General features: G+C 44.3%; 1 protein-coding gene across 1 annotated transcript; it reads left to right on the top strand.

Moving 5' to 3' along the window:
- The first annotated feature begins 2,265 nt into the window (after positions 1 to 2,265).
- LOC139410925 (transcriptional activator MN1-like) lies at positions 2,266 to 23,819 on the top strand. Its single transcript, XM_071156591.1, has 2 exons — positions 2,266 to 6,921; positions 22,132 to 23,819. Exons 1-2 carry the CDS (start codon positions 3,330 to 3,332, stop codon positions 22,341 to 22,343), a joined length of 3,804 nt encoding a protein of 1,267 aa, XP_071012692.1. The 5' UTR covers positions 2,266 to 3,329; the 3' UTR covers positions 22,344 to 23,819.
- The last annotated feature ends 37,129 nt before the right edge of the window (positions 23,820 to 60,948 follow it).

The raw sequence follows: 60,948 nt of genomic DNA, 5'->3' as shown, positions 1-60,948 counted from the left end.
TCACCTAGCATAATTCTTAAATGGCAAAAGAAAAACACAACATTTCCACGTGCATGTGTGTGTGTGTGTGTGTGTGTGTTTGTGTGTTTCTGAGAACGAGAGAGAGTGTCAGACCATACATTTATTACAAAATCACTTGTATAGGCTACTTATCAAATGGACTTCTTTCAGTTCCAGTGTGACTTTTCAGATGCCACGCGTCAAAAAGCGCCAGATCAGAGCCCACGCTCTCCACATGAAACAAAGCACAATCTGGAGTTGTTTTTATTTTCATCATTAACTATTTCCATTAATCATCTTAATTTGTCGGACGAAGCCGTTTATGATCGACAAAGTGCAGTCTGTGTAATTGCAGAAGCGCGTGTCTAAATTGATATTTAGATAAACCATTAATTGAGGCAATTAGCTGGATGTCATTTGAATTGCAAAGTAAATTTGATGAAAAAAGCAAAGGTAAATAATCTTGAAGACTTCTTTCGAGCACATTATTAATATACTTATATATAGGCTACAAAAGTTGATAAAGACATTCCATTTGAATTGCCGCAATATATTTAGCAACACGTAAAATAACATAAAACTATAGCCAGGTTAATTCATAACTCGTTAATTTCTTATGGATCACATGATGTTCACTGTGGTCCATGATCTATTTCCCGTGCTTTACCCAATGTGAACTATGCACAGTTCACAGTGGGTTACTTTGCTTTTTATAAAATCTAGGGCTAGTTGATAGCATTTCAATTCTGCAGATGTAAAGCCCAAATGTAAAAACACTTCTATGTGAAATAATTTAAAGTGTTAAAGACTGTTATCGATTATGGTATCCTTTCAGTAGATCCGATGCTATTGATCTTTTAAGGGGGATTATTTTTGTGGGGTAACCAACCAATTCTCTCTATTCCCCCCCCCCCCCCCCCTCTCTCTCCTCTCTCTCTCTCTCTCTCTCTCTCATATATATATATATCTTCCCCCTCCACCTCCCAAAAACACTCTATCTCTAAAAATATTGACTATATCACCTAAAATAGGTAAACATGCAATCGTCTAATAAAGTCCATAATCATTTGAACTGTTCTGCGGCCCTGTGGTTGGGTCGTATGTGAAACCTTATTTTATCTCAATATATCACTATTATCACTGGCGCTCGTATTTTGATCTGCTACATATTATCTCTTAGCAGCAGGCTTTAAATCAAAGAACAGCACCTCTTCTGCTACGATACGCCAGTCCGTTTAAAACACCTCAGAGGGCAATGTTTTAGGATTAGCCTAGATAGGCCTATATTACGTTTCTGAAAATAGCATGATGCACATAACCTACATTTCATTATTTTCAGATTTGTTTTAATAACATAGCTTGAATCTTACAGTAGCCTAAGTATAAGAAAGGTTGACTTGGTGTTTTCTCTTGCCTGCCCCTTCCCCTTCATGCCAATAAACATCACATAAATGTGCTTTGTTAATTTATAAGGTAAACCGAATTATGGCCATGTACAGTTAATGTGAATGGAAATGTTAATTTGCTGTTTAAAGTGCGTTAACATTACAAACTCCGGGCCAGTGATTGCGCCCTGGCATTTGTTTAACCAATGCTATTGTGAGATCATCTCTCTTTGATTGAGCGTAGCTTAATTTCCTACATCTCCATTTCTATCAAGAAAATAACACAATATACTAACATAAAGGCGTTTATTCAAATAACATAATATACTAACATAAAGGCGTTTATTCAAATAACATAATATACTAACATAAAGGCGTTTATTCAAATAACATAATATACTAACATAAAGGCGTTTATTCAAATAACATAATATACTAACATAAAGGCGTTTATTCAAATAACATAATATACTAACATAAAGGCGTTTATTTAAATAACATAATATACTAACATAAAGGCCTTTAATCAAATAACATAATATACTAACATAAATGCGTTTATTCATTCAGATTTGTATGTGCTCTATAACAAATAAATAGATTGATCTCAAATAAAAAACAAAAAGCAAAAATGGCCATAGACCATTTAAAATACAATGAAGCAAGTAACACACCTGGCATAGACTCGAATACACTTTAGTTGGGGAGAAGAGTGCTCTTTCAATACACTAGCGTTACTCTCTCGTTCATCCACATCTTGGACCACCTTAAAAGATGGACCCTCCCTCTGCACTGGCACTCCGCAGCCTCCGATTGGCTAGGTCCTCGTGGATGGAATTGATTGCGGAATGCAAAACTTGTTGCTGGTTCCCTGAACGCGTTGATCTCACACAGCGCCAAGCGCCGGACAAGAGTGTGATCTATCTGTGAATCGCTCCCAGCTGGAATAGACCAAACCAGAGTCAGGAGCAGAAGGAGTGCGTTATATAGTGTGAGAGAGTGAGGGAAAGAGCCAATAGAGGTTCCGCGCCTTATGCGTGCTTGGAGGGCACATGACCAGGACCAGTTGGACTATGTTGTCAAGCTGCGAGTAGTGCGTGCCGGAAGCTCGGGGACACGGTGGCGCAAAAGCGACTTTCCTGATAGCCTCATGACTGGGCTGTATTTTCCCTCCGGACTTTGTATCAGACTTGTAATGGTAGAATTGTTAATAGTGCAGTTATAAGACATTTCACCCAGAACTGTGGGAAATTGTTTCTTTTGATTTTACAACAACGACCAATTAGAATTGTACTTGTGCAGGTTGCCGGTGGATTTCTCAAGAAAGGGATCTTGAAAGGACACTCCAAACTGTGCGTCCTATGACATTTCACAACAGCTGGAATAATGAAGTTGACGAAGAAAATTGTTATGTTTTTATTTAAATGTTTATACGCCTTGTGAGCTCTGTCATAAATTAGATAACGGGTTTGATCAAGTTTGCAAAGAAGAAAAGTGCTCAGAAATTTTGGAATATGATATTATATCGAAGTCACATTGCAAGTGAAAGATATTTTGTATTATTTGTAAACTAATGGAAACCAAACGCCTGTAGAAATACACGGGAACGAGTAAGGACTTGTAGCCTATGTACGTGCTTCGTTGGACGTACGTGTAGTGTCCTCTCTCTTTTATTTTCCTCGCAACACTTTAGGTGCAAATTGGATTTTGGAAAACACAATGAGTACTCATTGGGTGAGTGAATAGATTTAAGATCCATTGTCTAATTTTTAAATCAGAACTTTTTAAGATATCAAAATAGCCCATCTGGCCTATTGAGGCATTTCTCATCTCTTTTCGTTTTTGTCCTCTTTTTTTGTGTGGAGAGGAAGGAAAACTGAGGCTAACGATAGACTGCCTATGCCAGCTGAGCTGGCTGTCATGCGGGATTGATAGCGGGGAAGTATGTTTGGGCTGGAGCAGTTTGGTTCTCAGATTAATAGCAGAAACCCTGGCCAGTCAGAGAGAAACATAAACCAGCCAAGACTGAACATGAGCTCCCATTACAAAAGCCCTGGCTTTCATGCAGGAGGCCCGCCTGGTGCAGTGGAGCCGGGCATGGGCCCTCTGAACGAGCCTCCGATGCTTGGGCTCAATATGAACATGAACGGTGAGCAGTATGGTGGCTTTCATCCCAGGGGCCACTCAGACATGCATGCAGGCAGCGGACTCCAGCAGCAACAGCAGCAGCAAGGACCAATGCATGGATTTTTTAACAACCAGCAACCTCACCAAGGCCATCCCCATGGCCACCAGTCTCACCCTCATCAACACCATCCTCATTTCAGTGGGAACTTTGGAGGCCCAGACCCAGCCTCATCCTGCCTGCATGGTGGCAGGCTGATGGGCTACAACAACAACGGCATGGGGCCCCAGCAGGGCTTTGGAGAGGGGTTTGACCCCCTTGCTGAGGGCCAGGCAGGGGACAGCTTCTCCCAGCAGCAGCAGCAACAGCAGCAAAGATCCAGTAACATGCCTGAGTTCCAGCACCACGGCCCCCCAAGCGGCAACCACGCTGTCCCTGCCCCCTGTCTACCCTTGGACCAGTCACCTAACCGGGCAGCATCCTTCCATGGTCTTCCCTCCTCCTCCTCTTCCTCCTCGGAGACCCATGGTCTGGAGCCTCGACGGATGCCCAATCAGGGTGCTGTGGAGGGATTAGAGTATAATTTCCCAAGCGAGCCCCCAACTGGACATTTTGACGTACCTGTATTTTCTCCATCAGAATCAGACTCTCAGCTGCCCCACTTTGGGCCAGGAAGGCCAGTGGCTGGTGGCAGTTTCCCTGGAAACCCTGCCATGGCTCGGACACCGGGTATACAGGGCATCTCCAAAGGGCACCAGCAGCCTCCCCCACAGCCCCAGCAGCCTCAGCCTCCCCCACAGCATGGAGTGTTTTTTGAGCGCTTTGGGAATGGCCGTAAGATGCCAGTGGGGATGGACCCGGGGGTCAGTGCCAGACACACTCTCATGCAGCAGCAGCAGCAGGCTGGTTTGATAGCACGACAGAACTCATGCCCCCCAGGCCTCCCCCGGCCTCCCCAGTCTGAGTCGGGCTCCACCAACACCAACATGCTGGATGGTGGCGTCATGATGCCTGGCCAACACAACCAGTTTGAGTATCCTATTCACAGACTGGAAAATAGGGGCCAGCACCCCTATGGGGACCCCATGTTTAATATGCAACAGCCGGCTCCCCCTCCTCCCGCCCAACAGCCTCCGAATCAGAGGCTGCAACACTTTGACAGTCCTTATATGAACATGGCAAAAAGGCCCAGATTTGAGTTCCCTAATGCACAGGGAGGGGAGAATTGTGGCACGTGGGGCAGTGGCATGCACAATGCGCAGGGCATGGAGAATCATCTCTCTCCCTCGGCCTACCCTGGCCTTCCTGGTGAGTTCACCCCACCTGTAACAGACGGTTTCCCCCCGGGTCCACTCCAGCATGCCGGGCCTGAGCAGCAGTCTCTGCAACAGCGGCAGAACGCGGCCATGATGATCAAGCAGATGGCCTCTCGGAACCAGCAGCAAAGGATGAGGCAGCCCAGCCTGCAGCAGCTAGGTCACCACGGCGACGTGCCTCCGGGCCCCATGGTTCATGGAGGCCCAGTGGGGAGCATGCCTCAGCCCAACTTTGACAGGGAGAATGGAGGCAGGATGCCAAACTTTGAGGGTCAGAACCCTCATATAACTCAGGAGAACTGGTTCCCCGGGTCCCACCCACCAGGAGAGATCATGTCACGGCGTATGGGGGGAACGGGCGGGGAGGCTGGGGCCCACGACATGGGGCTGCAGCAGAACGGAGCTGGTATGATGTTCAGGCCGGGCATGAATGGGATGGGCATGCAGGAGCCAATGAGGATACCTGGAGATGGGCATGTACAGGCCCTCCACTCCCCTCGTATGCACCCCCAGTTTGGCAACAACATGGGCAACCTCTCCCAGATGCAGTCCCCCGGAGCTGGAGTAGGACACCCCAACGCACCATCAGATAGGCGGCCAGCTGACTTCCCCGCCGGGCCATCCATGGGAGCTCAACCAACGTTTCCTTACGGAGGGACAAACCGTCAAGGGCCACCACATAGCAATCCCCAGGGGGTGAACACCTCACCAGGGAGCTACCCTACTCCATCTGAGTTCCCCCCAGGCCAGCGGTCCTCTGTCAGTAAGCTTGGGGCACTCTCCCTGGGGAACTTTAGCAAAACCAGCACTAAAGACAATGTTTTCGGGCAGAGCTGCCTGGCAGCCCTTTCCACAGCCTGCCAGAACATGATAGCTAGCCTAGGGGCCCCCAACCTAAATGTGACATTCAACAAGAAGAACCAAAATGAGGGCAAGCGAAAACTGAGTCAGACGGAGCAGGACATTAATAGCAGCACAGTTAACGGGACTGGCAGTGCTGGTCCTGAGTATTTTCAGAGCGGCACTTCCCAGAACAGCCAGATGCCTGGCACTGGGAATAGCAACATAAAGCCTGCAGGTCAAAACCAGACGCTGCAGGGGGAAGCCAGTGCCCTCTCCCCAAATTACAACATGGACGCTACCCCATGCAGTGAGGGGAAAGCAGCAACAGGGAACGGGAGAGGGAGAGGGAGGAGAAAAAGGGACAGCGGGCATGTGAGCCCTGGGATCTTTTTTTCCTCTGACAGCGGAAACCCTGTTGTAAGTCCAGGCCAGCAACCCCCTTCAGCTGGCGTTGGGGAGAGGGGTGGGGGTACACCCCATGAGAAACCCCTCCCGTCCCCCTCCTGGGGAAAGGGAGATGACCAGATGCTGGGGGACCAGGCAGACCTGATGTCTTCTCTGGACAGTGGCATTCAGAGTGTCACCAAATCTAACAGTAGCTCACCGCACGTGGACCTTCCTGACGATGTCAGCGCCCACTACGTCAATGAGGATGAGGTGTCCTCTAGCTCAGATGCAGGAGGTGTTCCTGTCACCAAGCCCAACCGCAGTCCGCACATCACCGTCTCACCCAAGCTGCAGAGGGGGGAACATGGCCTGATGAATGGGCAGAAGCCCCTAGGCATGCAGGGCATTACCAATCACACTACCTCGACACCCGACAGCTATGGACTGAGTGCTGGTGGGGGCACGGTGGGCAACGGAGTCGGTCACCCAGGCACACCTGGGATGGAGCAGGTACGCACCCCATCCAGCACCTCTGGCCAGGACGACATCCACCCTCTGGAGATACTGCAGGCCCAGATCCAGCTGCAGCGGCAGCAGTTCAGCATCTCAGAGGACCAGCCCCTGGCCATGAAGAATGGTAAAAAGAGTGGCGACTGTCCCTCACAGAACGAAGACAATGAGCTGGCGAGCTGCAGCCCGGATGCTGGGAAGGGCTCAATGGGCACTATTGACCTTGACACTCTAATGGCAGAGCAGCACGCCACCTGGTATGTGCCCAGCGACAAGGCCATGATGGATGGGCCAGAGGATGACAAGGCCATGGCACCCTGGGAAAAGACTAAGAGCCAGAATAACAGCAAAGAAGGTAATTCAATATGCTCTATGATCATATTTGCCACATTGTTTTACTATCTGACTATTAGTGTCTTATTACTGTCCACACACACACACACACACACACACACACACACACACACACACACACACACACACACACACACACACACACACACACTTTTATGGCAGTCAATCAACTTATCAGCACATAGTGTTGTTTTGCCTCTCAGATGAGTAAAAAATGATTTAAACTCTAGACTAAAATAAGTCACAAAGGACTTCCTTTGTGCTTGTAGCCTGTGTCTGCAGTTATTTGGAAATCTGTTTCTGAGGATATGATTATCTCAAGTCAATACAATATTGTGGTGTGGACAATATCATTATATAGGAGGCTACAAGATTATATATGATAAGATTAGTATTTTAACTTGCAGGAGTTGAATTGGAGACAAGCAGGCTCTCTTCATGCACTGCCGTCTTTGAGTGTAGACTAAGCACTGTAGACAGCGTGGAAGGTTGTTCCGTAACTTCGAGTCTTGTGGACTTTGAGAGGCAAAAATCTCATTGTTCTATGTTTCACATATTCTATTGAAAAATATAAATCAGGTATTTACTCGAATCGAGCTTTACATGTAGAAACATAAATAATTAATTTCTGACTTGTAATCGTTTTTACACAAGGGATAGGCTATTGGACCACAGGCTATTTAACGATTAGAAATGAAATACCTAGCACTAACCAGGAACATTTAAAAACATTGACTTGTAGTTAGATTTGTTGTTCTAAGTAATCCTTAACTTATTATTTGGTGCTTGTAATGGATTCTTCTCTTGTAGAGGGACTTCAAAATAACAGCCCGAAAAAAGTCAACATTTCCTGTGGTTCTTTATCTGGGTTTTCAGAGTGAACAACTACACTGAGAAGATGAATAGGTTTCTGAGGAGATGCGTTTTAACAGCAGGTTTCCCCTCCATACATATCTGTTTGTTTTTGTTATTAGTACGGGATAAAATACGTGATTGGAGACTGGATTGATTTAGATTAGTCCATATTGAGAAGGGAAGGGAAGTGAAATTACTATAAACAAGAGTATCTTAAGCTTTTATTTATTAACTTTGTGTTTCCTAAATATGATGTGTCCTCGAATGGAAAGATTTACATTGAAAATGGTAATACTATTAGACAATGATAATAATAACAGTAATAATTATAAGAGTAAGAAGAAGAAGAAGAATGCAAGTCTAATTCAGTTTTTGTAATTTGTTTAAAAGTTTGGGTTCTATTTTATTGCCAGACAGTTTTTCTGCCTGCATTGGTTTAGGAAAAAAATGGTTGGTCACGGTATACAAATGGTTCTTTCTGTAAATAATTGAAAAACAAATGTATTTAGTGTCCTATACCACGACACTGTTGTATAATTTTAAGTGCTTGTTAAAATTGGTATAGTGTGATTAGAAACGCTGGCTGGCGCTTTACATTTTACGTCAGCGGTTTGAAAACGGCTGTCAATCATCTTTTGACATTAAACAACACAAATCATTTTCTACTGTCTATACATTACCGGTCATCTGGTTTGTTTTAGTTCATAAACAGGTAATTAAAGAAAATGTGGGAATAATGCTTATGGTTATTATTATTTCCCATTATAATTTCCTATATTGTTTATATTGAGACTAGGCTATAGCTACAACAAGCACATTCAATTTAATTCAGTGCTGAAGTGACTTTTAGTTGACTGCTCCACCAATCCATTAATCAAAGAACAAACGTAAGACTACTTCATATTTGAATTCAAGTTATTAATTCAATATTTCTGGTGCATGTCCTCTTTTAAGCGTACGCTGGGATATGTTTCTGTGCAAATGTCCTCTTGTGTCTTGATGTATTTTGTTAGGCCACTTTTTGTATGGGACATTACAAAAGCTATAGATAAATATAAATTGTAGTCAGTCAGTGCTGCAAAAGGCGGCGGGGTAGCAGTGAAACACGCATAATTAAATCGCCACGGCCAGAGACAAGCCACCAAAACGCCTTTTCTCACGTGAATAGGTAGCCCCCAGCGCATATTTATTCAATATCCCTTTGTTCTGACTAACTGTGGGAGCAGAGAGGGGAGGGGGCTCCATGCACGGAATCTGTGATCAAGGCGCATTGTTTAGGAGGCAGAGGTCAACCAGACCGGCCACATTCTCCCTCTGTCCATTTTTTTCAAGACCCATATGTCTTAGATAGGCGCACGTAGGCTATTCTACAGAAAATGCACAGCAACAGCGGCCATCTCGATTTTGTTAAAGTATTTATTCTCTCCCGTCTCTCATCACTATCTCCGCAAATTTTCCCCTCTCCAATTCCCCTCCCTGCAAGCATGAAACGCATGTCGCTTGGGCGAAATCGATAGCTAGTTAGCACAAACCATGTCTCTTGACAGTTTCTCATTTGAGTGCTGCAGACGGAAAATATGAAAAAGGGTTAAGGTGTGTTGCTTGATTTTAGGATTGAATTGGATGTGTTTCAGAGACGCGCAAATGTCTCTGCAGTCAAATGAAACCATACGTTTCAGATACACATAAATAGCGCCTTATGGTTTTAGTTGCATTTATGTATTAACCTAAATAGTACACCCAGGCATCAATCAATGAACAGTTATGAAATGATTTGACATATTCTCTTGCAAAATGCTAAATCCCTGAATTCTAAAAGTCATATTTTAAAGATTTCATGGAACTTTGAAATTGAGCTGTGTGGAAGTGGAATAAAAATATTGATGAATGTAGGCATTTGTCTGTTTTTGCAAGTCATGGAGACTATTTGTTTTGTTTCTAATGTCTTGTTGCAAGTCTACCAGCTGGTTAACAGGTGAACCCTAACATGGTCATTGCCTGTGCCTGGATTCTGCCCTATTGCTAAGTTACAGTGAAAGTTTAACATAGTTATGTCGTTTTCTTTTTCTCTTTAAATTGTCTTGTTAGATATCAAGGTTATCAGTATTCCTACTATTCACAAGATAAATTATAGTTAGCATGTAGTAGTAATAATAATACTAATAATGTTTTAATGCTAATGATAACTGGTCTACAATTTAGAAATAGAACAATTTGTATATATTTTTTTTAAATCAGAATTTGATCATGCTACTTTTTTTATTCCCGTATGATGTGGCTAATCAATTAAAACGTTTTAAGATCACACATTTTGATTGAATACACAGCACATTTTGCTAAGCAGCACGGTCTTGATCATATGGATAATTTGTATTGAAGTAAAACATTTTCCACGCATTTTGATTATTTTTCCATGTCACCCTCGGAGTTGATCATATGACACACCCTTTTAGGTGTTGTGCACCAGGGGTGTATCCCATTAATTTAGTTTAATGTTTTGGCAACCCTCTCTCCTGGTATCTGTCCTCATGCCTCTGTCCTATCTCCCATCACAGTGTCCTGAAGCTAGGGATGGGGTGGGGGTCTGCATAGGTCCTGACATCCTGGGAGCAGCTTTAAAGGCCCAGTGCAGCCGTTTTTAGATCAATATCAAATTATTTCTGGGTAATAATTAAGTACCTTACTGTAATAGATTTCCATTTAAATGGGCAAATATAGCTTTTTAGCTAAAAACTATTTCTCAAGCAATAATTTTACTAGCACTGTCTGGGAATGGGGAAACTGAAAACTAACTGTTATTGGGCAGAGAGGTTTGCAACTCCGTTTGTTATTGGTCTATTAACCAATTTACTTCATGGTGATGTCACCATGGAAAGCCGAAACTCCCGCTCATGGAAACCTGCTGATTAAAAGGTCATGTGTACATTGTATTTTCAATTATCAGGAAAAAAGACTGATCACATTTTTACAGTGTTAGTTTCATCAGCTGTTGTACAATATCACATAAAACAAAGGAAAACCCTTTTTACTGCACTGGGCCTTTAATAGTGGGAGTCCTGAGTAATTGTGTTAATTGGGCGCTTTATAGGCTGCACTCAGTGTTTTTACAGGAAGTTGAGTTTAACCGCCCAATTGAGACAGGTGGGTTATGGGCCTGTGTTTATTTGGGGAGGGGGATGGTTGCAATGACATTTGGTAATAAGCCTCCTTGTGTCTAGCAGGGATACTAGTGGTAGTGCCACTGGGAGGAAAGGACCTGTGGTGTTTGGGGCTCTGTGACTATAGGTGAGGTCTCAGCCAGTGCAGGAGTTGGAGATCACAGAACAGACTGTATTATCAGGCATATTGGTAATGGAGCCGGTGGATGTATAGGTGATGTTTTCAGGCCAGAGCTTGGTGCCACAAGTGCCTCATAGGAATATGGAATTTGATAATGCAATTAATGCATTGTACAGGTCATTCTATAGTAGCTTCTATGGGATAATTAAGCAATAAGGCCCGAGGAGGTGTGGTATATGGCCAATATACCATGGCTAAGGGATGTTCTGATGCACAACGCAGAGTGCCTGGACACAGCCCTTAGCCCTGGTGTCTCTTCTGCTCTAATTACGTTGGTAACCAGTTTATAATAGCAACAAGGCGTCTTGGGGGTTTGTGGAATATGACTAATATACCACGGCTAAGGGCTATATCCAGGCACTCTGCGTTGCGTCGTGCAGAAGAACAGCCCTTAGCCGTGGTATATTGGCTATATACCACACCTCCTCGTGCCTTATTGCTTAATTATGATACTGTTAAAGAACAAAATGAACAAAAATGTGTTTGTTGTATTTTATGTGTTGATGTCTGTTCACACAGTGTGTCTCAGCTTTTCCTGTATGAGGTCCCACTGTGGTTATTTACAAAGTGATATGTTCTGCAGTAACGGCCCCAATTGGACCCATCCATAGCGTATCCGATCTGTGTGATACCAAGCAGCCAAAGCTAGTCACTAAGACACAGTAATGTCTGCTGTAGGCATGGGGCCTTTAGACCCTGCTTTAACTAAAGATGCCCGTTGTCCGTGAAGTGAAGGAACTTGGCTGAATTTTCACCAAAGTGATGAGTGAATACATTTCCCCCTCCTCTTTTTCATCTGTCTTTTTCCCTCACACTCTCTCCCTCTCTGCTCCTTATATCATAGCCAGGACCTGACGGTTTGTTTTGAAAGACATGCACACTCTTGATAACAGGCAACTTGTCGCCCTAGGAAATGATTCAGTTGGTTGTATTTTTATTTTTAGAGTTTTTGCTTCCGTTTTGACCACACAGTGAAAGTTGTGTTGGTTTTGTTATTTACGGTGTGTTATCACTTTGTACATACAGTGTGAGGATCTCTCCACTGAATGAACATGGTCTCCCACGAAACACAGTCACTGTTCTAGTTGTGGTTGAGGATGCTCCAGCTTGCTGTTGGCAGGTAGGAGAGCAGTGGGTAGAGAGGGGACTTGTCATGCTTAGACACCCTGATTAGGGGTGTCTAAGCATAAAAAAGAACAGGCGTATTGACATGCCACCTAAAGCGACCTGGGAAGAAAGTGGAATATTCCTAAAAGACCACCCCACTTTCCCATCTCTGTTGGTCTATTGACATTTCACTCCGTGGACAACTCTCAAATCACATGACTCATTTTCATTTCCTGTATTTCCTTTCTTAAAGATGTGATTTCTTAAAGATGTGATTGACATTTGGTTGAATGAAGAGAAAACAGCTTGGGGAGGTCCGTGTTCCAGATTCATCATTACAAGGTGTTCCGTATTGACTTCCTCAACAACACACGGCCAGACAGTGTAGCACTGCCTGCACTTTCTCATACTGCAGTAATAATAATAGTTATCATAATCACAGAAATTAGTCCTGGTAATATTGTTGCCAAAAAGTGCCAACCTGTCAGTTGACATGGTTATTGACAGATAATGAAGAAAAATGAGGTGTTGGACTTTCTTATGTGAGGATCATATTACAGTTAGCTGTAAATATCAGGAAAGTGCAGACTTTGAGAAATGTAAAGTTGGATCTTTCTACCTTTTTTTGGAATATGTGTTTATTCTTCCTCTGTCTCTTCGCAAAGTCCTTTCTGTCTTCCTTTTTGGATGAATCCCTAGGGTTGAAAGAATATCACACAATTCCTACACTATCAGCACGAATCAGAGGGCATTAGGACTGCTTTTACCATGTAAGTGTGTGTGTGTGTTTGTGTGAGTGTGTGTATGTGAGAGAGATGAAAATATGGAAAGTTAACAGTGTGGGTTTTTTAGCTGTAAACATCATGTCTGATTTATGCAGACTTGGATCACAGGCTTGTGGTTTCAGACCTTTTCTCAGGTGTCTTGTATGCTGGAATAAACTCTTTTCTCAAGTGTCTTGTATGCTGGAATAAACTCTTGTGCTGGTTCTCACACTACTCTCAGCTCCAGCTCTGAGAATTCATCACAGTATGGTTAAAGTATCTGACTAGTTATGTCAGGGTTCACCACAACTTGTTTTAGCTCTACGGCAGAAAGCCGGCTTGCAGTCCGTTTGGTCTGATTGAAGGACAACCCCTACTAGGTTGTAGTAATCCACAGTAAAACCCAATAGATTTGTAGTAATCAGTACTGATGGCATGCGATGAAAACAAAACCATTGCAATTTTTCCATGAGCTGCTAGCACTTATAATACTGGTCCATCTGAGTGCCAGGCAGGTGCAGTAGCAGCATAGTTTAGCTGTGTAGTCTTCTGTCTTATAGACACTGCAGCTTAGAACAATACTTTTCATATTTTTTTGCCTGTAGTTTGGAGTGTGTAAAATCTAGTTTGAAAATGTTGTTTCTAGATGATTGTGTGTATGTGTGTATCCACTGTATGCTGAGGCATTTGCTTTGCAAGACATTTACAACCACTGACAGTCAAAGGAGCCGTGTTAAAAAACGTCTTTCTTACTGGGGTAGAGAGGAAAGTATAAACAAAGGTGTCAGGCCTTTTGCCCGCTGGTTTCTGATTCTTCAAAATAGCAGCTCATCCGGTATTTTGCTTTCCCTGGGGAAGAGCACTGAAATGAACTCAAACTTGCCTCAGCGTGCGTGTGGTGAATATTCTCCTTGGATAGCGCGTAGAATGGATGGGTATGTGTGTGTCAGTTTATGTGTGTTAGTGTGTGTGTCTGTGTGTGTGTTAGTGTCTGTGTCAGTGTGTGTATGTGTGTGTGTGTCAGTGTGTGTGTCTGTGTCAGTGTGTTAGTGTCTGTGTCAGTGTGTATGTGTGTGTTAGTGTCTGTGTCAGTGTGTGTGTATGTGTGTGTGTGTTAGTGTCTGTGTCAGTGTGTGTATGTGTGTGTGTGTCAGTGTGTGTGTGTTAGTGTGTGTGTCTGTGTCAGTGTGTGTGTGTTAGTGTGTGTGGAGGTGTTGTCATGCCGCCAGCAGCAGTTTTGCTATTTGGCATACAGGTAGTCGTCAGGCGTCTTTAATTTGTATTGACAAATTGACAAATGAGTTATGACACCAGAGCTGTTTCTCCTGGGAGAGAGGAGGAGAGACTGATGGAGTGATAGCCGTTTCTCCTGGGAGAGAGGAGGAGAGACTGATGGAGTGATAGCCGTTTCTCCTGGGAGAGAGGAGGAGAGACTGATGGAGTGATAGCAAAAGCGAGCAAGATGAAAATAAGTTTCTGTTTTTTCTGGGAACATCTGAGGTTTCACTGTCGAGGCAAGCAGGATGTTAATGGCTGTCATTTGCATAATTTTAAAGCGAGAAAGAGAGAAAATAAATATTTCCTTTTCTACCCAGTTCCATTCTCCTGGACTCTTTATATTTTTCAGGTCAGACATTAGACATTCAGATGTTAGAAATAATAGTTTGGAGTCTGTTTGGAGTCTGTTTGGAGTCTGGCTTTGAGGTCCAGAGCTGAGTTTGAGGGACTAAGGCTGAATACTGTCATTATACCACACAGAACTATACTTTTAAACCAGGGGTGGGGGTGGAAAAGGTACTCAATGGTCATACTTGAGTAAAAGTAAAGATACACTACATGACCAAAATGATGTGGACACCTGCTCATCAAACATCTCATTCCAAAACCATGGGCATTAATATGGAGTTGGTCCACCCTTTGCTGCAATAACAGCCTCAACTCTTCTGGGAAGGCTTTCCACTAGATGTTGGAACATTGCAGTGGGGACTTGCTTCCATTCAACCACAAAAGCATTAGTGAGGTCGGGCACTGATGTTGGGCAATTAGGCCTGGCTCGCAGTCGGCATTCAAATCAAATCAAATCAAATCAATCAAATTTTATTTGTCACATACACATGGTTAGCAGATGTTAATGCGAGTGTAGCGAAATGCTTGTGCTTCTAGTTCCGACAATGCAGTAATAACAAGTAATCTAACTAACAATTCCAAAACTACTGTCTTGTACACAGTGTAAGGGGATAAAGAATATGTACATAAGGATATATGAATGAGTGATGGTACAGAGCAGCATAGGCAAGATACAGTAGATGGTATCGGGTACAGTATGTACAAATGAGATGAGTATGTAAACAAAGTGGCATAGTATAGTATAAAGTGGCTAGTGATACATGTATTACATTCCAATTCATCCCAAAGGTGTTCGATGGTGTTGAGGTCAGGGCTCTGTGCAGGCCAGTCAAGTTCTTCCACATCGATCTCGACAAACCATTTCTGTATGGATCTCGCTTTTTACACGGGGGCATTGTCATGCTGAAACAGGAAAGGGCCTTCCCCAAACTGTTGCCACAGAGTTGGAATCACAGAATCGTCTAGAATGTCATTGTTTGCTATAGCGTTAAAATTTCCCTTCATTGGAACTAAGGGGCCTATCCTGAACCATGAAAAACAGCCCCAGACCATTATTCCTCCTCCACCAAACTTTACAGTTGGCACTATGCATTCTACTGGCACCGCCAAACTCAGATTCGTCCGTCGCACTGCCAGATGGTGAAGCATGATTCATCACTCCAGAGAACACGTTTCCACTGCTCCAGAGTCCAATGGCTGTGAGCTTTACAGCACTCCAGCCGACGTTTGGCATTGCGCATGCTGATCTCTGGCTTGTGTGCGGCTGCTCGGCCATGGAAACCCATTTCATGAAGCTCCCGACGAACTGTTCTTGTGCTGACGTCACTTCCAAAGGCAATTTGGAACTCGTTAGTGAGTGTTGCAACTGAGGACTGATCATTTTTACGTGCCTCGCGCTTCAGCACTCTGCGGTCCCGTTCTGTGAGTAAATACTATACATTAAATTCCTTATTTTAAGCAAACCAAACGGCATAATTTGCGAACGCAGTATTTGTGTTTAGTGAGTCCACCAGATAAGAGGCAGTAGGGATGACAACATGCTATATGAATTGGACCATATTGCTGTCCTGCCTGAGTATTTGAAATGTAACCTGTACTTTTGAGTGTCAGGGAAATTGTATGGGAGTAAAAAGTACATACTATTTTCTTTAGGAATGTAGTGGAATAAAAGTACAAGTTATCAAAAATATAGTATAAATATAGTATAGATACCCCAAAAAACTGCTTAAGTAGTACTTTACTTAGTATTTTTACTTAGTTCATTTACACCACTGCTTTTACCTCGATAATTATAGACATTTTGATTGCACTCTTTTAAGGTTTGTTGCTTAGTTGAAAATTGAAAAAATAGTACATTTGACATCTTTTTTTGTGCAACTGGTGCTTATGATTTTGAAGATCATATTATGTTAATTTCTAAGTAAATATCATTATTTTCTTCAATCAAGGGTAAATGTATTTCTTTATTCAAAGGACAATTATTATTTCAGTCAATTCTAATCAGTCATTTGATTTCAAGTTGTAAACAATTTCTATCACATAAAAAGAAAGATATGTGAAAATAAAATGTAACTTTCTGTAAATTGGCAACCTAACTTCTTCAACTGAGGACTAGCTTGAAATAAAGATTGCATGTTAAGTGTTGTGGGGCTGAGCAGGTCAGCCTCGATAACCCCCAGCACCCCCCCTCCCAGCCCCTCCCTAACAGATGCTCATAATCCCTAAATTCCCACTATTGTCATGAGTGGTTGGTGTTTCCAAATGGCCAAATATACATAAACAGAGGGTGTAGTGACAGGCTGAAACAAAATAGAGAGCGAGACGTAGATCAATATGTCACCTACTTGGATGACATGGATGACAGGTCCTGGACATGGTTTTGATTTATGCAGGGGGTACTAAATCACTTCCCGTGTTCCCATTTATGTCTAGTTTCCTAAGCGCGTCTTGCGGCCTAAGGGGGAGTTGTGTGTGTACTAGAGAATGGCTGAGGAGGAGAGACTGAGCCAAGGTCTGCCTGCCTGGGCAAGTTTTTGTCCTTCTTGTTGCCAGGGAAGAGAGAGGAAATTCAATCCAAAATAACCCCTGTGCCCTCGCTTGTGAAATGTAACCCCTCCTCTCCATATCCTCCCTACTCCGAGGGAAAGGTCACCATGTGGTGGTGGTGGTGGTGGGGGGTTGTAGAAGGCCTCCCATGCCATTCTCCCCCACCCCAATCAACAACCCCCAGGCCACCATCAGATACCTGGGGTTGTCCTCTTATTTCTCAAACAGGGATTCCTGTAGACACTCACACACCTAGTTGGAAGCAGAGAACGTGGGACAAATTATTTTGTGTTTTTTGTCATTCTGACTTTAAGCGGTCACATAACAGTCTCATTGTCATTGCTCAGCTGGGTGATCTGCTTAGCGCGGTAGCTAGTACCTGAGGTTCCGGAGCACAGGTCCTGCTCTTAGGCACTGTAAACCTTCAGGAAAAGTGTTAAAAGACCTAAACGACCAAACTAAGCCTTGTTGTAGTGGAAATTAGGCATTTCTTTTTTCCTCACATTGTCGAAAACCAGACGTTGTATCTATGCATTGTGATGTGTGCATTGTGCTCCTGGACATAGAATGTTCTCTCATGGCTTTAGTGTTAGTTGTTATGCTAAAGGAATCTGACCTGAATTCACTCACTGTCATAGGAGCAGAGGCCTCTGGGTGTTTTTGTCAGAGAGTGCAGAGGCTGATTGGGCTGGTTTGTGTTCAGTGAGGAGCCCTGGAGAGCAAGGGGTTAAAGGTGAAGTGTCGTCATGGAAGTATAGTTTGGGATAGAAAGGGCAGAGGGCTACCGCATGGGACGGCCGGAACTCTTCGGCTCCGAAAGCGAGGCCAGTGAACGCCAAGGCGTACACACGCACGCACGCACGCACACACACACACACACACACACACACACACGCACACACACACACACACAGTGTATTCTCGTATTTACTTCAATGCACCCTACACAAAGGCGGGCACATAATACATATTTAGCTATCATAATACTTAATTTACAAATGCATTTAAAACATAATAATGACCATTATCTTCATCAATTTACAATAAAGTTGAATCATTTGTTGACCTTGACAATTATATTTCAATTCAGAGAATATGATATTTATTTTTGTTCAATAAGGAAACTTCCTAGTGTTGTTTATAGACGTGGAGAACTGCTGGTATGACATGTGTGCTAGTGTCAGGCCGTCAGTGCTGCAAAACATTGGTGTCAGCCAGACAGAGAAGCACAAACTGAGCGGTGTGCTGTGCTGTGCATGTTCTCTTCATGACACTAGTGGAAAGCATTGTTGTGTAAATCATCACTAGCTGTGTCTGTGTGTCTGTGAGACGGTTCTACAAGCCTACGTGGAGGAGTCCCACTGTAAATCACACAGAATTACATCACTTTTAGAAACAGGCGAGAAATAGAGGTGTATCATATCAAATTGAGCATTTCAATTGCCATGGTAATCTTTTCTGATGTTGTAATATGGTTAGGGATGTAACTGTATTTGCGGTTCAGCTTAGTTGGTTGGGGTATTATTGTTTTCTTCTTTATTAGGTATTCCCCCCTGTGTGTTGAAGCTAAACACTCATTCTCCGAGATGAATAGCCTATCCTTGAGATATTACTGTGGATATGAACAGTGTGCTGCTTGGCAATATAATGTGAGTCGTTGAACAGCCTTAACAAGATACCTGTACGTTTTTATTGAAAGCAAGATTCCACAGCTTGTAAAATGTCACAGTGATTTGGGATTTAGATCTGTGTGATGTAAAATTTCACACCGCTGTTTCCACTTTTGAACAAGTACGCTGCCATGGATAATGCTTAATATTTAAGTGTAGCGTGTCGATTTTCCACCAAAATCCCATCTCTCTCGGCTCCCAGGGTATTAACTAGAAATATCCACAGATACTCTGCCATTTGTATTGTAATAGTACGGCCTGGTCAATTACCTGGCTTACTCCTGAACTGGAGAGCTTTATCATGTTTCAATAAATATTATAAAGAGCACTATTTTTCTGCTTTTAATAACACCATTTGAGAGGCACAGTGTTTTGATTATAAAAACATCTATTTTTAAAGTAGTAAACTGGTGGACAATCACTACGTGGTAAATTATTCTTTATGTGAAATAGATGGTAATCACTGGTAATGCGGATGTTTTTATTTTGCTAAATGTCAGTAACGTTGTCACGTGAGCTCACATCTGAGCATGGCTCTGGGACAGTGGGAGTGGATGACAGTGTGTGTGTGTGTGTGTGTGTATCGAGTATGTGTAAGCTGTGCACTTGCTTTGATGTTTACAGTCCTTGTCCTTGCATGTATGAGGCTGGGGGCCATGTCTGTCTGTTTTGGGACCACGCAGACTGTGTGTGTGTGTGTGTGTGTGTGTGTGTGTGTGTAGCGGCAGCTGAGAGGTGGTGTGGATTTGGCAGTGGCGGTGGTTGGCGGTGTGTTTTGTGGTTGTGTTGTCAGATTGCTGTGTATCAGCAAAGAGCCAGGGGAACGCTTGGATGCCTATCCGGGCCGGTGTGGACCCTGCTGTGCCCAGGGGGGGGGGGGGGGGGGTCGGTGGTAGGAGGAAGCACAGGGAGGAGGAGTTGTGGTCCAGGCTCACCCAGTGTGATTGTCGTCCGTTCAGTGGTGTATGGCAGGGCCCTCTGGCAAACGCCGGCCCTTGCCACAATCACCACTAATCCCCATACCCTCTCCCCGCTGCCTTCCTCTCTCCCCCACCGTCGCTCCACTCAGTCTCCTGAGTCCCTGGGTGATTTGTGGGGAGGAGGAGGGAAAGAGATGCGGGAGCTTGGCTGCCTGACCTTTTACCAAATCCCTCCGCTTTTCCATTCCAGTGGTCACGGCCTAGACATGCTGGGGGGCAAAGCTGCCTCACTGCCTCCCTGCCTTCCAGGCCCTAGCCTGCCTGTCCACCCTGCCTCCCTGCCTTCCAGGCCCTAGCCTGTCCACCCTGCCTCCCTGCCTTCCCGGCCCTAGCCTGTCCACCCTGCCTCCCTGCCTTCCAGGCCCTAGCCTGTCCACCCTGCCTTCCAGGCCCTAGCCTGTCCACCCTGCCTCCCTGCCTTCCAGGCCCTAGCCTGTCCACCCTGCCTCCCTGCCTTCCAGCCCCTAGCCTGTCCACCCTGCCTCCCTGCCTTCCAGGCCCTAGCCTGTCCACCCTGCCTCCCTGCCTTCCAGCCCCTAGCCTGTCCACCCTGCCTCACTGCCTCCCTGCCTTCCAGGCCCTAGCCTGTCCACCCTGCCTCCCTGCCTTCCAGGCCCTAGCCTGTCCACCCTGCCTCCCTGCCTTCCCGGCCCTAGCCTGTCCACCCTGCCTCCCTGCCTTCCAGGCCCTAGCCTGTCCACCCTGCCTCCCTGCCTTCTAGGCCCTAGCCTGTCCACCCTGCCTCCCTGCCTTCCAGGCCCTAGCCTGTCCACCCTGCCTCCCTGCCTTCCAGGCCCTAGCCTGTCCACCCTGCCTCCCTGCCTTCCAGGCCCTAGCCTGTCCACCCTGCCTCCTTACCTGCCCTCTTTGCCACTCTGTCCTGCCCTGGCCTTGCTTCTCAGGCTGTGTGTTGTTAACATTACGTCATAGCTGGGGAAGCAAAGTGAGGGGGAAATATATACAGAGAGCGAGAGAAACAAAAAAGTAATTAGGAAGAGAGAGAAGAGCTAAAAGAGAGTGTGACACAGAGAGGTCATATTTTTTCTCTTCTCTCTCTCCTTCCGTTCTGTCTTTGTTGAACAGTGAGGTGGGCTGATCTGTGGAGTAGTGGTGGTGTGATGTTCAGGCACTGTGCCCAGAGCAGAGTGTGTATCATAGTCTCTCCCGTCTCTGGCGCCTGAACCTCAGCATGTCTGAGCTGTTTAGAGCCTGTCTGTCTCTACAGCTACGCTCCCACTCAAAGGCCTCAGACAAACGTCTTTGTCGTTGCAGTAGTAACATAACAGGGGTGGCTGAGGAACACAGCAGAACAGTGTTTTGAGTGCTAAGGACAGATGGGAATAACCTGAAAGATTTTCACAGCAGGTATCCCACCATGTTCACACACTCTTTATTTAATGCTCAGAGCGTGCTTGGAGGCAGACCCTAAACAAATGATGCAATGTTGCAGTCACCAATAGGGCTCTCTGAAACCAGTGAGAGTAAAAGTCTGACTACCTACACTCTCTCTTCTTTTTTCTTCTTCTCCGTCTCTCCCCTCGCCTCTCTCTCTCTCTCTCTCTCTCTCTCTCTCTCAGTATGCTGTGGGTCTATATCATGGCAGATGACACGTGACGCCATTGCTTTTATGTATAGTTTAGCCTAGCACGTTCTGTCCTCGTCAATCTTGCTCTCGTTCATTTGTTCTTATACGGCACAAGCGATTTGACTTGGAGGATGGGTTGTACATCTCTACAGTCAGCGTTCCCCATGTTCCTCTAGAATCGCACGGGTGATTTTTATACGACCTTGGATAAACCTATGTATGGATTTTCCGTAAGCTTGGTGCGGCCATTTAATGTGGGCTTTGACACCATGGTGACGTGCGGTCGATACCGCAGCAGGGTCATTATACCAGTAAATTGGGTCAAGTAGGGTTAGAGGTCAGCCCTCTGACCTCACGACCAGAGGTAACTGAGGAGCGCTCCACATTTGCACGGGGGACCAGGACTGAATTTGTGTGTGTGTGTGTTTGTGTGGTTACCACAGGCAAGGAGAAGGTGAGGCATGGGTTTAGAGCAGTGTCCTTTTCCAGCCAGCAGTACGAGGAGTGGGAAAGGGGGGGGGGGGGGGGGGGGTTGTTAAGGTAATTTTACTGGACAGATTTTGAGTGGGATGTGAGAATTATTATTTCATTTATAAAGGGGCTTTCATGATTAATTCTAATGTGATCTACATGTTAACCAAGTATGTTTATTTTGGTTGTTGATGCTAAATCTGTGTTCCTCAGTGCTGGCCAACTCACTAACCCTCTCTTCTCTCTCTGTTTGTTTCTCCTGTGCAGAGTCGGAGCTGTCTCAGAGTAAGGCTGGAGTAGGGGTGGGGGCCCAGGGGCCTGGAGGGGGCAATGGGGGGAGCCACCTGCAGTGCCTGTCCGTCCACTGCACAGATGAGCTCGGGGACAGTAAGGGCCGAGGGGGGCCCGTCTCTTCCTGGCGCTCCCTGCACTCCGACATCTCCAACCGCTTTGGGACCTTTGTGGCGGCCCTGACCTGAACACAACCAGGCCAGGAGATGGAGGGAACATCGGATGAAGAGAGAGAGAGAGATAGAGAGGGAGGGAGGGAGGGAGAGTCAGAGTCAGTGGCAGATGACAACTATGAAGACAGCAATGATGATGACGACATAAAGGTGTTGATGATGAGGCCACTGCATCGGCTCTCGCCTGTTCAGGGAGAGAAAGACATATACACACCCATACACACTTGTACACACACATCAACACATACACACTCATGCTCGCACATACACACTCATGCTCGCATACACACTCACACACAAAAACAATCTTGGATACACACTCACTCATGCATCGCTGGACTATACAGCTTGGGCTCTAGTCAGTGGTGACCACATCTGGAAAACCACAGATCAATCTATTTTTATTTTATTTTATTTTTAAGAAAAAAGGAAAAATGTCAATGGAGGAAAATAAAAAACTAAAACTGAAGAAACAATAAGACAAAAATGACCTTGGCTGTATTGGAATACCAGTGTTGAATCTCTGTTTGGTTATATTCTCTAGATAAAAATAGCCTCATAATATTTGGGACCTTTGTGATCATCCTCACCACTAGAGCTGTCCCCTGTACCTTTACCCTCTAGCCATGGTTCTCTCTGCGGCCTGGAGATGGTACTACCCACTATGCCTGCCCCCAGACTAGCGTATAGATCACTGAGCCCAGGCCTCGGTCTGGCAGAGCCACCCTGACCTTACTGACCCGTTGAGGGACTTTGGTGGTCTTTGTCAGCCAGAATATGGAGGATGTGTGAACCAGCCCTTCCTCCCTCCCATGGCTCTCAGGTGTATAGAGGGAGGAGAGCAGCCCTGTCACCAGGACCTCTCCCCTCCAACCAAACCTCAGGCCTGGGAAGCCCATTGTCAGCCAGAGACACAGGAACCTGATGAGATTTTGGCCCTTTGAGACACCATACCTCAAAGCCTCAGCAGGCTACAAATCAAATCAAAATCCTGGTTCAATAGAACTGACCTGAACCCTGAAGCAGGGGGAGGGAGATGGAGAGATAAATTGTTTGTTTTTGAGTTGGAAAAGGTATCAGCAAAAAGGGATTTCTTTATACATATTCCTCTCTTTCACTTCCTTCCTCTTGTATTGAGCTTGGGCTCCAACACAGGTATACAATACAGCCAGTGGAAATAGTAGGGGATGTCAAATAACAATTTAATAAGGGAAATGGGGAAAAAAAATATTGGTATTGCACATGTAAAATAAGAGAACATTTGCTGTGTGTTAGGCAATCTTGTAATCTTTAAATAAAGCTTCGGTTGGATTTGAATTTCTGAAACAATAGATGGAGGACTGTGACGGCAACGTGCGAACTGAGTTTCTTTTTTGTTTTCTTTTTTTAATAATATGTAAAGTGCAGTCGTCTGTTTTCCTGCATATTGTATATATCTGTATATGTTTTATTGAGTAACTAAATAACAATAAATATGACGTTAATGGTGAATTTGATGACTGCTTGTTTTTATTAATGTTGTGCAGAGGGGTTGGGTTAAATGTGGAAGACAAATTTCGGTTGAATGCGTTCAGTTGTGCAGCTGACTAGGTATCACCTTTCCCTTCCCTTATAGTTATCAGTCATATCAATAAAGTCACAATTTATGACTTAAAATAATTGAATAATGGAAATATGGCTCTACTCAGAAGATATCTCATACACTGTATTACACAGGGATATTCATTGTGACAAGTTTGTTTCGGGAGGACTAGTATAGCAGCAGAAAACAACAAAGTAAACTGGCAGAAAGATATTATATAGTATTTTTTATCGGAAGGTGGTAGTTACGATCAAGCCAAATAATGATTTAGCCTACAGTACTACTTCAGTGTCTTTCTCCCTCTCCTCTGCATGTTCTATAGGTCTACCTCATTGCCTGACTCACCCTCCCTCTTTCTCCTCCTTCTGTTCTCGGACTCCAACCCCATCTGCTTTTCTCCCCCTCTCACTCACCTGCCCTTTATGGGTCATCTGCATGGATGCTTAATGGTAATCAATAGCTCCCCCTTGGGCCACCTCCGAGGTGTAGACATCAATGCTGTCTAGCAGGGCTGGTGATCAGCCTGCATCCCGCCATCGCATGCCTGCCTGCCACACAACACACATACACACATACACACAACACTGTATCAGCCTTGTAGAGCTTCTGTACTGGAAAGAATGCACGCACACATGTACACCAACACACTCTCTGCACGTAGAACACAAATAGCCCATTGGGCACACCACATAATTTCAATGGGTAATATTTGGTTGAGATTTAAAATATATATATAAATAAATGTATAATATAAATATATATATGTATATATTGTAGGTGATAGATCAGCTTTATCATAGCATATTATATATATATATATATATATATATATATATATATATATATATATATATATGTATATACTGTATATACAGTGGGGAGAACAAGTATTTGATACACTGCCGATTTTGCAGGTTTTCCTACTTACATAGCATGTAGAGGTCTGTAATTGTTATCATAGGTACACTTCAACTGTGAGAGACGGAATCTAAAACAAAAATCCAGAAAATCACATTGTATGATTTTTAAGTAATTAATTTGCATTTTATTGCATGACAGAAGTATTTGATCCCCAACCAGTAAGAATTCCGTCTCTCAGAGACCTGTTAGTTTTTCTTTAAGAATCCCTCCTGTTTTCCACTCATTACCTGTATTAACTGCACCTTTTTGAACTGGTTTCCTGTATAAAAGTCACCAGTCCACACACTCAATCAAACAGACTCCAATCTCTCCACAATGGCCAAGACCAGAGAGCTGTGTAAGGACATCAGGGATAAAATTGTAGACCTGCACAAGGCTGGGATGGGCTACAGGACAATAGGCAAGCAGCTTGGAGAGAAGGCGACAACTGTTGGCACAATTACTAGAAAATGGAAGAAGTTCAAGGTGACGGTCAATCCCCCTCGGTCTGGGGCTCCATGCAAGATCTCAACTCGTGGGGCATCAATGATCATGAGGAAGGTGAGGGATCAGCCCAGAACTACACGGCAGGACCTGGTCAAAGACCTGAAGAGAGCTGGGACCACAGTCTCAAAAAAAAAAAACATTAGTAACACACTATGCCGTCATGGATTAAAATCCTGCAGCACACACAAGGTCTGCCTGCTCAAGCCAGCGCATGTCCAGGCCCGTCTGAAGTTTGCCAATGACCATCTAGATGATCCAGAGGAGGAATGGGAGGAGGTCATGTGGTCTGATGAGACAAAAATAGAGCTTTTTGGTCTGAACTCCACTCGCCGTGTTTGGAGGAAGAAAAAGGATGAGTACAACCCCAAGCAAACCATCCCAACCGTGAAGCATGGAGGTGAAAACATGATTCTTTGGGGATGCTTTTCTGCAAAGGGGACAGGACAACTGCACTGTATTGAGGGGAGGATGGATGGAGCCATGTATCACGAGATCTTGGCCAACAACCTCCTTTCCTCAGTAAGAGCATTGAAGATGGGTCGTGGCTGGGTCTTCCAGCATGACAACGACCCAAAACACACAGCCAGGGCAACTAAGGAGTGGCTCCGTAAGAAGCATCTCAAGGTCCTGGAGTGGCCTAGCCAGTTTCCAGACCTGAACCCAATAGAAAATCTTTGGAGGGAGCTGAAAGTCCGTATTGCCCGGCGACAGTCCCGAACCCTGAAGGATCTGGAGAAGGTCTGTATGGAGGAGTGGGCCAAAATCCCTGCTGCAGTGTGTGCAAAACCGGTCAAGAACTACAGGAAACGTATGATCTCTGTAATTGCAAACAAAGGTTTCTGTACCAAATATTAAGTTCTGCTTTTCTGATGTATCAAAAACTTATGTCATGCAATAAAATGCAAATTAATCATTTAAAAATCATACAATGTGATTACCGTATCTGGATTTTTGTTTTAGATTCCGTCTCTCACAGTTGAAGTGTACCTATGATCAAAATTACAGACCTCTACATGCTTTGTAAGTGGGAAAACTTGCAAAATTGGCAGTGTATCAAATACTTGTTCTCCCCACTGTATATATATATATACAGTGGGGCAAAAAAGTATTTAGTCAGCCACCAATTGTGCAAGTTCTCCCATTTAAAAATATGAGAGGCCTGTAATTTTCTTCATAGGTACACTTCAACTATGACAGACAAAATGAGAAAAATAATTCCAGAAAATCACATTGTAGGATTTTTTATGAATTTATTTGCAAATTAAGGTGGAAAATAAGTATTTGGTCACCTACAAACAAGCAAGATTTCTGGCTCTCACAGACCTGTAACTTATTTTTTAAGAGGCTCCTCTGTCCTCCACTCCTTACCTGTATTAATGGCACCTGTTTGAACTTGTTATCAGTATAAAAGACACCTGTCCACAACCTCAAACAGTCACACTCCAAACTCTACTATGGCCAAGACCAAAGAGCTGTCAAAGGACACCAGAAACAAAATTGTAGACCTGCACCAGGCTGGGAAGACTGAATCTGCAATAGGTAAGCAGCTTGGTTTGAAGAAATCAACTTTGGGAGCAATTATTAGGAAATGGAAGACATAGAAGACCACTGATAATCTTCCTCGATCTGGGGCTCCACGCAAGATCTCACCCCGTGGGGTCAAAATTATCACAAGAACGGTGAGCAATTATCCCAGAACTACACGGGGGGACCTAGTGAATGACCTGCAGAGAGCTGGGACCAAAGTAACAAAGCTTACCATCAGTAACACACTACGCCGCCAGGGACTCAAATCCTGCAGTGCCAGACGTGTCCCCCTGCTTAAGCCAGTACATGTCCAGGCCCGTCTGAAGTTTGCTAGAGAGCATTTGGATGATCCAGAAGACGATTGGGAGAATGTCATATGGTCAGATGAAAACTCAACTCAAAGAACAAAGAATGCTGAGTTGCAACCAAAGAACACCATACCTACTGTGAAGCTTGGGGGTGGAAACATCATGCTTTGGGGCTGTTTTTCTGCAAAGGGACTAGGACCACTGCTCCGTGTAAAGGAAAGAATGAATGGGGCCATGTATCGTGAGATTTTGAGTGAAAACCTCCTTCCATCAGCAAGGGCATTGAAGATGAAACGTGGCTGGGTCTTTGATGACAATGATCCCAAACACACCACCCGGGCAACGAAGAAGTGGCTTCGTAAGAAGCATTTCAAGGTCCTGGAGTGGCCTAGCCAGTCTCCAGATCTCAACCCCATAGAAAATCTTTGGAGGGAGTTGAAAGTCTGTGTTGCCCAGCAACTGCCCCAAAACATCACAGCTCTAGAGGAGATCTGCATAGAGGAATGGGCCAAAATACCAGCAACAGTGTGTGAAAACCTTTTGAAGACTTACAGAAAACGTTTGACCTCTGTCATTGCCGACAAAGCGTATATAACAAAGTATTGAGATAAACTTTTGTTATTGACCAAATACTTATTTCCCACCATAATATGCAAATAAATTGATAAAAAATCCTACAATGTGATTTTCACACACACATACACACATACATACAAATGTGTTTTCCTTTATTATTTTTCACTAACCCTACCACCCCTCCCCTAATTGGAGTAAACTAATGAACAACAACACATAGGTTTCTACTTCCAGCTTATACATACTATATACAGTGGTTATATTTAGTTTGTTTTTAGTCCTCTCCTTCCTCTAACTTCAACCTCTCCCATCTATTTCTGATGTCCATCCAGTTTGGTTTCTATTTGCCATATATTTTTTACTGTGCTGTTTCACAAAAGTTATGAACCTATTTCAAACTTTATTCACCCCCTCAAAAAGACAGCCAGAAGTTTGTTCAATTCCCAATGTGTTATCACTATGCTTTCAACCATCTAAAAGCATAACCAAATTCGACTGGAAAAACAATGACAGATTTTTGCTTTAGTTGTCATCTAAATGTGCTATCGCGGCACTTTCAACCGTCCACAAGCACAACACAGTTCAAATGGCAATACAATGTCAGACATTTTGTACGTATACAACAACTTAATGTGTTATCACTGTGCTTCATCTAATAGACCAACAAAATGACTTGGATTGCAGTTGAGATTAAAAGTTTGAGATGGAGACGTGAATCCAACATATGAATTATTAACTTGAAGATTCACATTTGAGCTCAACCAAAGCTTGAAACGCTAGGTCTCTATGTATTGTCTATTTGTTGTTGAACCCTAGGTCTATATGTATTGTCTATTTGTTGTTGAACCCTAGGTCTATATGTATTGTCTATTTGTTGTTGAACCCTAGGCCTATATGTATTGTGTATTTGTTGTTGAACACTAGGTCTATATGTATTGTCTATTTGTTGTTGAACCCTAGGCCTATATGTATTGTGTATTTGTTGTTGAACCCTGGGTTGAATTGAAACAATAGCAGTTAGTTACTGAGCAGATGCTATATAGGCCTAGTATAATTGATGATATATGACTTCTAAAGTATAGTTCCATTTAATTTGCTCTGTCAAACCTACCCTTTAGAATGACTTCCATAGCAGCGAATCTATTTAGTTAATAAGAGATCCTTCAATAATCATTCTCACAATAGCACATTGGTAGTAGTCAGTGACAAGTATGAAAGCTAAGCTGGGCTGGGCTGGGCTGGGCTGGGCTGGGCTGGTCTTGGTTAAAACCCTGAACGGGAAGCCAAATAGATAGCTGTAGATAAGATCAACTCTCCAGTAGGAGGTGCTGCTCAACATATATATATTTTTCTGATAGTGAATATATCGTTGACGATCTGACGTTGTTACAAAGGTACAAACTCAACATATTTTAAACAAGGTTTGTCTATGTTGAAAATTGGTAACCATGATGACATAATTCTACGGTAAAGATTTTACCCTCAAAACAATTTGACTACTTCTTTCAAATCCATTGTATTTTCCCTGTACATTCCATGTTGACAAATTAGGTTGAAACGACATTGATTCAACCAGTGTGTGCCCAGTGGGAGGTGTGAATGTGTACTGTGCTCGAACGTATACACGCACACAGATACACATGAACGCACGCGCACACACACACACACACACACACACACACACACACACACACACACACACACACACACACACACACACACACACACACACACACACACACACACACACACACACACACGGATAGATGTCATGTGGAGATATTTATCCGTGTTTGGGTAAGAGTGACATTTAATGCATTCATGCGCTATTGGGCATTGGCATATGTATTATTTTTAGCAGTGTCAATCCACATTGCATGTCACAATACAGCCCAAGGCCCATTACAACTTATTATTGTATTATTTTGACTTGTATCAAAAGGGGGACTACTCAACCTTATGCGTCTTTAGATGTGTGTGTCTGTAAGACAAAGCTCTCCCGTCAGCCCTCGATGATACTGGTTTGACTGGGATTTGGCAGTATTGTTGACACATGAGTGCATAGCACACGTTTGATACATCCAGACCTTTTTGTCAGGGTTGGGTGACTACTTACAGAACACACAGCAGTTCAAGTGCTGCTCTATTGACTAAACCTTAAACGCCGCTTTTGTGCTTTGTGTTGCTTCATGCCAAGGTGCCAGATTTCCTCCAACAGTCACTTTTGTCTGTGTGTACCAGCCAGAAGACCCGTCTCAGACCTGTCTCACCTTGCAGTACCTGGCTCTCTGATTCACAGTTGAAGTCGGAAGTTTGCATGCACTTAGGTTGGAGTCATTAAAACTTGTTTTTCAACCACTCCACACATTTCTTGTTAACAAACTATAGTTTTGGCAAGTCGGTCAGGACATCTACTTTGTGCTTGACACAAGTAATTATTCCAACAATTGTTTACAGACAGATTATTTCACTTATAATTCACTGTATCACAGTTCCAGTGGGTCAAAATTTACATAAACTAAGTTGACTGTGCCTTTAAACAGCTTGGAAAATTCCAGAAAATTATGTCATTGCTTCAGAAGCTTCTGATAGGCTAATTAACATAATTTGAGTCAATTGGAGGTGTAAATGTTGATGTATTTCAAGGCCTACCTTCAAACTCAGTGCCTCTTTGCTTGACATCATGGGAAAATCAAAATAAATCAGCCAAGACCTCAGAAAAACAATTGTAGACCTCCACAAGTCTGGTTCATCCTTGGGAGCAATTTCCAAATACCTGAAGGTACCACGTTCATCTGTACAAACAATAGTATGCAAGTATAAACATCATGGGACCACGCAGCCGTCATACCGCTCAGGAAGGAGATCCGTTCTGTCTCCTAGAGATGAACATACTTTGGTGCGAAAAGTGCAAATCAATCCCAGAACAACAGCAAAGGACCTTGTGAAGATGCTGGAGGAAACAGGTACAAAATTATCTATATCCACAGTAAAACAAGTCCTATATCGACATCACCTGAAAGGCCGCTCAGAAAGGAAGAAGCCACTGCTCCAAAACCGCCATAAAAAAGCCAGACTACGGTTTGCAACTGCACATGGGGACAAAGATTATACTTTTTGGAGAAATGTCCTCTGGTCAGATTAAACAAAAATATAACTGTTTTGCCATAATGACCATTGTTATATTTGGAGGAAAAAGGGGGAGGCTTGCAGGCTGAAGAACACCATCCCAACCATGAAGCACAGGGGGAGGCAGCATCATGTTGTGGGGGTGCTTTGCTGCAGGAGGGACTGGTGCACTTCACAAAATAGATGGCATCATGAGGGAGGAAAATTATGTGCATGTAAACTTCTGACCCACTGGGAATGTGATGAAAGTGGTGATCCTAACTGACCTAAAGCAGGGAATTTTTACTTGGATTAAATGTCAGGAATTGTGAAACTGAGTTTAAATGTGTTTGGCTAAGTTATATCTAAACTTCTGACTTCAACTATCCATCTTACCTTACTGAACCTGTCTGTCTTTCTGGTCTACCTGTCTCACCTTACTGTCTGTCTGTCTGTCTGTCTGTCTGTCTGTCTGTCTGTCTGTCTGTCTGTCTGTCTGGTTTACCTGTCTCACCTTACTGTACCTGTATGTCTGTCTGGTTTACCTGTCTCACCTTACTGTCTGTCTGTCTGTCTGTCTGTCTGTCTGTCTGTCTGTCTGTCTGTCTGTCTGTCTGTCTGTCTGTCTGATTTACCTCCCTGTCCTCAAGTGGCAGTACAGGAACTGCATGGTGCCCATAACATGTCTCACTGCCCAGGCTGCCCCCCCCCCCCCCCCCAGGAGAAGGTATATTGTTGTGATGGCCCCTAAATGCCAAGGTTGTGATATGTTTCATGGCTCCAGATGAAGGTAAGATCTCATGAAATGAAACACAAACTGCTATATGCTTCAAGAGGCAGACTGAAATACATATGTCACCAGCTGATGGTAGATGAGGGAAACACAGTAGGCCAGACCATGCCTCATGTCTCACTGACGTTATCCCTGTGGGAGAGGAGCTTGGGATATTGGCTGATGTCAAGATGTATGGGTTTCCTTCAATGGTCTGGGCTGCATAGCGGCCATCTTGGGAGGGAGAGAATGCTGTGTGGTAGCCTGAGAACTCATGTGTTTCCCAGCCAACATGCATCTAAAGAATAACAATTTCAGTAGCCATGAAGACCATCCATGGAGCCGGGGGGCCATGGCCACAGACCAGAGCCAAGCGCTCCGCTCTCAGGCAGCTCTCCATGCACTCCTATAAATACATCTTATTTGGATAGAGGTGATATGCATCTTTGGGAAAATACCACTGTGTTGACATAAATTCAGCCTCCCTGGCCCCCCTCTCCTATCTCCTCTCCAACTTTTGAACCTTCCAGTGCCTGACAAATGCTCAACCACTGAGGAGAAAAAAAAAGAGAGGGACTATGAAGAGAATATGTATATGAATAAAATGAGAGTGAACAAGGTCGAGGGTAGAACCAGGCAGAGGGGGAGAAATGGAGAAAGAGTTGTCCTCTCAGAGGTCTCCACGGTCTTTATGGCATCCACCAGAGCACTCACATACACTGGGGCTCTAAGGGTCTTTGTCCTGTAAAGTGGGGGTTTGGCTGATTTGGGGTGCTTTGGATTGGGGGAGTGGGCTGGGGCTTGGCGTTGTATATTTGGCTCCCACGTCTCCATCATTGAGGGGGGGGGGCTCTGGTTTTTCGGGAGAGAGGTTTGGACTTCTTCCAAACGGTGCCTTTTTGCTTTCAATAAAGCTCTACTTGTGTAAATGTGCTCTTTGTCCCTTGGCCTATTGTTTGAACAGCATTGTGGACTTTCTGTGGGAGGCACACAGGGGCCTGGGGGGGCAGATTGGGACAGAGGGGGGCACAGGCTTGAATGGCTTGACTGAGGAACATGGGGTTTTGGCGGGACGAAGGTACAGCACTGGAATGTTCTGATCGCCATACACCCATGCACCCACACAATTATTAACTATTACTTCATTTATTATACCCACGCACACACATACACACACATGCACACAGAGGGGGACAGAGATGGGGTACAGCGGAGTAAAGTTCACACAGTCTTCGGACCATATAGAATATAGCCAGGCTTTATGAGAATGGCAAAAATTCATCCCGGATCTAAAATAAATACAAAAAGAAAGTAAAAGAAAGTAAAGTTTAGCAGCAGAGAACATTGAGGCATAATACTGAAAGTACAATATTCCCATCACCTTAGGCCATCATTCCAGACTTCACCAGCTGGTAACAGATGATAGAAGCCCAGCGCTCTGTGGAGTGTTTTCCGCTGTGGTCTTCACCTCCTATGGCTGGGATGAGGGAGCTGGCTGCCTGGATCCCCCTATAAAGGGGATTCATGATGGAGCTCAGTGTCTGGATCCCTCCACTAAAGGGGATTCATGACTACTTCCATCTGTCTGCTCTCACAAAAGATGTCTGACAGGTCGGAAAGAAACACGCAGCATTTGCATGTAAGGGTAATTTATGCACCGTTTACTGAGAGGGAGTCTATAGTGTGGTTAGTTGATGTTAGGAGAGAGAGCTGATGAAAGCACTGAAGGTAGCCGGCATGGCCACTTAGGTCTGTTAATGTCCTTATTAAAGCCTTAACCGTGAGCGTGTAAGTGTGTAAGGGCGGATTCCTCTGTTCCCTCCTTCGTCTAACTGTGGTTGTATGATGATATCCTGGGTGACCTCTCCTCTAGCTGAACCCTCTACCACACCACAGAACAGAGGGTTCCAGGGGAAGGTGATTGAGCATGGCACCATGCTCCAGCCTTGTCTGGCTTTGTGTGGGGGAAGTGTGCCTGTGTCAGGGACCACAATTAGTGGGGCACGTCCCCTACCATTAATCACTGCACTGACGCTACTGCTGCTGCCGTTGCCACGAGGCTTGGGCGGTATACCGTATACCGGGGTATTTGGAAAAGGCCACAGGATGGTTTTTCAATATAGTCAATACCATCAAAGCTATTTCCGTTAAGTTTTAAAATGTCAATATGTGTTGCTACTTTTTAAGTTAATAACTGCAGTCAACTTGTGCAATATATTAGGAGAGAAAGAAGATTTCATTCTTCACATTATTTTACATTATGAAGCTTACCGTAGTTCCCCAGAACAGTTGAGCCAGTCAAGTGTTCGTTGTAAAGTGCATAATGTGAGAAGGTGGGAGTTGGTGAGTCCATAGTGTTCTATAAATATTGCCGATTCTGTGTTGCGCGGTGCACATGAGGTGATGAAGTTATAGTTGTACACAGGCTGCTCTTCCTTCAGATAAGCATGCATCACAACTTTGTTCATTCGGTAGCTACTAGATATGCTTGTGTAAGTTTATGAGCTGGATTTGCCAGTCTTTGCAATTAGTTTGTTAGTTTCGCTCGTTAGGATTTAGTTTATAGTGTCTGTGTGATTTCGCTATTACTTTTGCTACGCTGGTAAATCCCGGATTGATGGCATGAAAATCTGGATACCGTCCAAGCCACCACCTCACCCCCTCACCTCCGAGCTGGCTCAGGACCCCACTCATAATCTCATATCCACTCACTCACTGCTGGGACAGCACCCACATACCAATAGTCTGCTCCAAAAAAGACTAACTTTAAACTGTCAGGCACACCGAGAAATATGATACGTACTTCGCACCTCTGACCAGAGTGTCGGTAGGTAACTTTTTGTTGTTTACATAGAACTGTTTTCACCTCCAATTTGCTTTGTTTAAACACTCCAGGCCACAATGTGGTAGTAGCTGTTTGGCTTGTGCATACTGTAGTTAATGGAAGCTAACTAGCAAGTTGTGCTCATGTTGTTGCTAGCTAGCTAGACTTTCTAGTAAGCTCTTGTTGATACTAACCAGTTTGCCACAACTAGATAACTAGTGCAGCTAGCAACATTATAATTAAATGTTGTGTTAATGGCGATGTTACCATTAGCTAGCAAACTGGCACTGGCAGTTTCTTCATCTTGTTAGATAGCTAGCTTGGTACTTAGTGTTGTGTGCATTGTGCTGCAGTGTGTGTGACAGTTAGCAACCTAACTTTAGCTAGCTAAATAACTAATGAGCAGGTGCACATTATCAAATTGAACCCAACAAGAAAAACCCTCCTTCAAGCACAAAACTCCTTAGCTAGATGTAAAGTATGTAAAGACTTGCTCTATGAAAAATGATCTATTATGTAGCTGTGTTGTATTTTGTCACATCTGTCGGCTCCGACACGTGTAGTTTTGTGCTCTCTGATTGGCTCAAAGTCAAGTTCTCTGCCGCTGAAGAGCGTTGCAATTCTACAAGTAGAAACAGCAGGTTTGTTGGTACCAGGTCGGTGCACAGATGGGACATCTTTTGTTCTAGCAGGAGAAGGAACGGCGTCCTGTGATAAGTAACTATCAGCAGTCCCATTTCTCAGTGCCTGTACCATTAAGGAGAAGTCTGCTTTCTTACAAGCACATCTCTCTGGAAACCTTTATGTTACAGAACGGTCCAGACACTTTTTTCTTTTGCGATTTCACTTGTTTTTGAGAATCATACGGCAACTCACTATTTATTTCCTTGTCCTCGTTGTGCAGTATGGGGGCTCTGGAAAAAACATCTTGGAGAACAAATCCTCCAAAAACGGACATTTTTTTAAAACAGAAGCGCTCTCAGTCTAGTGATGTAGGTCCTTAGTTGTTGTACATGAAATTGTATCATTCCAACTATATCTGTAACCTTATATTACATTTTGTGCGGCTTCAACTGTTTCCCCTATCCAGCTGTTCCATTCTCTGTGTAGCCTGCTGCCAAAATAAACACCCACATACATAACCTACCATTATTATGTTGATTTATCATTCACTTTCATCTTGATTGTCCACATTCCAATGGCCAGAAATTCAGTTTTCTGGACAGTGCCAGTGGATGGTAAGATGAAATACTAGGGGGCAGCTGAATCCTAACTCAAACAACAAGCTTCAGTGTGAATTTCTCATTCACTCTGAGTATTCTAATCAATAATGGAGCAGGATGTTAAATATTTGTCATCAGACGATCACACATCAATGGAACCAATCAATAAATTATAAGAAGGCATGAGACCAGGCTGCATGCTTGCTGCTTGCTTACCCTGTTCCTCAGGGAGAGAGAGCGAGCGAGTGAGGAGAGAAATTGTTTGGTGGAGAGAAATTCACGATTCCTGGCTCACTAGGGGCTCTATTCAATCCGTATCGCAGAAGTTCAGCGTTTCTGCGTGCTTGAAATTTAAAGGCAATGTTTCTGCGTTAGTGGAGACTGCAGTCATGGTTAACACTGCATATGTCAACTCAATCAGAAATGACCTTCAAATGTATAGTGCGCAATATGTAACGCTTCAGCGTTACAGAATGAATAGAGCACTATGACTCAGGTTGTTCCCTAGGGAATGGTCTTTTTCTATGGAGGGAGAGCGAGGAGGTATTCTTCTCTGTTTCACCCACACTTTATTTAATGCATAACAAATTTCACTCCGTCCCTCTCGCTCTCTCTCTTCTCTCTTCCCCTCTCTCTTACTCACTTGCTTTGTAAAAACAGAGAAATAAAAAGCATCTCAGGCCTAATATAAAATCAATACTCTCCCTTCAAGAGAAAAAAAGGAGATAAGGTAGAAAAAAGAACATTCAGACACTGAATGCCAAAACGGGGTCTTTGGTCTACTGCAAACTCTCTCGTGCTCGCTTTTTCTATTTCTCTAATTCCTTCTCAATTCAACTCAATTAAAAAGGCTTTATTGGCATGGGAAACACATGTTTACATTTTCCAAAGCAAGTCGATAGATAATAAACAAAAGTGAAATAAACAATACAAAATGAATAACATCACACAAAAGTTCCAAAGTAATGGAGTCATTTCAAAGGTCATATTATGGCGATATACAGTGTTGTAATGATGTGCTCTCTCTCTCTCTCTCTCTCTCTCTCTCTCTCTCTCTCTCTCTCTCTCTCTTTCTCTCACCCTCTCTCTCTCTCTCTCTTGTACGCACACACACTTCACTGGTCTTCTCCAGCCCTGAGCAGGAGGCCTAGCCCACCTAACGTCTCAACCTACTACTCCATTAGGCATCCTTGGGGAGTTTGAGAGGAGGGTGTACAGTGAGGGGAAAAAGTATTTGATCCCCTGCTGATTTTGTACGTTTGCCCACTGACAATGGAATGATCAGTCTATAATCTTAATGGTAGGTTTATTTGAACAGTGAGAGACAGAATAATAACAACAACAAAATCCAGAAAAACGCATGTCAAAAATGGTATAAATTGATTTGCATTTTAATGAGGGAAATAAGTATTTGACCCCCTCTCAATCAGAAAGATTTCTGGCTCCCAGGTGTCTTTTATACAGACAACAAGCTGAGATTAGGAACACACTCTTAAAGGGAGTGCTCCTAATCTCAGTTTGTTACCTGTATAAAAGACACCTGTCCACAGAAGCAATCAATCAATCAGATTCCAAACTCTCCACCATGGCCAAGACCAAAGAGCTCTCCAAGGATGTCAGGGACAAGATTGTAGACCTACACAAGGCTGGAATGGGCTACAAGACCATCGCCAAGCAGCTTGGTGAGAAGGTGACAACAGTTGGTGCGATTATTCGCAAATGGAAGAAACACAAAATAACTGTCAATCTCCCTCGGCCTGGGGCTCCATGCAAGATCTCACCTCGTGGAGTTGCAATGATCATGAGAACGGTGAGGAATAAGACCAGAACTACACGGGAGGATCTTGTCAAAGGCAGCTGGGACCATAGTCACCAAGAAAACAATTGGTAACACACTACGCCGCGAAGGACTAAAATCCTGCAGCGCCCGCAAGGTCCCCCTGCTCAAGAAAGCACATATACATGCCCGTCTGAAGGTTGCCAATGAACATCTGAATGATTCAGAGGACAACTGGGTGAAAGTGTTGTGGTCAGATGAGACCAAAATGGAGCTCTTTGGCATCAACTCAACTCACCGTGTTTGGAGGAGGAGGTATGCTGCCTATGACCCCAAGAACACCATCCCCACCGTCAAACATGGAGGTGGAAACATTATGCTTTGGGGGTGTTTTTATGCTGAGGGGACAGGACAACTTCACCGCATCAAAGGGACGATGGACGGGATATGTACTGTCAAATCCCCCAGCCAGGGCATTGAAAATGGGTCGTGTATGGGTATTCCAGCATGACAATGACCCAAAACACACGGCCAAGGCAACAAAGGAGTGGCTCAAGAAGAAGCACATTAAGGTCCTGGAGTGGCCTAGCCAGTCTCCAGACCATAATCCCATAGAAAATCTGTGGCGGGAGGTTGAAGGTTTGGGTTTGCCAAACGTCAGCCTCAAAACCTTAATGACGTGGAGAAGATCTGCAAAGAGGAGTGGGACATAATCCATCCTGAGATGTGTGCAGACCTGGTGGCCAACTACAAGAAACGTCTGACCTCTGTGACTGCCAACAAGGGTTTTGCCACCAAGTACTAAGTCATGTTTTGTAGAAGGGTCAAATACTTATTTCCCTCATTAAAATGCAAATCAATTTAAAACATTTTTGACATGTGTTTTTCTGGATTTTGTTGTTGTTATTCTGTCTCTCACTGTTCAAATAAACTTAAAATTAAAATTATAGACAGATCATTTCTTTGTCAGTGGGCAAACATACAAAATCAGCAGGGGATCAAATACTTTTTTCCCGCACTATGTGTGTTTGTGACAGGGGGCAGTCACCTGGAATTTAAGGACTTTTCATTGGGAAACAAATTGAGGGAGAGGGAGGAGGGCAAGGTAGAGAGAGTCTTTGAAGAGGGAGAGGAGTGAGTACCACGGAGAAGTCATTAGGCTAATGATAATTGGCACGGTGAATAAGCAGAGAGAGAAAGGGGGAGGGGATGTAGGGAGGGGAGAGACAATGAGGGATGATTTGTGACCTGTTTTGTTGACAGCTGAATCTAGATGGGAAAGATTGTTTTGAATTGTCATTATTCATATGAGTCTTTTTACAACTGTGTTTTTGACTCCAGTGTATGTTTGTTCATTTTTATGAGTTTGTGTGTTCATATATTACTGCTGTGGGTCATTGTGTACTGATATTGTGCAGTCTTGTGTTCCCAGTCTTTGTGTGTGTGGGGCCAGCTCCCTCCACTCTGTCTGTCTGTCAGAGCAGCTTGTCCCCTGGTGCCTGGGCCTGCTGGGTGTGTGACAGATAGCCTGGGGAGAGAGGGGACGCCAGGCTGTTTAGGTGATAATTAAGGAGGTTTTATCTTAATTTGAGCTGTTACTCTCCATCCTCTCCTGTGATTTATGAGTCAATGGCCAGGCCCTGCTCCCCTGCTCTGCCCCTTAGCACAGGGGACAAGACAAAGAGACGTGCTCTCTCTGTACACTCTATCACAAACACAAACAGTCACACGTGTGCAGGGAAACACACAAACACACGTGCCTATGGGTACAAACATACATGCATAAATAAAGACATAGACAGACCACAAAGACATACAGATAGCTTACAATAATACACATTTACTGTATGTGCAGACCCATTGACAAACACATGAATACATATTTTGCAGCTATAGCATTCCATGATGTTTTGGACCTATTTACTGTAGGCCTTATGGCAATGAATCATCCAGGCAGACAGACAGACAGGCAGGCAGACAGGCAGAGACTGCAGCGTTAACCTCTTGCCGACTGGCCCAGGAGACACAGAGGAGAGAAGGATCGGGTTCCAGCAAGGTGGAGTGACCGCAGGCAAGAGTTAACTCACTCTTCAGCTGGGTTGGGTACTTGGAGGGGAAGGCAGGAGGGGGAGGGATGGGCAAACAATGAATGCCAGTGTTCTCCACCTATCACCCCCCAGGGTCACAGAGGAGAAGACATGCTAGTGCAACCTCATCTCCCACAGTCTCCTCTGACATAAAGCAAGGGGATTTCTGCTCTGGCTTGGCTGTTGTTTTTACACACAGCCACGGCTCAATTGGCCAGGCCTGTTTCAGAGCCTGCCTTTATAATCCTACAGGTATTTGTCTGGAGGGGGAAAATCTTCACACCTCAGTCTGTGGATGGTGGTGTGGGTGTGGGTGGAGATGGAGAGCGTGGGTGTGGAGGGAGGTAGTAGCTAGGTGAAGAAGTACGTCTTACTCACACTGCTCTTTGTACCTCTCAGGTTCCTGTCCGTCTGCATTCAGGGGATGTTTCTACCACAGTGCTGCTCAGGGAGGGGAGCAGGACAGTTACTGCAAGACCCAGGAAGGTACTGTGCAATAAAGCATGATCTTTAGTCATCCACTCAGGTCAACAAGGTTTATACCAGCATGAAACTAAAAGAATGTTGCAAAAAAAAACAGTTTAACATGTATTAGGGTTTCTGGATCGGGTACCCTTTCCTGAGATTGTACGATGAACAACAAAATTCCATTAGTGTGAGTCCAGTGGTGTGTGTGTGTGTTTGTGTGTTTGTGTGTTTGTGTGTGTGTGTGTGTGTGTGTGTGTGTGTGTGTGTGTGTGTGTGTGTGTGTGTGTGTGTGTGTGTGAGGAGTTCTAGAACAGGGATAGGTGTTACACTGTTGGAAGTTCCCGCATTGACCCTTGACCTCTGTGTGTCTGAGACCTGTTTATGTTTCCAGAGGGGCCTTCGTCTCCTCCCTCCTCTATCCTCTCTTATCACTGGCTTGGAGAGGAGGGCCGTGGATTTCGGCCAAATGCACGGCTCCCTCCCTCTATCCATCCAGGCTCTTAATTTTCAACCCTGACCCCGTCACACCCTCCCTTGGGCTCCAGCAACAACAAAAGCTGGAGATTAGGGTAATCTAGGGCCCATGTGAGGATTACTGAAGGTTTTTTCATCTGTGTGTGCAGAGTTGACACAGTGTATTAGTAGTGGTTCAACTTAATCTGTCTCTGTGGTTTGCTTTTGGTTTAGTTTGTGTACACGTTAACCTTGTTTTGTGTACCCAGGTCAGTGCCAATAGTAACAAAGATACTTCTAAAATATTGACTCTGATGTAATGCTATGAGAGTAAGTATACTCCAAGCCTGTAGTTTTATAGTCCCCATTTGAGAAATAGGATCATCTACACAGAAGAGGAGCTGCTACTGAACCCAGTGGTCTATCCCCTGTGAGCAGTGTGCTCTCTCTCTCCTTCTCTTCATACAGAGACATCAAACCCAGACAGGAAGAGGAGAAATGGCACAGGAAGTCAGTGGAGTGAGTGAAACACAGGGCAGTCTGGTCCCAGGACACAGCAGGAAGCGGTCACAGCGCAACGCCACAGAGTGCACAACTTCACAGTGATGTTTATGGAAGGTTAAATGCTAGCTGTGGTGCCCCACAGGTAATAAAAAGCTGCTTTACTAGACATTGAGCTGGAACTGAAGAGGCTACAAGATGGCTGGTCCCTGTTGAAGACAAAGACATTGGTCTCAATTCAATGAAACCCAGAAAACAGGTTTCCGGGATAAGCAAAGAAGCATCATTATTTTTTACACCACAAGAAGGAATGTTTGGATCCATCCACTCAATAAAATCGTTTTTTTTTTCTGTGGGAAACAAACATACATGTAAAGAGGCATGTATGAAAATGTATTTACACTTAGTTAGTTACTGTGTGTTCTTGTTTTGTAGGGAGTTTGTAGGAATGTTGTTCTTAATACATTTTGAAAAATGTATTCTATTTAATTCCACAAATCTGTTACAGATTTTGATTGAATTAAGCCCAGTTCTTCTCAACTGTTTAGTTCAAGCATTAGGCAGTCAAATGTAATGCTTTTAGCCATTCACATTTTATTGCATTTAATGGTTATGTACCCACAAGCTTGTATTCCCCCATTTTGTTCCCACAGCCAAGTCTAACACACCTGTATGTACTCTTTATGATCAAATTATTCTTCCATCCCTTTCTTCTCCCACCCTCTCTCTCCTCCCCTTTCACTCTGTGTAGGTCCCTTGAATTGCCTTGGCTCAGAGACTCTGGCAACTAGTCAAGACTGTGCTGGACCCTCCAGAAGCACGTCTGCTAACCGTTAAGCCGTTTAGCTCCTAATACCGACAACAAACACTCATTCTGTGCTGGCCCTGGGCACAGGCCAAAGTGAGCGGCCTGCGAGAGAGGTCAGACAGCTCTATAATCTGATTCTACCCGTCTGCCCTCTGCTCCAACACACTCACAACGGCAGGTTGGGATCCTTGCTCTGCAGGAGTCTAAATGGGACACTGAGACACATACGCTCCGTAGTGACACTGGGCCATTCATGAAAGGAGCTGAGGCTCCCAATGGTCTCATAATGTGTAAATCACTTAAGGGTGTGTAAGTGTAGACAAGTGTGCTTGCTTGAGTGTGTGTATATGTGTCTGTGTGTGCTAGTAAATGTACACTGAGTATACAAAACATTTAGAACACCTTCCTAATATTAAGTTGCACCCCTACCTTTTGCCCTCAGAACACCCTCAATTCATTGGGCCATGGACTCTACAAGGTGTCGAAAGCGTTCCACAGGGATGCTGGCCCATGTTGACTCCACTGCTTCACACAGTTGTGTCAAGTTGGCTGGATGTCCTTTGGGTGGTGGACTATTCTTGATACACACAGGAAACTTTTGGATTCCCCTGGTCAGTCTATGTTGTGGAAAGAGCAGGTGTTCTTAATGCTTTATGCACTCAGTGTAAGTTATGTGTGCATGCTTAGTCTATGTTTGTGTGTTAAGAGATGTGTGTTTAGGAAGTGTGAGCTGAGAAGTTTAATTTGACACAGCCTGGTGAGTGTGCAGAATGGTGTCTCAGTAGATGTGTGCTGTCACCACCCTCGAGCTCTCACAGCCCACGCAGCCGCCCCACTCCATGCTATACCCCCCCCCCCCCCCCCGCTCCTGCACCCCACGCTGGGGCTCATTCTAGTGCCTCTCCCCTGGATCTCAGCATCCTGCTGGAGTTGTCTCTCCACTCTGCCTGTGGAGCATCTTTCCTCTGGATCTGCTCCGCCAAGTGCAGTTTGAGGCGTGTGACTGTGGGTGGGGGGGGGTGGGGGGGGGGGGGGGGGGGGGGGGGGGGGCTTCTATGCACCTGAACTCTACCAAGGTGTCATGGAAACAGGAGTTTACACTGCTGTTGAATGAGTTTCTCTGCTTTCTTTTAATTCCCCCTCCATCTCTGTTCACTGAGATGTGTGTTGCTCTCCACTAAACAGCATGAGCTGTGATGTGATTGGCTGCGCTGGGTCCCTGATGGTCTATTAGCAATTCCTGACCTTGGGACTATAAGATTCTATCTGACATTTTGGTTAAAAATGTGTTATTCAAATTAAGATGGAAAAATCAGAAAAGTTGTATCTGCGCGAACACCTTTTAACTTGGTTCTATAATCCAATCACACAATGCTGGGTTGTCAATCAAAACTATTTGAATGTAAGGTGATATACTCATTGAGTCATGAAAGAGAAAGACATCACAAAACAGTTCTGAGATCTGGGACTAATTATTATCTCAAAACTATACATTTTGCAGATATAACCTTATAGTCCCAAGTCCTTGATTATTCATATCATAGGTTCTGGTCCTCTTTTTCAATATATTTTTTTCACCACTTTTTTAGAAGAATAACAATAACGTCAGATCTTTATAGTAAAATAAATAAATACAGGGGCCTTAGAGCATGTTTAAGGCCCTTAGGAGAGGCACTGCTGTTTTTGTCTTGTTCTATATCAATACGAAAACCTCCATGGAAGGGGTATTTCACAAAAATTACAAACTTACCACATTTTATTGATAACTAGCTAGTAGTTTACTGACTTTGGGTGTCAGAGAAGTATATCATCCAGAGCTGAGCTTTAGCAATGTTGCTAGTTCTGCATAGACTATAGTTCCATGAAATGACAAATACACTATCGCTTTAACAAATGAGTGATGAACATGAATGAATACATTTGATGATGTGATTATAAAGAAGGAAGCACGTCTGTGCTTTTCTATTGAAATGGAATTAATTGTAGCATTCTGTGCCAGATAGAACTTTGGCTGAACCCACGTCAACATTTCAGAGCCAAAAGGTTCTATCTGCGATTGCAGCCGCCCCCTAAAAAAACTGATTTACAAACGTATTTTTGATACTACACTTCAGGTACCTTTAAAGGTGGGGACCGTGATGATTTATGAAAGAAGAATTCACTACAAAACAGTTCTGGGATGTGAAAGCGTATTATCTCAGAACTATGTTTGCTCAGATACAACCTTCTAGTCAGTCCCAAGGGCTGGAATTAGAGGTGGTGCTTCAATTGTTGTGGATCAGGAGTTCAGTGTGTAGAATATTGTGCTTTAAGTCACTGAGATGATACAGCCTTGCTCCCAGTGAGTGAACACACAACCCCCTATTTACTGCTAATTTCACACTCACTGATATTGCTTTCAGTTTTCCCACGTTGGCAAACAGAAAGGTGGCAAGTCACTGTGACTTAAAGCAGGGCAGCTTTCCCTTTCCAAAGGCCTGCTGGGACACTCTTCAGGGGGCATCTTTTTATCCATTCTGACGTTACTCAACCCTGTAATTCACTCCTGTCTGTGCTCCTCAGTGCTGGGTGTATGAGTCAGGCAGAGCAAGAGACAGAGGTCTTTTTATTAAAATAGGAAAGTCTCATTGCAAGCAAAACACTCAATCAAAAAGCTACGAAAAGTAAGAAAAACTGAAAGACTTGGGAATGTCTGGTTTTGTCGTGTGTCGTCAGGGGTTTGTTTCTTGTTGTTTTAGCCCTGGCATGTGGCGCCAGAATATAGCATGTAGGTGTTCACTGAGCTGATCTAACAAGCCTACTGGGGCATGTGCTGAGATATCTGGGGGACACAAATCGGACCTGGCCAAGGGCATGAAACAGAGATGGAGAACGAGAGAGGCACTGACATCACACACTTTCACTTCTGCCTTTTCCTCTCCTCTGTGGATAGTTCCCCCTTTCTTCCCCCACTGCCTCTGTAGCGAGCTTGGTCTTGGGTTGTTAAAATGAATCTCTGTGTATACAGAGTGAAGAGGACAGTTGTTTCTGTTGCGTTGGCTGTGCAGAGTGTCAGCAGGTCCATCTGGGCTTATTTTCTGTTATTTGGACGGAGCAGGGATGTGATTTATCATGTGGTGGTCAGAGAGACTCAACAAGCGTAACCACAGTCAGCCACACCAAACCTTCTGGGCTGGCCTCTCCTTCTCAACACACTGCATCACTACAGCTAAACACACCAGGGAAGCAATGGAGGGTGCTTGTGATTACATGTGTTATAGTGTGTGTGACAGTGTGTGTTTTTGCATGTGCATGCTTGCCTGTTTGTGTGTGCATGTCTGTTTGTGGAGAGCAAAATGTCTGAAGGAATTCCAAGTGAATGAGGGGGGAAAAAAGCTTGTTGTCTTCCTTTTCGTTAAATTTTTTCACTTCCTTGCCTGTGGAGAAAGTTTCTCGCCATGGCTCTGGCCTGAGGTTCCTTGTTTATGTTCACGTCAGACTCAGTTCCTCCATGCTGGGAGTGAGGGATGGGATGGAAGGGGGTCAAAGAGAGAGAAAGAGAGTACAAGTGAGAGGGAAAGAGAGAGAGGGAAAGTGAGGAGAGAAAGAGCAAACATCTAATTTTCTTGCTCTTTCTCCTCTCCCTTGCTCTTTCTCATCTCCCTTGCTCTTTCTCATCTCCCTTGCTCTTTCTCCTCTCCCTTGCTCTCTCTCTCCCTTGCTCTCTCTCTCCCTTGCTCTTTCTCCTCTCCCTTGCTCTTTCTCCTCTCCATTGCTCTCTCTCTCCCTTGCTCTTTCTCCTCTCCCTTGCTCTTTCTCCTCTCACTTGCTCTCTCTCTCCATTGCTCTTTCTCCTCTCCCTTGCTCTTTCTCCTCTCCCTTGCTCTTTCTCCTCTCCCTTTCTCTCTCTCTCCCTTTCTCCCTCTCTCCCTTTCTCTCTCTCTCTCGCGCTCGCTCTCTCGCTCCCTATGGATTGGACTGAAATACCTGTCAACACAACACAGGGCACTGGATGAGACAAGCCCATCATGAGACAAGCCCATCTCTCCCACCCCCTCTCTCTCTCTTGCTCCCTCCTTCTATTACTCCTGCTCTCTCCCTCTATCGCTCTTGCTCCCTCACTCCATATCAAACACAAACACATAAACAAACTCAATTTGCTAATGACACTGGGCCGGCCATTGGGTGAACTTAATTAAGTTTATGCTGGCTGTCTGATGTTAGAGAGCTCTCTGGCAGAGATGAATAATGCCTAGTGGGGGCCACTGAGACCCCCCCTCCCCTCCCACCTCCCTCCCCTCACCCCCCATGATAGAGGATGTAGTACTGGTTGTGTAACGATACTACCCTCGTCATACATTATGGCATGAATGCATTGCCTTGGTCTTCCACAACTGAGAATGAACTGTCTGTTGACTGTATAAGCCCGAAAATACATCTTCAACCCAACAAGGAATGGGGTGAAAAACATAATTATCGATTATCACGCCACAACCTGACCCTGACCACAGAGAGGTACAAGCTGTAATATGAAATGCATTACAGCCTGATGCGTGTTCTGTGGTGTACAGGTTCTGTCCCAACATTGGACCCAGAAGATCCTGTGAAGACACATCCACTCTGAGAACGGTGCCTATAGGTTTCTCCTCAGGGAAGTGTGGCGTGTAGCCAGTGAAGGGTTAATGTCTGTAGGTCTCCCAGACTCCCTGTGCGTGACGCACTGTCTCGATGAGGGAAAGTCTAACAGGAAAAGCAGTCTAAAAAAGGTCCCTGTGCAGCCCAGGACCAAGGTACGTTTTCTTTGGCCCTCTCCTCACATTTTTGCACTTGTTTTTCCAATTTGCTTAACTACAGTTCAATGGTTTTCGGATTTGGAGATTGCAGAAGGGTTCCTATTTTTATTCTGGTGGTGAAAACCTCTTTTATTACCATTGTGGGACTTACTCTCTTTTCTGCTGGTTTTTGGCACAGGTCCCTGTTGCTTGCCCCTGGCCCCAATCACCCTCTGAAGCTTCTGTGTCCTCCCTGCTCACACGTCCACTCCACAGTTGGGGCAGCAACACTCAAAAGGGTTTGCTACTGGAGCTTTGAGCTTTATGGTGATATAACCGTAAAGTGCGTGACCCAAAAACTCAGTGTGTGTGTTTGTGTGTGAATGGGGTCAGTTGGGAGGGTGGACAGAGCAGTGACAGGGCTTCATATGGTAATATACTGCACATGTGGCGCTGGCATTGGAGGCCTGTGGGGGTCAAAATGACCTCCCACCCATTCCTACCCCATCCCATTCATACCCTCTGAATGTGGCTCTCCATTCACACTGATTTCACAGAGAAGGGAGGGGGGAGGAGGGAAGGATAGAGGAGGAGGGGGACGGTGGCCCCAGGGAGAGAGAGAGAGGTGGTCTTTCTTTCCTCCCTTGCCCAGAGAGAAGGAAAAACAATTGGTGTGCAAATGGCTCTCTCTCCTTAATTCTAGGAGGATCCTACCCCCTCCCACCCTTCTGGGGTCTCTGGATATGAAGGGAGAAGAGGAGAGACAGAGCTAGTCTGTGGGTTTCTTTGTGTTAAAACAGGGCTGAGGAAAGTTTATATTTGTGTAAGTGTGTGTGTGAGTGAGTGAATGTGTGAGTTTGTGTGTGCGTGTGTATGTGTGTGTGTTGGCCTGTCAAATGAGTGCGGCCCCCAGTGTCTTCTGAAATGTTCATAGGTCAGTCGTGACAATGGGCACTTTGATAGAGAAGCTGTGGAGATGTAAATCAGCAAATGGAGGGAGACAAAACAACTGTCCTCCCACTGCCCCCCGAACTCCTCAAAAAAGAGGAGGATTTAGCTTTGAAAGCATGAGCAGAACACTCCTCTGGCCTCTTTTATAAAACAAAGTGTGAAATAAGGGGAGATGGTGTCCCTTTCAGAGTTTTTTTGTTTTTTGTGTAGTGATGGTGGAGGTGGTGGTGGGGGTGGTGGTAGAGGTGGTGGTGGAGGTGCTGGTGGTGGGGGTGGGGAGGTGGTGGTGGTTGGTGTGTTGGTGTGAGAAGGAACTCATTCAGTCAGTCTGTCTCATTCTTGGGAAAGTTTGTAGCATCTTCTCTATTGCCTGCCACCTGGAGTGGGTCTCTGGGAAGAAGGACAATGGCTGAGGGGTTGATAGGTCATTGGAGCATGGTCCTCCTTGGCTGCAGACAGAGATACGCTCTGGGCCTCTCCTAATCCCATCGCTACGTTACCGCCAGGCATCCCAGGGGTTGAAAGGACACTGTGGAGAAGCAAGGCGGGAAAGAGCCCAGCAGCAGAGGAATTTAGCATACCCCAGTTTAGGACATGGAAATGGCAGGTGGATTACAGACTACATCTGATAGACATAGTAGTGTTGACATTGTGGCTGACTAATATTGAGTTTCGCAGATTGTGATGGCTGCAGTCAGCGCTGTAGAGCTAAAACAGTGAGAATCCAATGAAGACGCAGTGTAACACATTAGAGACGGAACAAACACATGCTCTACTTGATCCACAGAGATAATCTGTAGCCATAAATATGCCACAACTAATGGTTGTGCAGCTCTCACACTGGGGATGGGGAGGATGGAATTCCACCCGACTTCCGAGGGGGGATGACAAATTGCTTGTACATATATGACTCTGCTGGTTGAGGGCATGAATGGGCTTGAGGGAGGCCCAGGAACAGTACAATCCACAGTGTTGACGAAGGTCGGTTGTAGAGTCATACATAGACAGACAGATACTATCTCCACATCCACTTAACTGTGAGAATTAAGAAATGTCATGTCTTTGGCTATGGGGCATGGTCAGCTATGAGTGTGTGTGTGTCAGTGCATGCAAGTGTGTGTGTGTGTGTGTGTGTGTGTATTTGTGTGTGTGTGTGTGTGTGTGTGTGTGTGTGTGTGTGTGTGTGTGTGTATTTTGTGTGTGTGTGTGTGTGTGTGTGTGTGTGTGTGTGTGTGTGTGTGTGTGTGTGTGTGTGTGTGTGTGTGTGTGTGTGTGTGTGTGTGTGTGTGTGTGTGTGTGTGTGTGTGTGTAAGAAGGGTCTCTATGAGTCCACTTATAACCGTTGCGTAAATGTAATAATAAATATCTGCGTGCACCATTTCTGAAAAGACTGGGCATTCACAAAAATATTGGGATTTATAAACTTGGCGCACGACATACACACGTTTCCTATTCTAAATCAGATGTGTTGTGAAACTGTGTGTACCTGAACGGGCATTATAACTTATAGAATTTATTCTGCAATGATCATGGAAACAAAATAAATACTAGGAAATAGATGCCTATTTCAAATTATTTTAGAATGCAAAGATAACAGCAAATGATTGCATCTTGTGATTATATTTAGCTACCTGTTTTGTTTGTTTGTTATGAATATGAGTGTCACCATGTATTCCTGCACAAGGCTACTACCAGGCTACTTTTTCCTTCTTGCAATGCAATACTTCAACCACTAGAAACGGTGCATATGTATGGTCTAAAACAGGGCTCTCCAACCTTGTTCACTCCAACTGTAATCCAGCACACCTGATTCTAATAATCAGCAGGTTGATAAACTGAATCAGTATGTTACAACTGGGGCTGGAGTGAAATACCCTACAGGAGGGTAGCTCTCCGGGAACAGGGTTGGAGAGCCCTGGTCTAAAGTTTGCGGGAGGATAAGCACATTCTCACTTCAAGTTCAGTTTTGATAAATTCCAACTTTTGAGTGAAAACTGGCGCAGGCATGTTTTGGGGCATATTTTGTGCATACGCAACGTTTCTAAACGAGGCCCCAGGGGAGCTGTGTGATTGAGTGGCCTGGGTGGTGAGTCAGTGTGAGTGAGCAGTGAGGCAGGTGGTGGCAAGATATAAGGAGACAACCTGGTCTCAGAGCATTTCATATTATTCTATATGTAAATCTGAGACACTCCATTTAGTATGATATGCTACGTTTGTTATGGTTACATAAGACGGATGGTTACTTAAGTCAAAAACGAAACTAGGATGGTTGAGCGTATAACGCAAACGTCTAGCAACCCAAAGGTTTTGAGTTTGAATCTCAACACGGACAAGTTTAGCATTTTAGCTAATTAACAACTTTTCAACTACTTACTACTATTTAGCTACTTTGCAACTACTTAGCATGTTAGCTAACCCTTCCCCTAACCCTAACCTTAACCCTTAACCCTTTAACCTAACTCCTGAACTTAACCTTAACCCCTAACCCTAGCTAACATTAGCAAGCTAGCTGACGTTAGCCACCGAGCTAGAATTTGTAATAATCATACGTTTTACAAATTCGTAACATATTGTACGTTTTGACAATTAGTAACATATGTTACAAATTACAATTCGTATTTTATCATATGAAATTGGTGATGGACATCCACAAATGAATGCATACCATATGAAACGTAACATACCATATGAAACGAAACATACCATATGAAACGTAACATACCATATGAAACGTAACATACCATATGAAACGTAACATACCATATGAAACGTAACATACCATATGAAACGTAACATACCATATGAAACGTAACATACCATATGAAACGTAACATACCATATGAAACGTAACATATCATATGAAATATTAAAGGCTCTGAGACCAGTTTGAAGGAGAGGGAGGCCCAGGGGACATCTGGCTGCTGGGAGGGAGATTGATCTGTCAAAAGCTAGCAGACAGGTCTGTGAAGGAGCTACAGTGCCTTGCGAAAGTATTCGGCCCCCTTGAACTTTGCGACCTTTTGCCACATTTCAGGCTTCAAACATAAACATATAAAACTGTATTTTTTTGTGAAGAATCAACAACAAGTGGGACACAATCATGAAGTGGAACGACATTTATTGGATATTTCAAACTTTTTTAACAAATCAAAAACTTAAAAATTGGGCGTGCAAAATTATTCAGCCCCTTTACTTTCAGTGCAGCAAACTCTCTCCAGAAGTTCAGTGAGGATCTCTGAATGATCCAATGTTGACCTAAATGACTAATGATGATAAATACAATCCACCTGTGTGTAATCAAGTCTCCGTATAAATGCACCTGCACTGTGATAGTCTCAGAGGTCCTTTAAAAGCGCAGAGAGCATCATGAAGAACAAGGAACACACCAGGCAGGTCCGAGATACTGTTGTGAAGAAGTTTAAAGCCGGATTTGGATACAAAAAAAGATTTCCCAAGCTTTAAACATCCCAAGGAGCACTGTGCAAGCGATAATATTGAAATGGAAGGAGTATCAGACCACTGCAAATCTACCAAGACCTGGCCGTCCCTCTAAACTTTCAGCTCATACAAGGAGAAGACTGATCAGAGATGCAGCCAAGAGGCCCATGATCACTCTGGATGAACTGCAGAGATCTACAGCTGAGGTGGGAGACTCTGTCCATAGGAAAACAATCAGTTGTATATTGCACAAATCTGGCCTTTATGGAAGAGTGGCAAGAAGAAAGCCATTTCTTAAAGATATCCATAAAAAGTGTCGTTTAAAGTTTGCCACAAGCCACCTGGGAGACACACCAAACATGTGGAAGAAGGTGCTCTGGTCAGATGAAACCAAAATTGAACTTTTTGGCAACAATGCAAAACGTTATGTTTGGCGTAAAAGCAACACAGCTGAACACACCATCCCCACTGTCAAACATGGTGGTGGCAGCATCATGGTTTGGGCCTGCTTTTCTTCAGCAGGGACAGGGAAGATGGTTAAAATTGATGGGAAGATGGATGGAGCCAAATACAGGACCATTCTGGAAGAAAACCTGATGGAGTCTGCAAAAGACCTGAGACTGGGACGGAGATTTGTCTTCCAACAAGACAATGATCCAAAACATAAAGCAAAATCTACAATGGAATGGTTCAAAAATAAACATATCCAGGTGTTAGAATGGCCAAGTCAAAGTCCAGACCTGAATCCAATCGAGAATCTGTGGAAAGAACTGAAAACTGCTGTTCACAAATGCTCTCCATCCAACCTCACTAATCTCGAGCTGTTTTGCAAGGAGGAATGGGAAAACATTTTAGTCTCTCGATGTGCAAAACTGATAGAGACATACCCCAAGCGACTTACAGCTGTAATCGCAGCAAAAGGTGGCGCTACAAAGTATAAACTTAAGGGGGCTGAATAATTTTGCACGCCCAATTTTTCAGTTTTTGATTTGTTAAAAAAGTTTGAAATATACAATAAATGTCGTTCCACTTCATGATTGTGTCCCACTTGTTGTTGATTCTTCACAAACAAATACAGTTTTATATCTTTATGTTTGAAGCCTGAAATGTGGCAAAAGGTCGCAAAGTTCAAGGGGGCCGAATACTTTCGCAAGGCACTGTATATGGTGCCTAACCTACACACAGAAAACATCATCATTGATTGGCTGTACCTAAAAGTCTGCACATGTCCACATGGATGCATTACTGTGTACAGTTGTGTATGAAGCATCTGATTTAATATGTTAGTGGATCAGATACCTTCCGTTCACATACTCATTATTGGCATGCTGATTGGTCACATGTTTATATGCTACCAGATTCAAGTAATCATCATAAACAGCTTGACCATAAGACATTATACTGAGAACCAATTTACTGTTGGCATGCAGGAATGTTTTGAGTGAAAAAACAGTGAAGCACAAAACCACCTGCGGAAATTACTATGAGATAATGAACTGAACTCACCTCCAATGTGAGCCAAAAGGCCTGAGGATCTTCTCAACTTGGCAATGTCTATACCACATTTAAGTGACAACAATTACTCACATAGGAATACTGTTGATGAGTAATGGAGACTGTCACGAAATAGGGCCCAGTTCACCTCGTTACAATGTACAGTATACAATAGCTTTAAAGAAGAACGCTTTAGTCAACACTCTTTTCTAAACGGTTAAAACTCTTTATGGTCCGGAATATCGTTTTCTGTTATTGATTTTGTTTCTTTACAACCAAACCTTTATGAGGAGAAGTTAAGTGTTGACTTCAGCCGTTGATCATTACAACTGACCGTTATTTGACCATTTAATGCCTCGCGTACTCCCAGGGAAGACCCAGGGAAGACCCAGGGAAGACCCAGGGAAGACCCAGGGAAGACCCAGGGAAGACCCAGGGAAGACCCAGGGAAGACCCAGGGAAGGAGGCTTTTGTGTCTTTCATTATTGTTCACTGTGGGTATCTGCGTGTTTCCTAGTGGTATATTAGGCTGTTCAGGGGCAGTGGGCTGGTCGTGATGAACTGAGTGAGAGAGTTTGTATGTTCTGTGGGAGCGAAGCACACAGAGAGATCTATCCGAGGAAGAAGAGCAGCAACACCATGGCGCTGAGGAGTCATGGAAAAAGTATACTTGTGTCAGAGCATTGAAAAACCATCCATTTAGAGTGGCCTGCCTATTAACTGAACAAATGAAAGGCTCTGTCTCAGAAATCCCTTGCGGAGACTATTTAGTGTGTATACTGTATCAAAGGAACAAACAGGATCTCCTCTTTGTACCAGTGTCTGTCTGTACCCACTCCTCTCCCCTCTGTGTTCACAACTGTCTTTTCTTTTCTCTGTCCTGAGTTTCTCCCTGGTGCGCTCTCCATTCTACCTTTCATCTCTCTGAAGGCTTAGGACTCACCTTTAGCAGGATGGACAAGGACAGGACTGGTGGTGGTGTCCCCTGTGGTGTCTGTTGCTGAGACCCTCTCCCCTCACTCCTACAGAACTGTTTGTACACCCTGTTCCTTCCCCAACTAACCAACAGCACCCCGAAGCTGGTCCTTTCCTCTTTTAGTCAGCTCAACATGACCCAAGACTGTCCAGACTCTACACTCCATGCTTGTAGCGATAAATGACAAGTGCGTTGTCATTTTCTTGACACAAACGTGTTGTCGTTGAGGAGCCAGAGGATATGGCTGGTTGTTTGGTCACAGCTGTGGCACTGTGTTGTGAAGCATCTCTGACATGTTTGTTGACCACAGGGCATTTCAGCAATGTCTCAGAATGTGTTTGGGTTTATGTGTGTGGCAAGGAGCCCACTTCTCAATAACTGTTTTATGGAGGAAGTCACCTCATGTTGTGGGCATGTTGAGTATGTCAGAACACATCTCGTCATAGGACCGGGTGTGCAGGGCAGGCAGGCAGGGGATAGAAACAGGGATCTGCTCTAATTTTGACCAAGGAAACTCAACAAGTTCACCATGTGGCTGCCGTTGGCAACCGCCACTTATGTGACATATGGAACTTAGCTGGGTGGGATTGTGGCTTGGTGGATTGTTTGTGTAGAACCCATTCGTTGGGAGAGGTGACTTTGGCGTTGCATGTGCTCATAGTGTTGTGCCACACCTTGACACAGGTTTTGAAACAAACCCGTCCAGCAACCCGTGACACACACACACACACACACACACACACACACACACACACACACACACACACACACACACACACACACACACACACACACACACACACACAGTAGTTGCTTTTTCACATCCTGATAGGGCTGGTAACAGTGGAGCTCAGAGTGGAGTTGACACCTGCTATGGTACCGCACCCATGTCAGCAAATTAGCGTTTACTACTGGCTCATGTATGTTAATGTTATTCTTTAAGATAGCCTGTAAAGTTTTAAACATGTTTGTGTATGTTTTTCATGTATTTTTGTTGTTGCTTTGTATCACATTACCTAATATGAACAAAACATGCAGTCAAAAGCGACACCACAGGAATGTCAGTTGAGTGTGTGTGTGTGAACGAACTAGTGATATTTGCATCTGCCCATGGTCTCCGTTACCGCCGCTGCCATATGGACTCAGCTGTGACTAATTAATGGTGGCGGCAGGGAGGAGAGGCAGACGATCCTCCTCCTAATATGTGACTGATCCGGACGCTGGAAGAGTGGAGGCTCAAGAGGACTGACTGTCTGCCTGTCTCTCTCTGCCTGCCTGTCTGTCTGTCTGTACAGTGTGTGTGTGTGTGTGTGTGTGTGTGTGTGTGTGTGTGTCCATTTGTCTGTCTGTGTCTTTAAACTGTACCAATAAACCAATAATTCCTACACTACCTGTGAAAGTAGCATACTGAACATTGACTTGGATCAAGATAAACCCATACCCTTTGACAACAGGCTGTAATGGTACAGTATACAAGGAACTAAATGCGTGCTGACCGTCTGGAACCAGGGGTATTCCACCACCACCTGCCCAAGTCATAAATATTTCAGTGTTCTTTATTTCTTTCCTTTAATGCCTCAGAGGCAGCCTACAGTCAGAAAATAATCATTATCTGGTGCCATGAGTGGTGAAGATGATCAATAGCATGGGGTCTGATTGACACGCCAATATTTAAAAAGCCCCTTTGAACACTTCCTCAGCGGTGACCATTTTCACGAATGTTGATCGTTATTTTTCGCCATTGATTATTTGCTTCTGGACTGTGATCGAAGTTGTTCTGGCATTGCTCAGAACAAAGTCAATGTTTTTCAGAGACTAGCCTTGCTATAGGCCTGATGGGGGAGGTACAACCGAATAACCTCCCCCACTCCCACAAACAAGTTTACGTAGTGATCTGTCAGTCTCGCACACAACTAATCATTTCAGGTGAGTGCAGACAGGTAAAGAAAGATCAGTCCAGCAAATGCTGTCTTGCAGATGTTTCGTAGGCTAAGCATTTCAGGATAAAGAGGAGATGTTTAGTATTGCCGTTATATGGTGAACAGACTATAAAAGTGTGGCCCATTTATTTAAAGCTAGGTTTCCATTCCTCTCTGACAAGACGTGAGCATGGAGAGGGTTAAGCCCTATACTGTATAATACACTGTCAGGAGATGTCACAATCTGCACAGAATAATCTGTGCAGCCTCTCCCCAATCACCCTCTCCTTCTCTCCAACCCCATTCAAAGTCCACTGCGCTCATCCACCCATCCCTCCTGTAGTATACCTGAGATGGGGGTAGGGGTGGAGAGCATAGGAAGGAAGAGGAATAAACCAGGGAGAAAGAGTGGGTGAGAGAGTCCTCCTCCTGAGTAAAGGTATAAGAACCTGATTTGCACTTATGTGGTTTGTACTTCTTCCAGCTGTCCTTTATGCTCATAGATTTTCCAGATGATGTTAGGGAAGGAATCAATGGCACACAGTCAGTACCAGGAATGCCAGTCCATTGGTGGAAAGCTGCAGTTAGATAGTATTGGGAAATAGATTTTCTCCATCCCCCTCCCAGCCCTCCCTTTCAATACACTTCGCAATTACTTCACAAGCCAAGGAGAAAGATGGAGGAACACTTGGCAGAGAAGAAAATGTGAGATTAGCAATGAGTGCTTGTGAGTTTGTGTGTGTGTGCATGAGTTTGTGCTCCTTCGTGATGTTTGCGCACAGATGTAGGGTCTTAATTAGATCACTATTTTGTTGCTAAGAATATGCAAACTTCTAGTGTATCCAAGGTTTAAAAAGGCTTCTAAAGTTAGTAATCTCCACTTTAACGTCAGACTTGATTTGCCCTAACTAAAAATATGTCAACCTGTAATTTTTTTTGACATTTATTATAATCCACATAATAATTCACATTTCCTGTTGCTGCTGGTGTCACACCCTGATCTGTTTCACCTGTCCTTGTGCTTGTCTCCACCCCCATCCAGGTGTCACTTATCCCCGGTGTATTTATCCCTGTGTTTCCTGTTTTGTCAAGTCAACCAGCATTTTTTCCTAGCTCCTTTTTCCCAGTCTCTGTTTTTCCCTAGCCCTCCTGGTTTTGACCCTCGCCTGTCCTGACGCCAAACTCGCCTGCCTGACCACTCTGCCTGTTCTGACCTCGAGCCTGCCTATCCCCTTGTACTGTTTGGACTCGGACCTGATTACTGAACCCCTGCCTGTCCTGACATCGAACCTACCTATCGCCTGGTACTGTTTGCACTCTGACCTGGTCTCGCCTGTCCCCGACCTGCCTTTTGCCTACCCCTTTTGTTATAATAAATATCGGAGCTCAACCATCTGCCCCCTGTGTCTGGATTTGGGTCTCACTTTGTGATTTATAGCAGGATTATTTTCATGCTGTAGCAAACTGTCTCAAATTAAGATCCTACATCTGTATGTCTTTTCACTTCAGTGTCAGGTTGTTCAAATAGGGATGTCTCAGCTTTTTAAATGAGTAGGACCAGTTACTTTGTAATTTTGATTTTGATTGCTCACTCAACATCTGCATGCATTACACAAATGGACACATTCAGAACCTTTTTCTTTAACTTTGCAAACATGTGCACACACACACACAGCCTAGCCTAGCCGTTAGAGACGCAAGCCAGCAACCGGAGTGTTGCCAGTTCGGATCCTGGGTCCAACACACAGAGGACATGTATCACACATACTGTACCAATTCTAGTATGTTTTATCCCCTCAGGAATCTGGAGGAAGGTGTCAGATCTGTCTCTGTACTCTATCTTTGCACAAGCTCCCTTGGAGAAGAGTCCCTCTCTCTGCAGCTCCAGGCCTCTCTATCTTCCCTGCTCTCCCCCACTAACTCTCCCAGCCCTTCTTCCTTCTCGCTTGCTTCACTCTGCAGCAATAAATTATACACTAACTCAATGTACATCTCTTTGTTCTCCCTGCCAGATAATTCAATTCATTTTAGCCAGTCTCTGCATTCCCAATGATGAATGCATCGACTATGCAATTAAACAGGCCTATGCATTAAAGCGCTCCTATTGCACTTTTGCACACATGGCGGCAGGTAGCCTAGCCGTTAGAGACGCAAGCCAGCAACCGGAGTGTTGCCAGTTCGGATCCTGGGTCCAATAGCAAAAATCTGGCGGGAAGTGAGCTGGCAACCAAAGGGTTTGTTGGTATGAAATCCTAGATGCCATTGGCTGCCATTGTACCCTTGTGCAAGGCACTTAACCCCCCACAACATCAGGTGCCCAGTGTGGCAACCCTCTCCAAAATCTGTGTATTTAAATGTAGGTGTTTTTCGGAGGGATTGGGTGTGAAAGTTCAATTTTAGTCGGACCTTGTTTGCAATTATACAACCATAACATAAAGGGACGCAGGAATGTCATTGACAAATATGACGATGGAACATCAATATACCTCGCCTGAACCACATTCAATTTATCAAACAAACCTTCTGAATATTGTAATAGCATACATTCTGGTCTTTTCCATGCTTACAGCTCTTTCAGCATTCAGTGAACAGATAAAGAGAATATAAAGTATAAATATGTATTCTATAACCATGCTACTATAATGCACTATTTCCATCCTGGTTCCTGGTTACACACCTGACGTACTGCAGTCAGTCAGTCAGTCAGTGGTCAGGACAGATTAAATGGTCTGGGTTCGGATGGTTCTCTTTGAGGGTTGGACCTGTAGCCATGTGTACTGTACTAGATCAAACTAGGTCTCAACAGTATTATTAGTAGTATTAACAGTATTATTACTACTAATTAGGGCAGCCACTTATAGCGCTATGCAGAGATACTTATCAAAGCCAAGGACAAGGTTGAGAGGAGGAGATACAAATAGAATGAAAAAGGAAGAGAGTGGCCAAAGGTCTGAGCATCTCCATTTCCTCCTTTTAGAAGAAAGAGATTTACACTGGCACCCGAGCAGCTCATTGTCCCTGCTACGAGCACCCACTTTAAATGCTGGAGGATTGTGGGAAGGCACTGGGTGATTAATGGGGCGTGTGTAAACAAAGCCCTTGAAACAAAAGCCAGAGTGTAAAGAATAGAGATAAGGCTAGACTCCAGTCAAGTTTGGCATCATCCCTCTTTCACTAACGACCTCTACTGTCGCCTGGTGATGGTGGGGGCAGTGCGGATGACGGGAGGAACGTGGAATAGAAAGAAAGAGAGAAAAAGAGACCCTGACATGCACATTCATTCTTTAAATGAAAAGAGATAATTGTGAGAGGAACCGACCTGTCTTCATCCTTAGAATAAATAAAAAAGTATGCCCTGCCTGAAATATGGACAATGCCATTACTGATTTAATTTAAATAGACGACTTGTTATTGTGCCCTGTGGTGGCTTGCTGTGAATGCTAAAATGGCTGACGTGAGTTAAAGCATGGGAAGGGGGAGAGATAGACCCAGCCTGTTTTGGTAGAAAAAAAGAAACACATGCAAAATATTCCATGTAAAGAAACCTGACTTGACACTGTACAAATGCTGTACAAATCAGAAACCCTGTCAAATCTCAGGTTTATCACAATGAATAACACAATAATCTGTGTGTCATATTGAAATTATTGATCTCACATTGTCACATAAGCAAACAATGTCTTTAGGACACACAGGGCATGTGGCTAAAAGGTAAGGGCTGTTAGATTGTGCCACATTCAGTACATAGATTTTTCCTATTCAAGTATTTGGGCAGGTTAAAAATGATCTCTACTCTTTACAGAGTAGAGATCAGTTCGAGCTACTACTTTTAAAAATCCATCATCCTAGTCTCTCACTGTTGCCACTTGTTATAGACCCTCCTCAGCTCCCAGCTGGTGCCCTGGACACCATATGTGAATTAATTGCCCACATCTATCGCCAGAGTTTGTACTGACCTAAACTGGGATATGCTTAACACCCCGGCCGTCCTACAATCTAAGCTAGATGCCCTCAATCTCACACAAATTATCAAGGAACCTACCAGGTACAACCCCAAATCCGTAAAAATGGGCACCCTCATAGATATCGTCCTGACCAACTTGCCCTCTAAATACACCTCTGCTGTTTTCAACCAGGATCTCAGCGATCACTGCCTCATTGCCTGCGTCCGTTATGGGACCGCGGTCAAACGACCAGCCCTCATTACTGTCAAACGCTCCCTAAAACCCTTATGCGAACAAGCATTTCTAATCGACCTGGCCCGAGTATCCTGGAAGGATATTGACCTCATCCCGTCATTCGTGGAGGCCTGGTTTTTCTTCAAAAGTGCCTCCCTCACTATCTTAAATAAGCATGCCCCTTTCAAAAAATGTAAAACTAAGAACAGATATAACCCTTGGTTCACTCCAGACTTGACTACCCTTGACCAGTACAAAAACATCTTGTGGCGCACTGCATTAGCTTCGAATAGTCCCCGCGATGTGCAACTTTTCAGGGAATTCAGGAACCAATATACACAGTCAGTTAGGAAAGCAAAGACTAGCTTTTTCAAACAGAAATTTGCATCCTGCGCACTAATTCCAAAAAGTTTTGGGACACTGTAAAGTCCCAGGAGAATAAGAGCACCTCCTGCCCAATGCACTGAGGCTAGGAAACACTGTCACCGCCGATAAATCCAACGATAATCGAGAATTTCAATAAGCATTTGGCTATGGCTGGCCACGCTTTCCACCTGGCTACCCCAACCCCAGCCATCAGCTCTGCACCCCCCGCAGCAACTCGCCGATGCACCCCCCCTCCCGCTTCTCCTTCACCCAAATCCAGACAGCTGATGTCCTGAAGGAGCTGCAAAATCTGGATCCTTACAAATCAGCCGGGCTAGACAATCTGGACCCTCTCTTCCTAAAATTATCCACCGCCATTGTCGCAACCCCAATTACTAGTCTGTTCAACCTCTCTTTCAAACCGTCTGAGATTCCTAAAGATTGGAAAGCGGCCCCGGTCATCCCCCTCTTCAAAGGGGGAGACACTCTTGACCCAAACTGTTATAGATCTATATCCATCTTGCCCTGCCTTTCTAAAGTATTCGATAGCCAAGTGAACAAACAGATCACCGACCATTTCAAATCCCACCATACCATCTCTGCTGTGCAATCTGGTTTCCGAGCTGGTCACGGGTGCACCTCAGCCACGCTCAAGGTCCTAAACGATATCATAACCACCATCGATAAAATACAGTACTGTCCAGGCATCTTCATCGACCTGGTCAATGCTTTTGACTCTGTCAATTACCGTATTCTTATCGGCAGACTCAACAGCCTTGGTTTCTCTAGTGATTGCCTCGCCTGGTTCACCAACTACTTCTCTGATAGAGTTCAATGTGTCAAATCGGAGGGCCTGTTGTCCGGACCTCTGGTAGTCTTTATGGGGGTGCCACAGGGTTAAATTCTCGGGCAGACTCTTTTCTCTGTAAATATCAATGATGTCGCTATTGCTGTGGGTGATTCTTTGATCCACCTCTACACAGACAACACCATTCATTATACATCTGTCTTCTTTGGACACTATGTTAACTAACCTCCAAACAAGCTTCAATGCCATACAACACTCCTTCCGTGGCCTTCAACTGCTCTTACACGCTAGTAAAACTAAATGCATGCTCTTCAACCG

Source organism: Oncorhynchus clarkii, chromosome 6 (genome assembly GCF_045791955.1).
Source record: "Oncorhynchus clarkii lewisi isolate Uvic-CL-2024 chromosome 6, UVic_Ocla_1.0, whole genome shotgun sequence".
Classification (NCBI taxonomy): Eukaryota; Metazoa; Chordata; class Actinopteri; order Salmoniformes; family Salmonidae; genus Oncorhynchus; species Oncorhynchus clarkii.
Note: the sequence above shows the minus strand (reverse complement) of the source record. Positions and strands in the feature narration are given on the sequence as shown.

Excerpts from the sequence above, each read along its gene's own strand:
- LOC139410925 (XM_071156591.1), top strand. The coding sequence starts at position 3,330 with ATGTTTGGGCTGGAGCAGTTTGGTTCTCAGATTAATAGCAGAAACCCT. Across the intron at positions 6,922-22,131 it reads CCAGAATAACAGCAAAGAAG|AGTCGGAGCTGTCTCAGAGT; the intron begins GTAATTCAATAT and ends TCTCCTGTGCAG.